At 40.3% G+C, this 60,488-nt stretch overlaps 4 protein-coding genes across 4 annotated transcripts; 1 reads left to right on the forward strand and 3 right to left on the reverse strand.

Moving 5' to 3' along the window:
- Positions 1 to 7,164: 7,164 nt before the first annotated feature.
- tmem150b (transmembrane protein 150B) lies at positions 7,165 to 19,594 on the reverse strand (the record flags this gene model as incomplete). The annotated part of the gene is made up of 7 exons (XM_079253016.1): positions 7,165 to 7,229; positions 9,984 to 10,002; positions 18,012 to 18,142; positions 18,537 to 18,714; positions 18,869 to 18,996; positions 19,106 to 19,173; positions 19,533 to 19,594. The coding sequence occupies 7 exons, from the start codon at positions 19,592 to 19,594 to the stop codon at positions 7,165 to 7,167; spliced, it is 651 nt and encodes a 216-aa protein (XP_079109142.1).
- Positions 19,595 to 21,279: 1,685 nt separating this feature from the next.
- On the reverse strand, positions 21,280 to 31,737 carry adsl (adenylosuccinate lyase). The gene is made up of 12 exons (XM_079252793.1): positions 31,457 to 31,737; positions 26,215 to 26,418; positions 25,996 to 26,040; positions 25,672 to 25,751; positions 25,362 to 25,533; positions 25,219 to 25,265; positions 24,063 to 24,153; positions 23,900 to 23,969; positions 23,659 to 23,806; positions 21,777 to 21,957; positions 21,524 to 21,700; positions 21,280 to 21,414 (listed from the first exon to the last, which is right to left on the reverse strand). Exons 1-12 carry the CDS (start codon positions 31,598 to 31,600, stop codon positions 21,328 to 21,330), a joined length of 1,446 nt encoding a protein of 481 aa, XP_079108919.1. The 5' UTR covers positions 31,601 to 31,737; the 3' UTR covers positions 21,280 to 21,327.
- A 932-nt stretch (positions 31,738 to 32,669) lies between these two features.
- Positions 32,670 to 43,226, forward strand: LOC306765362 (GTPase IMAP family member 8). The gene is made up of 6 exons (XM_079252792.1): positions 32,670 to 32,943; positions 34,007 to 34,562; positions 35,661 to 35,758; positions 37,793 to 37,924; positions 38,031 to 38,621; positions 41,332 to 43,226. The coding sequence occupies exons 1-6, from the start codon at positions 32,913 to 32,915 to the stop codon at positions 41,403 to 41,405; spliced, it is 1,482 nt and encodes a 493-aa protein (XP_079108918.1). The 5' UTR covers positions 32,670 to 32,912; the 3' UTR covers positions 41,406 to 43,226.
- A 988-nt stretch (positions 43,227 to 44,214) lies between these two features.
- Positions 44,215 to 46,875, reverse strand: atf4b (activating transcription factor 4b). The gene is made up of 3 exons (XM_079252794.1): positions 46,733 to 46,875; positions 45,641 to 46,111; positions 44,215 to 45,550 (listed from the first exon to the last, which is right to left on the reverse strand). The coding sequence occupies exons 2-3, from the start codon at positions 46,008 to 46,010 to the stop codon at positions 44,574 to 44,576; spliced, it is 1,347 nt and encodes a 448-aa protein (XP_079108920.1). The 5' UTR covers positions 46,011 to 46,111; positions 46,733 to 46,875; the 3' UTR covers positions 44,215 to 44,573.
- Positions 46,876 to 60,488: the final 13,613 nt, after the last annotated feature.

The raw sequence follows: 60,488 nt of genomic DNA on the forward strand, positions 1-60,488 counted from the left end.
ATTTTCTGCCTGCTGCGCTCATAAATTAAATAAAGCCTACTGTAGCTGTAGTGTATCGCTTACTCATTTACTCAGGGGACACTCTGACAGAGGAAGTGACCTGCGAAGCTGAATAGCAACAGCTCTGTGTAAATGGGAAGGCAATGAAGTATTGTAGCAACACCACAAACTTCCTTATACATCTGAGAATCAGAAGCTGCTAGGTTAGACTAATGTTACTGTCAGAGTCGGTGCTGCAGGCAGGTACTAACCCACCACCATTAGGAACAGAGAAAATATGGTGTTGTTGGTGATGCATATCACTGTTGCTGACATTTTGGCAAAATGATTAATATCAGTCAATCAGTTTGAGGTTTTGTGTGGTTATTTAACATACATCCTCACAAAACATGCATTTTTAAAACTAAAGCATCCAAACTTGTGAAAGTGTGCAGTTAGAAAATTTAGTTATAAAGTAATTAAATGCTACAAAAAATACAGGTGTAAGTTTAGAGAAATCTCTTTTTCCACCTTGCAATTTTGTAGAAGAGGATTTTCACTCATTTCGATTGATTCAATTAAAATTTTGTGCAAATTAACCTGCCTGAACCATATACACCAAGTGATTTAATGATGTAATACTTAAAGTACCCAGTGCTGTTTCAGCTTAGACCATTTCACTGATTTTAAGGTATTATTAACTTTTATCTGAAGAATTTGCTAAAAAAAAATAATAATAATAATAATTTAAAAAAATAAAATTTTTATTCTTTGTTTTTTTTTAAAAATCCAAACAAACAAAATGTTCTTTTTTCTTAATGTGAACTTTAAAGGATTAACCGAAGAAGTCCAAAGACCGAATAACACTATTTTGTGCATTCCCAGATGTGAAAAAAGAATATAAATAATTAAACCAGATAAGTAAATATATGCACAAAGACATGGGAATATTGTGGAGAAATCTTGATGTGTTTATCCAGTTTTTCATAATCAGATTATTGCAGTTGCATGATGAAGAAATCACATTATGCCGTCAATATGATCACTTGAATTATTTTGTATTTCAGAAATCCAATAACTTTAGGTTGTGTTTTTCAGTTCTAAATTAAGAAAGCTTATTGGTTAATATTAATATACACTTATCAAAACTGCCATTCTGTTGTTACTTACATGTTGTCCAAGCAAAGACATCATTTAAACAGAGTTCAGATAAAATGTTATAAGTATGACACCATGCAGGCTGTATGCAGCAAACTGTGTGCTTCTGGAACATCTTGAAAGGGACACTTGAATATGTAAGTGTAAGTAAGATTTAGAAATTACAGTTTGGTGAACGACACAGACAGAAAGTTCTCCATAATCAGAGGAATTATAGTGTCTGTGTCTATCCCGTTTGGATGCTTTTGCTCAGTAGGATGTGTAAAGCAGCAACAAGGTGAAAGTCTTGAGTCTGACTATGAAGGAAATTGCTGTTTACACTGAAATCTGGGCTCTATGCAAACACTGGATTAATGCCTTCCAAGCTTAGATGTCTACTAAATATTGAATCAAACATACCAGATTTAGCACAAATGTCTATGCAGGACTTTTTAAGTGTTTTGTGGAGCTTTTTAACAAAAAGATACTGAGTGAGTAATGTGCATTGGTTTTGCTGTACCAAGAGGCTGACATAATCATTCACAGATAAAACATGGTCTCCTCTGTGACTTTTATGTATTCATCACATGGTGTCATCTTGTGTGTTCTTCATTCATTCCGAACCACTTAGTCTGAGTAAGGGTTGCGAGGGATCTGGAGCCTATCCCAGCAGTCTTTGGGCTGAAGGCAGGGTACACCCTGGATAGGTCACCAGTCCATCGAAGGGGCCCACAACCACTCACACACACTCATGTGGGCAGTTTAGAGTAACCAATGAACCTAATTAACCTAACTTGCCATTTTTTGTAATGAGTCAGGCCTCATTTCAAAGGTCTGAAAGGAGTTCTGGAGTTGTGTGAACTAAATTTAAAAGGGTAACTTGATGTAGAACCTTAAACTGAACTAAGTTAAGATAACTTTTTAGGTCTACTCATATCTTGAAGTCAAGCCTGTCCCAGCAGCTACCCATTGGAGAGGCAGGGGACACCTCGGACAGGTCAGCAGTCCACAGCAAGGCCAACTCAAAGACAATACAGAGATGTTTTCAACTTAAAAATATGAATTGTTTCAGCTCAAGATGAGTAGATTTATCTGTCCTAATGTTACACTTAAGATTTCACTTTGAGTTATCCTCTTATCTAAGGTTGGCATGACATCAGAACTTAGCTGAGTTTACTTTACAATGCTTTTCAGCTGGCTGTTATACTTCATGTTTTTCAACTTAAAGTTGCCCTCCACCACCATGCTTGACAGTTAAGTAAGTTTAAGAGATGTCTCCGAAAGAATATGCTGTATATTACAACTAGCTCTACTTTAATCTGGAAAAGCTTGTTTGCTCAGATGAAACATTGCAAGCCTAAATTAACCTGAATTTACCAGATAACTAAACAACCAAATCTGTTTTTATGTAAGTGGTTGTGTTGGATGATGGTTGGTTAATCAAGTGTTTGATTTGCCGGACATGACTGCTACCTCTACTCTCAATTCTTGTTAAAGAGACAATGGCTACGGTTACATGATGTTTTCTAATTTGGAATTAATAATTTGGAATTTACGTATTCTTCTACGAGTTTACATGAAAATAATAACACCAAATGGAGGTTAACATGAAACACGTCCTCACTTAATTCCTGTGCGTATGACGTATACCAGAAAAATACAAAGTTGGCTCCCTGCTTCTTGTCTTTTCAGTCGTAACTTGTAAAAACTACATAAGTACCAGTTTCGCCACTAGTTTTATTATAAATGTGAAGTACCAGCTCAATACGGGCATACTACTTCACTTTTTGCAGCAACTGAGAAGGAGAAGAAAGATAGACCACCGAACACGGAAGGCAAAACAACGTGCGTCATCGGGACAGGACAAGGTAACGGACATGCACAGAACGAAGAGCAAAATGAAGGTTTACATGAGAGAGGAATTAAATAGTTCAGATTTAAAATACGCATAAACCAGCCACTTACATCAGAATTAAGTTTAATTCCGAACAGAAATTTGCATTAGGAGATAAGTGTTTACATGGTCATTTTCATCAGTTTAAATCCGGGATTAACTTTTTTTCGGAATTAAACAGAAATTAAAACTCCCATGTAGCAATTGTGTAACGATTCCTCCCATCTGACGCTGAAATTGTGTATTGCATTCAGATGAATAATGCATTCAAGCGACTCACTCTTTCGCACAATTATGGCAACAACAGTAGCTGCCATGTATCAGAAAAAAGCAAGAAGTCCTCTCCATGCTATGTGTTTGTTCTACTGAGCCACAGAACCACATTAATCTACTGTGCTGATTGGAATCACATGGTTTTGTGTATGACCATAACAAATTCATGGCAGGAAGATGACTTGATGACATAATTCTAACCTGTGCTATCCAATAAGTAGACATCTGAGAACATAGACATGACACACTGAATCCTCCTCTGGTGGAACTGTATGTTTATCACGTTTCAGTAGCAATAATGGCAGCTTGCAGCAGTGTTAAAAGTAACCTTGAAAGCTACTGAAACCATGTAAACATCCACTCATATAGCAACGAGGCTGGTGTGTTTTACCAGGATTTACTGTTAGGCTGCTATGGCACCAAGCACAATGTCTAACAAAACCCTATGAAAACAGTTAGCATTTGGCTAATTAAGGCCGTCCAGTTGACTTACTAGCAGAGGAGAAAGCTGCAACTTCAGCTTCACTTTCAAAATCTTTGTCCTTCTTGAGCTCCTTTCACCTTAGGAAGCCAAGGCCCAAGTTTCTCTGGTCATGCTGCCTTTTAAGTCCCTTTTTCTCTTTTGTGGTGATGGTGAAAATGGCTCCTGCGCTGCTACTGCTGCATATTCATGCTCCTGCATTTTTGTTCCAACTTGCCAGAGTAGTAGCTAGGCCTCTCTCACTGTCTACCTCTGCTGTCTCCATCGCTGTAAACTGGGAAAACACCTTCTTATTCCACATTGATGCAATGTGTCCCTTACCAGCGGCTGTAGTTTCAAGATGGCAGACTGTCATGGCACTTCCCTACTGGCTCACCCATTTAATGCAAAAACAAAAAAACAAATCTAAAGTTCTTTGCTTATGATTATGTGTCAGATAGAGTAGAGGTAATAATACACCCATGATAACACATATGTAAATGTGGACCTCAATTTTGGCCAGTAAATATAAAATATTACACAATGTTCTTTCAAAGCAGGAATGGTGACTGTTTTTACTACACTGATGCTGTATGTTGACACTGTTTAATATGCTATTTGTTATTTATATGTCATTTTAATGAGGGTTAATTTAATTTCAAAGCTAGGCAAAATCCAACTGATTGATCAGATGAAAGCTGTTGTATTGAAAGAAGACATACAACCTTTTTGACAGGAACGTGAAGGTGTGAAATCTACAAATCTACTAGGTTTGTGCTTGTATGCATCCAGTAAGTGTGAAACTGGACCCATCACTTCAAGCTTCTATGCCTTTGTAGTACATTGGCTGAGGTCACTAAAAACAGACACACATACTGTATACATATACACAGGACGGGACGTGCACACCGACAATGACTCGCACACTCGGTCTCTCACATGCACATGTGCACACACGCAGCGGGGAGAGGAAACTGCAACACAATGATAAGGTCTGGGAACACAATGGGCTCAGCAGTGCACAGACAGAAGCCAGGACCAGTTTAGCTCTGAAAGGTCAACAAGCCTCTCCAGGCTTTCATTCAGTTCCTCCAGTTATTATTGTTCAACATTATAATAATTACTCTGATGGCCTTTATTTTGCAAATGTGGGAGCCATCCGGAAATGCCAGTGAAATATGAAAATGCAACGCAGAGCAGAGAGAAGGGAAAAAGGTTACTTATTATGGTAGGTGAGCTTCTTTGACGTCAAGTTTCCCATGAAATGGACTGGTCGTGGACCGGACTGGAGGCTCTTTGGTGGTCTCTGGTGCTGTGCCAAGTTAGTAGACATGTGGTCCACATTGCAATCAAAACAACTCCTGTCATGAATAATGTGGGAACATGTGGAATATATGGACTTTACAAGGCATTTGTTATTAAATGCATTTGATTTAAAACAGTACAATGGCCTCACTACCAAAGTCTGTGATGGTTTATGTTTTCTTCCCTTTTGCAAATTCTGAGCAAGTTCTTTTTTTATTCATCTGCAACCTAAGATGGAATCAATTTTACTGATTAAAATCTATTATCAAACAGTTGCATGCAGAAGTTTGGGCTCCCATTGTTAAAATATTTACACCTGTCAAAAGCTAAATGAGTTCAAATCCAGCCTGATTTCCAAAGCATAAATGATTATACACATTTAGCAGTATCACTGTCCTGTATCCATCAGCTTTTTACATCCCATCTGTGAAGTAACAGCTTAATCACATTTGCAATACACTAAGAGCTCAACCTTTCGTGTGCCTGCCAGGTTGTAAAGCAGCACTATTAAAAACTGGTGCTTCTGTCACAACATGTTGAAATGTCCTTGGGTAAAACAGAAACTGAGCCCAAGTGGCTCCTGGTGGTTATCAACTACATTAGTTTAAAGGTCCCATTTTATACATTGTCAACCATTTCCTATGGGTTTCAGAGGCTCTACAACATTATTACACATTGTTTTCAAAGTGTATCACCCCAAATTCAGTCTTGGTCCTTAATTTCAGCCATTCCAAAAGTTGCTCTTGTGAGGTCTACTGAGCTCTACTGAGAACGGGCAGTATCACCAGGTGAGTGGTTATTTTCCCTTCATGAGGTCACAAAGGGAAAGATCTTAGATTCACCCATTTGAACACACATTTGATAAAAGGTGCAGAAAGCAAGTGAGAGAGGTGACAGAATTTTTCCATGTTGAGGCTTCATATACAGGCTATGGAGACAGGTATGACCATTAGAAAACCTTAAGAAAGTACATAATATGGGACCTTTAAAAGATACACTGTAAGTATAGACGATAGGCTTGATCCCTGATAAAATCTCTATTTATTTGACATTTGTTGTCTTACATTTGTGGGTCTTTTAAAGTACACAGATATTTGATGATTTGTAAATAGCTTGCAAAAAATAATTTCTTGCAGCTCTTGAAGTCTATTCTGGAATTTAAAAGTACAGTGTGCAAGGAAATCAAAGGCCAATGACAAAAAAAGTCAACGTCATCAAAAACTGTGTTTTTATTGGTATTCTATTCTACAGTCATTTAGCAGACGCTTTTATCCAAAGCGACTTACATATAAGTGAGAACAACACAAGCACAGAATCAAACAGTAGAGGACATCGTAGGAAGGTGCTAGTGGACTGTCCAGTTGGATGCAGGTCCTTCCATGAAGTGCTACAGACACTACCTTACCTGTTACACTCTCAAAAATAGAGGTACAATATAAGGGCATTTCTGTACCTATAGGTACATTTTAAAGAAATGTTCTCTCAAAAGTACAATACTGGTCTTTAAGAGACCAGAAGCACACCTTCAGAGTATGTAAAAAGGGTTCAAGGTGACATAAAGTACAAATTTGTACCATTTTGACCATAAGGGTGCCTGCAGCATTGAAAAATGTAATGTTAATGGCTGTAATGTTACAAACTAGAGCAGAGTTGAGTGATGACAGTAGTACTACTTAACAGTCATTTACTACACCAGACAATGAAGGTCAGATGCTGCAAACTAAGTGTATGTCTGGTCAGTATTTTGAGTTTTTGAAGATTATTTCTAGATTAAAGATAAGATAATATTGCTAAGTAGAATGGACCAGGCCTAATGCTGTGGGAAAACATAAAAAACATAACTTGATAAGGTGAGGTTGAACTTGATAAGGTACAAAAATAGACCAGAACTGAAGGGTACAGAAATGTCTCTCAAAAGAGTACACCCCCAGCGACAAGCATTTGTACCTTTTTAGGTACAAGCTGGTACCTCTATTTTTGAGTGTGTACCTTACCTTACCTGTTTACCTTTCCACCCCATAACATCAGCTATGTTATAACACAAAGAATTAATACCATAAAGTTTGTTGCAAAGAACTGGGCTAAGTTCTCCAACTTTCCAACAAATATAGCTCTGCTAAGTGTTGAAGAGCTCCTTGAAGAGCTGAGTCTTCAGCTTGCTCTTAGAAGTAGACAGGGAATCTGCAGAGCGGACAGAGTTTGGGAGATCATTTCACCATCGTGGCACAACAGAGGAAGAGAGTTTGGCTAGTGATTTAGTCCCACTTTGTGGTGGTAACACAAGGCGTCTTTCACTGGTCGAGAGGGAGTGTAGGTCTGGATTAGGGAGCGAAGGTAGACGGGAGCCGTTTGAGTTATTGTTCTGTAAGCCAGAAGTAAAACTTTAAATTTGATGCGTGCTAAGATTGGAAGCCAGTGAAGTGCAATTAGCAGTAGAGTGACATGAGCTTGTTTGGGTTGGTTGAAAACCAGACGCGCTGCAGCATTCTGGATCATCTGCAGAGGTTTAACAGAGCATGCAGGCAGACCTGCCAGTAGGGAATTGCAGTAATCGATGTGTGAGATGACCAGAGCCTGAACCAGAAGCTGAGTCATGTGTTCTGTCAGGTACGGTCTGATATATAAATCACTTTACCTAAATAACTTAGGTTTTTATTCTCTTGGAATGAGTAATTTATATCTACTTGTTGTGGATCTACATTCATAGCAGTTTTCAATTTGTGCCATCATTTTACCATGGTGTCCTGAATGGACAAACAACTCAATTCAATTGTGTAGAAGTGAGAACCCACGATACAACTCAGCTGCCATACCAGCTGGGTTGTATAGACGCTAGAGCAAAATTTGGGTAATGTCTTAAAAGGCTTATAAACAAAAATAATACTTATGTACACAAATTTGAAGTAGTTACTTGTAGAGTAGTCTTCAGTGCGCCTGAGGCAGTGGTGTAGTGTTTCGTGTTCCATCAAGAACTATAATCTCAATTTTTTGCCCTTTTATAAAAAAGAGAAAAAAGTAGCCCAAAAACACGCTGTTTCAGAAAAAGTGACATGTAAGACTACTCTATATTGTTTACCCCCAAAATGCATCAATATATTTGCTCATTGTCACATAATTTCTGCTCTTCAGTTTCAGGGAGGAAGAGTTCTGAAATGACTGAACCAATACTGGCATGCAGACTAGAGAGAGACAGGCTCATAGACATATTTGTCTATGTTCAGGCTAAAGTCAACGCAACTAATGGCCAACTGCACCAGTATAGCATAAGCAACCTTTTCTGAGATGCTGGTTGACGTAGGTACGTTTGTAATTGTAAAAGCAGCATCACAGGGGGTTTAGAAGTGGGTATATTTCATGCTGACTGAAAAAGAAGTGTCTCTGTATACCTGCGTATATCCTGTACTATATCACTGTCCTGAGGCCACTGGATCAACTCACAAATCAAAACGTTTTGATGTCTGGAAGAATTCTGGCCATTGTACGTTTACAGCTATGATCTGCATTTGAATTCATTTCTATGCCCTTCATCACCTCTAGATGTCAGTAATTCTTACAGATTGAACCTTTAAGGTTTATTAGTAACATTAATCCTGTTGTGTAAGATATTGTCATTTAATCTTATCAATGAATTTTACATAATTCATTTTCAGTTTTCATTATTTCATCCACTGAGATCTTCCCTCTGCCAGCAAAATGTTCTGCATCCCACCTGATTCAACAGCAGCATAATTAATTCACTCTTGTGCTTAGGAAGTGATCTTTTCTTAAATTAACTTTTTCTCCACAAGCACACTTTTCTTCATTGCTGCACTGTCAATGATCCACAGACCTCATTTCTAAAGTGCATCAAAGGGGGTTTTTTTTATATTTAACTGCAAATGCTAGAAGCTAAATTTAGCAATAAGCATTTTCCCCTTTGTGTGCATCTAAAAATCTACAATAAAATCTAATCTGACAGTGTTTATTAGAGTTTTTCATCCTCAGCTTTAGACAAGTGATCACGCTGGTGAAAGCATGCCCAAACTTTGAGGTACGCAAAGTAAGCAAAGTTGTAAATGAAAGAATATTTGTTATGTTTTGTTTTCTTTTTTAATTTTTTTCAAACATTTAAACATAATAAACCACTTATTTGTTCATAAGAAAATCCAGTCTCAGTAAATTATGGATTAGATCCAGTTTTGATCCAGTTAAAGAAGTTCTGCTTCTGTATATAGAATTTTACACCAAGCTGACAGTTATCAATCATACCTGGAATAACATGTACGTTGTATATTTTGTAATTACATGACTATCAATCTATTGAAATCCATATCCATTATTAAACTCCGTCTGTATCTTTTTTTCAGGTAATTAAAAGCCAACTGGTAGTTATTATGACATGTGACCTATAAATTATGACCACTTTAGTCTGACTTTTCAGAGCAACATAAAGCACATATTTTTACATGCCCTTACGCAGTTGAAAGTTGTCTTTGCTATCAATCAACAGCTTTTTAATTTATCCCTGCTTTAGCAACAGAAGTAGACCAAACAAATGGTCACTGGTCCTTCAAGTCAGTTTGGTGTGAAGAAGCTTCTAATGGATCCAAAACTAGCCATGAGATGTCAAACAGCACATGAGGAGTAACAGAACTATTTTACAGGGGGTGGGCAGTTTTGCCCATTGTGAATGAATAATAAGATCCCATTAGGTATTTATCAGCATTGATAATGACCATCATTGTGGTTTTACATTACAATATGCCCACGATGAGTCTTCAAGCTGATGCTGCATTAACACATCAGTTCAGCCCACAAGTGGCGCCAACCACAGAGGTCTGTTGGTCTGACTGATCCTCAAAGTAGGAAAAGACCAAAGCTGGTCTCAGCCCACCAAATGTCAAGGCCCTTACATAATTCCTGCAAGTATTTTCTATCATAAAACACCATCTTTACCCTCTCCCCACTCTGAGGTCTTCCAACAAGACACAAAGGTCAAGACATTAGAGAGCAGAGAATGGTGTTGGAAAGATCGTCCAGCATAATGCTAAAGGTTAGCATAGAAAGGGGGAATTTAGACAGCGTGACAATGAGCTTTCATACTTTCCTTTGCTATGGACTCTGAGTCATTGATTATGTCACATGTGACCTATGATATGTAAGACTGGCTTTGTTAAACTGCTATGTATCGGGAGTGGGGTGGTTCAGCCAACTGACATATAAAGAAACTTGCTATGATGTAATTATTCAATGTTCAATTATTCCTTTTAAGGCAATACTAAATGCATAGTTATTGTTTTAAATGCCCCTTTTAGTTACTAGTTTACTTGACATAGCATCCCACATAGCATGTAAAGAAAAAATAGTGTTTTATTTTCAACTTGTGCCCCATGCCAATAAATCTAACCTCTGGCCAATCCATGTTTTTCCTTTTGCTGAAAATGTTCAGCAAAGCTCAAAAGCCTTTCAAACCTCAAGGGAAAAACAAAGCTTGCAATATTGTTGCCAACATCTAAAAACAGCATGATTTTTCTTTTTTTAAAGGAGTGGGGAACCTTGATGATGGAAACCATTGCCAATGTTAATAGTTTCTCACCATCTCCAAACATCTAAAGCTATATATAGCTGTGCATCAGTCGCATGTCTTCTGCAACCTGGCTGAGAGGCTGTAATTGGAATGAATTGGTATTGCTATTATAATAGTGATAGTTTCTTCCAGTTTTCAACTGTTCAAAAGCAGTAATCTCACCCAAGAGACAGACAGCTGGAGCCTTGTAAGTGCTAATGACTGTTTGCTGATGTTTTCTGAAAACGATCATCTGCATTTAGATGAGACAAGCAGTTCCTTTATGTTTTTGAGCTCCTATTTTACATCAGACTATGTCTTGACTTTATAGTATGCATAGGTGTGTTTCAGATTAAATACTGTAGTATTGAATTGAATGAACTGTTTGCATATTAGCGTTGCATGCTGGGTTTCCCTTCAATGTCCAAATTAATTTTTATTTTCCAGGAAAGGCTGCCTCTAAACTCCCAAAAAAGCTATGTATATATATATATATATCTTTTTGGGAGTTTAGTTTTTCTGTAATAAATGTTTTTTTTTCATCTTTAATAATTGACTATAAATAAAAGTGAGCTAAAAAAACAGGGTTATTATCTAGTTCAACCTTTAGGTGCTCAATGCTTAAGTTGTTGCCATCAAAAAGTTTTACCACTTTTGTGAATCAGTGATATAAAAGAAAATGGTCATTAATTATGTTACAATATTATCTGCAATAAAAATTAGATTATAAAAGAATTAATATACATGATTTGTCATGGTAGATAAAGATTTTGTAACAGTTCATGTACCAGCTAACAGCTAAGGTAAAAATGGAAAGGAAAAAACAAAATAGACAAACACTAATGTTTTCGGAAACATAGACTTATCAATTAGCCAGTATCAGCTAATATTAGCTTAAATGTTCTTTTTTATGTAACTTTTTTAAATATAGGTATACCTCGTTACTTATCTGAATTAAATTTGAATTAAATGGAGGACTGACTCAAAGCTGAATGAACACTTTTATTTTTCACTTAAAAACCAGAGGTTAGCAAGTGTTGGTGGGTAATTTGCCCAGTGAATGGCTAACTAGCTCAAAGTTTGTGGTACAGATTTAAGATTGCTGTTAAACTTTCCTAGATATACAAGCTACAAAATAACAAGCATCAGTCCCAAATTTTTGTCTTACTATTAATACTGTAGACAAACTTTCCACCTTTACATGATGTTTAATGAGAACTGTGAACTTTCTATGGTATATATGCCTGGTGGCACATGTTGATCTCAAAGCACAAACTGCAGTTACCTGAAAGAGCTGATAGAAAGAGAAGTTAAAGGAGTGTGTTTGTGTGTTTTCATGGATAAATGTCCAGTATGGTGGCTTTGGATGAGCACACATGCACATGAACAGGAGGGGAGCCACGCTTCATTGTCCATGCGCCTTTTGCTCGCTCATTAGAAGCTTATTTCTCTTCCCACCATCTCCAGTCCACCACCACCTCCACCACCCACTCCTTCCCCCTGCCTCTCTGTCTTGTGCAAGCAACAATAGTCTATTCTGTGCTGTCCCGTGCGACTGGAGACACACCCAAAGCCAAGGCCATGGTTCGAGGGGAGATTGTTGGCCGGTGGCCAGCTGAGAGAGACACTAGCTCAGTTTTCGTCTGGAAGAGTGGATTCTACATTGAGAGGAGGGCAGCCATGGTCTTATCTGTTTAGCTGGAAATTGCAGTTGTCATTTTGTCCAGCGATGACACGACAGGGCAGCTCATGACCGAAAGGACCTCCTCCGCAAAGCATATCTATTGCGTTAGATGTAAAGCCTCAACACTATCCAGTAGGACTGAATCACACTAATGGCCGGTTGGCACAGCCCCTAAAAGTCCCCACCTTCACACATATATAGCACACACACATACTCACAGCAAGTCAGCCACACCACAGGCTGAATGTCATTCTGTCGACTTGTTATTCTCTATCATGACAATCTGTTCCTAAGTGCCACAGCTGGAGCACCCCCCCCCCCCCCCCCCCCCCCCCCCCACACTCCACACACATTCTCCTGCCTCCTCTGATAAGGCAAAACTATCTTTATTGTCTGATAACATAAATATGACACACCAACACACAGTCTGTGGGTCCCTGTCTGCACCGGCCAGCCTAATTATATAATTATCCCTTGTCTGATTGTGCCCGTGCAGCTGAGACGAGGGAGGGCTTTTGTGTGGCCGGTGGAATGTGGTGCACTTGGCATTTTTCAGCAAAAGGGCAGTTTTCTGGAAGCCCATGCCAAAGAGAGGAGCAGAGGGTGAGATCACGGCTGCTGGTGCCCACTCGTCTTTTCTTCCTCTTTGGGACTTTCTTGCCTGTCTGTTGGTCTCTCTATCTGTCTTTGGATCTAGTCCTTTGACATCTGGACAATCCCATCTCTCTTCTGTGTCTATCGTTCTTGCCAAGCATTCTCTCCGACACTTAACTCCCCGTCCTGTGAGCCTTCAGCTTTGACGGATCCTGCCGTCCTGCAGATAGAGCGGCCTTTCCAAGTGGAATGCACAAGATTTGGGCCTCGGATGATAAGAAGTGACAGGTCATACTGTAACAGAGGAGCCAAGAAGCGGCGAGCTGCTGCTTTAATATCTGATAGCGCACTCCCAGGCGAACGCGCCGCTGAACGATAGCAAGGCTTTGCTTTTGTTTCAAATAAAAAGCCGTTTCATGGATAATAATAATAGAAAAATACAACATGAGCAGGTGTTTGGACAGATTACAGGACGGGCCTAGAAAGTGTGTTTGCTGATACCAACTTCTTGAATCAAAGTCAAAAGCAACAAGTTGGGGGCCACATAAACCGCGTTTTGCCACACTTCAGTAAAAGATCCAGACCAGGGGTCGGCAACCCGCGGCTCTTTAGCGCCGTCCTAGTGGCTCCCTGGAGCTTTTTCAAAAATGTTATAAAAAAAAAAAAAAAAATGGAAAAAGATATATATTTTTGTTCTGATCTGGTTCTGTAGGAGGACAAACGTGACACAAACATTCTTAACGTTTTTCAATGCTGTAAAAATGTGTAGAATAAATATTAAATTTCAACATTTCTGCCAAAGGCAGATTTGCGTCATAGCCTGCGACACACATAGCCTATCAGCAGGGCGGGAGGAGGCAGGTAGCGTTGTAAACAAACCGGGGCTGTGTGATGCACCATGGATCCCAAAGGGAAAAAGAGAAAAATAACCGAGGAGAGCAGAGGATTCAACGTTTCTTGGACCGAATCATTTGCATTCATTGCCAATGCGGAAGGATTGCCTGAATGTTTGCTCTGTAACGAGAAGTTGTCAAATAACAAAAAGAGTAATGTGGAAAGACATTTCCAGGGAAAGCATGCTACAATTTGCAGCCAGTACCCAGTTGGGAGTGACACAAAAAGTGCGATTGCATTATTTCTGGAGAAATTAGAGAAGCGCAAAAATAGATTTAAGCGGATTGCATCTCCAAACTCCACTACTGCTGCAAGTTTTGTTGCAACCCGGGAGATAATAAAGCGTAGAAAACCGTTCTCAGATGGTGACTACATGAAGGACTCAGTCATCAACATATCAGAACACGTATTTCCAGACTTCAAAAACAAAACTGAGATAATACAGAAAATCAAAGACATGCCCCTCTCCGCTAAGACAGTGAAGGAAAGGACCATTAAAATGGCGGCAACATCACCGACCAGCAAATCAAGGACATTAATTCAGCACAAGTTACATCTTACATGTTTAGAAGCTGACCAGTGATGTCCGAAAACAGAAGTCACATTAAACGGGTAAGAACATTATCCTTCATAGACACATATTGAGTAACAAAGTGGATGTTTTTATAAAATGATTTTTGATTTTTGTCAGTATATATTTGGAATGACACTTGGTCATGGTGCTCAGGTCGGAGGATAGCTGCGTTGGTTGCGTGTCTAAAGAGAAGAGGATGCTGCTGCGTTTTATCCTTGCACTGACTTGCTTGGCATTTGCACAGTAATCAAACTGTGTTCATTTGATTTATTGGTTTATGTTTTATAAATGCAGGCAGCGTTTTATTGCGCTCTGTTTGTTGCTCAGATAAGGGGCGCGTTATGCACATTCAATTTTGGTTTCTTTTTTTTCGAATCCTCAAAATAAAAATGACAAAAAAATCGGATTTCTATATTGCATTTTTTTAAAATTTCATCAAAGCAACGAAACATAACTCATTAATATATTAATGAAGTTAAACATGAGACAGCATCGTACAAGTCACGTGGTGCGTCATTCTCTAGTCTACATAATGCGCAGCAGGGAAAATAAACATTTTATCATTAAGGCTCATTATGTATTTGTAGCCAACTTAGTCATTTTGATAGTAGGCTAATATAAATACATAAAGCATGTGTTGCCTTCATGATAAGGCTTACATAAGGCTTTTAATTTTTTCCGGTTCCGGACATATTTGTTTTTTGTTTTTTTTGGTCCAATATGGCTCTTTCAACATTTTGGGTTGCTGACCCCTGATCCAGACCTTTTCTTTTTTTTCCCTGACATTTACACCAAGGTCCTCCAAAGTCTTTGCACATCAATACTGGTGATTTTATGAGTTTTTGTACTTTATTAGAGGCCTTTTCTTCAAACTAATGAAAACAGCAGGAATAATGGTGTTTTGGCGCCAAAGCTCTCCTTTCTAAATTCCTCCGCATGAGCTGCTGCAACTTATTCAAGAGCATGTTGTTATTACGGCGTTGTTTCCAAAAGAACAGAATATGGGAATAATCAAACTATTTTCAGCGTCGCAGGTGAACTTATGGGTCAGATTCTTCAACAGGTGTTGTTGAAGAAGAAAGGACATAAAAAAAAGTACGCAAAAAAAGAAATCCGTGTTCCTAATCAACAAATGGGTCCAGCAGGGACATTCTGATGGCAAAGCAACAAGGGAGAATAGAAAATCCAAATGCTGACTGCAGCAGAAAAACGGAGCAGCCGAGAGCACTCGACAAATTCCCATAGAATTCCAAGCTGTTCGTCTGGTTCGTGTGCCTGTACATCAAAGCCTCCTTCTGGTTATCACACAGCGTGGAGTATGTGAAAGAATGCTGCCAAGGCATAGCAGGACTCTGGGGGCCCTGAATTCCCATCTGAAGCATGCCCCCTGGTGATTTTTAATAACATAAATAAAACATCAACAATCAAACTAAAAAGCTGATGATTATAAGATAGTACTTTTAGACTATGTGGCTTTACATTTAAATAAACAGATATCTTGGATGAGAGAAGAAGTTTGTATGCTGCAGCCAAGAGTGGGATTTCTCCCACTGTCAGCTCAACTGTGAGAGCTCCATTGCTTTGCTCATCTTAAATAGCCCTGACAAATTGCGCTGAATGTTGAACCTCTGTCTGAACTAGAGGCGTCTTCCAAAAACATGCTGGCGCTTCACCAGAGATGCATTTTCCCATCATAAGCAAGGGTTGCTCGACAGCACATCTGATGGCCTGCATAGTTACTACAAATATATCAGCCATTTTCAAAGCCCAAACTGTGTATTACAATAATAATAATAATAATAATGGTAAATAATAACAGAATACAGTGATTTGATCACCAATAGCCCAGAAAGGTAATTGGCACAAAGTAACAGAAAGAAGATATTTGTAACAAATCAGACATTAAGACAAGCAGAAGTTCACCAATCTGAGACTAACTGCATCCAAAATTTTGGAGCAATTTCAGAAAAATGTTTTTTAATGTACACTAGTAAAGACTTTGAAGAACCCACTATCTACGGTGTATAATATATGAGTCAGAGAATGAGAAGGAATCTCTGTACAGATAAGACAAAGCCAAAGGTCAAAACTGGATGCTCATGGACACAATTTAAAATTCTTTTTTGAAAACCATGAAGGCCTTGTCCTGTAGACTAATAATAATAACGGATAAGATTAATATTGTGTTTTTTTCATAGAATCTGAAGGAATCCCTGTATGCAGGGGAGGGGGAAAGGCTTAAAGTCAAAACTGGATGCTTGTGATCTTCTGCCCTTCAGGTGGCACTGCATTATAACTGTTTTTAATGTATGCTTCTCATTTGGGAATCAGTGTGGGCTCAGGAACACTTTGAAATCACAGACTCTGAACTAAGTTCGTCATGCAATCCACAATGCTGCTTAAAGGTCTATCATGCAAGAAGAAGAAGAAGCCATATCCAGAAATGCTGTTGTTCTCTTTGGCTAAAGCTCACTGAAAATGGTCAGAGTCTAATTGGAAAACTGTTCTATGTTCAGATGAATTAAATGCTGAAAAGTACATAGAGGATTAAGAGCAACATATGCTCCCTTTCAGACAACATTGCTTTCAAGAAAAGGCCTCAGCATTACAATGCTAAATCAAGTACTGCATCCACCACGACAGCAGAACGGCGTCTGATCTCCTCACTTGTAAATAGTTGTTTCAAGAATAGGGGATGCTACACAATGGTAAACCTCACCCTGTTCCAACTCTGCAGAAATTTTGTTGCAACAATCAAACTTAGCATGAGCTAATATTTTCCATGAAATGGTCAATCTAATATGTGGTTTATTTTCTATTGAAAATTAAATTTATGAGATTTGCAAACATTTGCATCCTGTTTTTATTTTAATTTCACACAGCATCCCAACTTTAATGGAACCAGGGTTGTAATAAGCAGTCAATGGTTAAAATGGAGTTGTTCTGCACTGAGACAATCATCAGTGGAAAGCTTCTGATTAGTGTTACAAAGATGTGATTACTGCAAAATAATACAAATATGACCCAAAATTTCAACTTAAGCGTTATATCACCAGGAAACTCTTTTTCTCATTCTGTTTTTCCCTCCATGTGTCTTGCTTTACTGTGTTAATCAGCTGACAGGTGGAAACTGACCTTAAGAAGCCTCTGTCTTTAGCACCACCCTGTGTTAGGATCCACTTACTGAAAATAATCCTCCCATTCATGCATTATAAATTTGAATGGGAGGATTTATATATATATATATATATATATATATATATATATATATATATATATATATATATATATATATATGTATATATATATATATATATATATACATATATATATATACACATATATATATATGTATATATATATATATATACATATATATATATACACATATATATACATATAAAACATTGAAGATGTAAGTATCAAGATGGTTTAAATATTTTTATCATACAGAATAATTACATTTTTTAGCATATTGACACTGGAACGTGCAAATTTATATGAAGATATGTCAAAAATGCATCGACATTTTACTTAAAGATATAAATCAAATAGAGCAATACAGCAAACTTAGTGAGTACTAAGAAGTACATACACATCAAGTTTTGAAGCATTCACTTGCTATTGGACTGCTATTTTGTTTTTTTTTATCTTCAACGCTTGCTGCTGTACAGTGAGGGAATAGCAGTCAATATGTCTGAACTCTGCTGCAAAAAGACCATACAGACAGAATATCATCATGGTCAAGGCCCATTCACACAGAGCAGCTTTAGTCTGACAGGGTTGCATATGCAAAATAGCAACTGGAAAAGAAAAGAGGAGTTAAGGAAGATAAGGCTGTGGTTTGTATCTTCACCAACAATTTCTCTGGTTTTCTGAAAACTGAAGCAAAAAAAAAAAAAAAAAAAAGAGTGAAAGATCTGTCTGATCCACCTGTATCAGTGATCTATTTTAAGTGATGATGTAAAGAATTTAAAGCTTGATATACAGAGATTGTGTTATGCATTATGCTGCCTCCTGGACGAAGTATAATCTGAATCATATCTTAGCTGAATTTGTGATTTCATAATAATACTGAATCATAATCAAACCTACAGCTTACACATCTACTGCACTCCACAAGTTTTAATACAACTTATTTGGCAAAGACACCATGTTGTAACTTGCGACTCAATGCATAAAGATTGAAAAGGATACAACCAATGAAGAGGAGGGTGCTGAGGGTGCAGAGGATTGCCCTCACAGGTCCCACCCAGTAACGGTCTTGAGACGGCTGCGCCCGATAGGTCAGATACAGTTGTATCCAAAAGTAGATCAGGCAGAAGATAAAAGTGGTGCATGCTGCCAGGAGGTGAATCCTCTCAAAGGGTTTTCTCTAACCAGGGAAGAAGCAGAGAGATGATTTAGAAAACATTTGCCTGCTCAGATGTAAAAAGCAGAAGCAGTAAATGGGTTGGAAGAGACAAAATAGTCCAACAATCTACAGAGGTACACAGAAATAATGCATTGAACATGATGGGAGATGTTACCTGGAAGTTGCCAGTCATGGATAATCCAAAGGCGAAGATGGCTCCACAAACAGCAGCGACAGTGTTCTCTTGTCCATGGTGACCGTAGTCTCGGACTTGCTGGAATCTGATCATCTGAATCCACAGAGCTGAAGGACAGAAAACGTAACAATTGAGTTTTTTGGGGATTTGTCCAATCAGAAGAAAAATGATCTTTTTTAATTTTTTTTTTTTGTTTGTTTTACTGTCTTTTTTTACCTAAACCGCAGCAGATGTTACAGGTCTGAGCGAAAACACTGCTCTGAGGGTTTGCATTGGAACAAATACTAAAACGAGAAAGTGGAGTAATCAGTCAGCACACATTTGTTTGTTACTGAGCAGTTTTGGCTTTTTACCCCTAATCTCGCAAAGAAAATCAACAATATCAAAGTTCCTTTGAGCAGTTTTCACTATCTGCTTCATTAATTCACCATCATCTCTGTTAACAGGAAGAACTTCGTCCCAACCTGATCAATGGGAATTCTTTTGTAAGGTCTGTCGATCCATTAGCCACAGATATTCCAAGCCTGATGGGGAGGAAGCAAAGCTTTTAATGGTGAAATCATCTTTAGAAATCCATTTGGTTTGCTGAGTTTATCTGTTGAAATTTCCCACAAAAACACAAAATTGTTAATATAGTACTCACACAGTCCAAAAGCCGGCGATTCCAAAGACAGCACTGAAGATGGGGAGCGTCCACAGCCACATACTGCTGAACAGCTGCTGCTGGGTTCACAAGGAGGTCAGCCCACGGGCAAAAAAAATAGGTCTTTCCTTGCAAAACAAAATGCAATTTTAAAAACAGGGAAGGCATTTATACTCTCTCTGTGGTGAAAAGTTGTTTTCTGTTACCAAATCCCAATCCATCTCATTCTGTCTGTCTGTACCGCCTTCCAGCATTATAACAAGTACATGATATGCTTGATAGTACAGTGCTTTGCGTTGACATTCCAGAGCCACACAGTGCCTCTGACTTGTGACACATGACAATGATCAGTGGTGACGTTAAAGTTGTGTGATTACAGGAGATAAAGTTGATTAAAGGGTTTGTTGTTATTATTATTATTACTTATGGCTGGAATTGTCACAAACTCCTCCTCCATTGGAAACAAAATCCTGAAAACTGTCCAAAAATTGCTGTTCTACCCTAACTGAAACATAACTAAAAGGTGATTTTATTTCATCATAAATGTCAAGAAATAAGCTATTTATAAATTCACCCCTCCATTCCCCAATCCTACAGCCCCTCCCAAGAAAATAAACACACTTAGGGTCCTCAGTATACATCGGGATCCTTAAAAAAAATGCTATGAAAATCCTACAAATCAACATAGTTTTACACCTTCAAGGTACAAGGCTTATAATCAGCTTCAGCCCTAATTCCAATTCCTTTTCAGATATATTTCACATTGTCCTGCCATCGCTGTGGGAATCGCTCCGACAATTTAAGCAGAAAATATAGCATTTCTGTTGCCACAAGGAGTCGACTCAGATACTCACATTACACCTTTACCAGCTGACTAATTTTTCTTGCCATGATATATTTGATTCAATGAAACAATGTATAAGAAAGGACTCCCAACAACAGCTCTGCTGCTTACTGGTGGTTAAACATGTCATGTGATGACAACCCAGAGGCTCAGATAAGAGGTTATCCAAAATCTATGGTTTGAATGGCTGTTAATGGGGATCCATTTGGGCCGAGGGTCCTATGTCGGCAGCGTGTATGCAGAGGTGTATAATCCAGGCGCCATAAAGTAAAAATCCCGCCATGATTTTTGGATCTACCTGTGCATTTAGAACAGGCGTTTCCGCTAACAGGCTCATCTGCCTTGCAGTGGAGCCAAGCTAATTACATCAGCTGATTTAGTGGTTGGAACAGCTGCCGGACAGGATTTTTACGTCATGGCACCTGGATTATACACCTCTGGGTAAATGTAACGCTTAAAAGGTGAGATGAGAAACGAGGCTGCAACGTTTAACCTCGATCCAAACCATTTGCATTTAAAAATCTATGCCGTTACCAATATCATTCATCTAACCGCTAAATCCAGTTCAGGGTCGTGGGGAAGCTGGAGCCTATCCCAGCAGTCTTTGGGCAAAAGGCAGGGTACACCCTGGACAGCTTTGCCAGTCCATTGCAGGGCCACATTACCAATAATACAGGCAAAAATAGTGACAATGAAAAAAAAAAAAAGGACGCGACTGGGTCCTGGCACCCCCAGAGGGCCAACCATGAGATGACATATTGATGTAATCATACTGTTAAATTAAAACTAAAGCTACATTTAGCTTTCAGGTTCTTAAAGACCAACATAAAGAAAATTCTAGTCAATTTGATCTCATACTGAAATGAAAACAAAGAAATTGAGTCAGTAAAGTTTTTTTTTTTTTTTTTGTCTTTTATTGAGGTATAGCCGAACGAGCCTCTGCGCTGAGGATCACAGCTCAAGTTCAATCTTGACATCCATCTTGGCCTTGTAAGGCTCCAGCAGAGGGCGCACTTCTTCAGACAGAAACCTGGCAACCTGGAGGGGGGGGGGGGGGGTGGTGAAGGGAAAAAAAAAAAAATCAAACGTTATGCAATAAAAGCAGCTTTAAATACTGAGCTAGCATAGAGGTCTGCTGGTGTTCTACCTGCTGAGGAGCACGGCCAATAAAGGTCTTGGGGTCCAGTAGGGCGTCAAGCTGCCCCAGGATGGGCGTGAAGTAAGGGTCTCGCTGGACTCTGGCCAGCAGGTCGTTGTCCCCCCCCTCCTGCTTCACCACCGCCGCCGCCTCCTGAGACAGAACGCGGATCTTCTCGTGGCAGTCCTGATGCAGAAACAGATGGTGACTGTCAGGTCAGTGCCGATGTGCTCGCAGCGGGCTCTCACCACGTCTGTCCCACCTGTCTGTTCCCTCCGGCCTTCACCATGGCCATGATGATGTTCTCTGTGGCCATGAAGGGCAGCTCGTGGCGGATGTGTCTCTCGATGACTTTCGGATAGACCACCAGCCCCTCTGTGATGTTTTGCAGAGTGCTGAGGATGATGTCTGCTGTCAGGAAAGACTCGGGCAGGGAGATCCTCCTGGATTATGGAAATGAAAGATTTGCTCTTCAGAGTTGATGAATTAAGTGCGTCCAGAAGCCCATCTGACATTTGTTTAAGCCAAGACCTTCAATCTAAAACACTACTGAGACTTGACACGAGATTAAACAAATTATGAGGGCAATCTTTTTTATTCTGGCTTCAGATAAAACCCTGGTTACCATGGTTTCAGTGAATGCAAACAGCAAGAGAGACAGTTTCCAATCTAATCAAAGTCATCCTGACCTTCGCAGTTTCAGAACATGATGTGCATTCAAATGAAAGGAATGAGTTTGTCACCAAGTGCTCATTTTACACAAAGTTCTGCATATGACCACAGGGTGAAAACACAACCAAAACTAGTGTGTGTGGAACAACAGATGACTCTGGACGGGAGAAATAAGTTACGGGGAAAACTTGGGAGAATTTGGTCAAATTTATCCACCTTTTTTTTTTTTTTTTTTCTCTTTAAAAAAAAAAAGTCTGATCCACATGAGAAGTGCAGCGAGAACACAATCTTGATCTGGCATCCACATCAGGATGGTCCACTAGACTATCCTGATGTGGAGTCTTTTGGGAAACCGCAGACGCCAGGTCATGTGGACGACACAGGCGCGGGGGCATTCGGCTCGTTGTCGGCGGGCAATCTGAAATCCTGCATCTCCGCTGCTATGAGGTGACATTAGTGCTTATGTCACCTGCAGTTTACTCATGTATAAAAGCTCCATCGATGCTGAAAAGTACATCGAAGTTTTAGAGTAAAACATGCCCCCATCCAGACAGCGTCTCCATCAGGGGAGGTCCTTCATATTTCAGCTAATATTTTCCATGAAACTGTAAAATGTCTCAGTTTTAAATTAGGTTTGACATTTTGTGTTGAGAAAAAAAAAATCTGGGTTTATGAGATTTACAAGCCGTTACATTCTGTTTGTATTTATACTTCAGTTTCCCCACTTTTCTAAAACTGGGGTTATATAGTCTCAACAATTGTGCCTGAACTGCAGGCCTTTTATTTCATTGAGAGATGAGACCCAAATGCAGATGTTTGATCACAAAGCACAACACCATGTTTGGAGAAAAGCAACCCCTTCCCTCTTACACTAAATGTTAAGCACGGCAGTGGAAGGTTGTGGGTTTGTGCTGATTTGGGGTTGGTGGGGATCTTACCAACTATCGCCATTAGATCACAATGCAGATGCAATTATAAACCATTTCTACTCTTCCCCGTGTGACTGCTTGACCAACTTACTTTCCAAATAAAAATGTGCAACATGGATTTAAACCTGTTCATCTATTGGTTTATGCAGGACAGCTTCTGTTTCTGCCACATCACAGCAAAACATGGAGCAGCAGAAAGGTTTATTTACTTCACCTTAAGACTGACTGGGGATCAAAGTCATTTCCTGATGAGTTGAAACACAAAATATCACAAGTTTTATGTGATTTTAGGCAATGACGTCCACATGATGCCATCGCTCATGTTTGTTTTCATATACTTCACCTCTGTAATTCCAAACTATTGCAAAACCACTGGTACCCCCCCCAGCCCCCTCCATCCTCAATGGAATAAGTTGGAAAATGATCACAAGTCCACACTACTAGACATTATTAGGTCTATCTGAACTGAATGCAAGAATCACTTTGCAAGTTCCAAAGAAACACGTGTGTTAAGACAAGCTCAATGCATCTGAGTTAGCTGACCTGTTGGCGCTGTCGTCCAGCGTCCTCTCCAGCCACTGGACTGAAGCAGTCTGCAGTGGGTCAGCCATCAGTGCCACCAGATGTCGGGCCAGGCTGCAGCAACGCTCTGCACGCATAGGGTTCCTCTTGTAGGGCATTGCACTGGATCCTGTAGGGAGTGCACAGCTTTAGCACACCATCTGAACTCTCACATCATGCTTATGGTCCCCGTCACACCAGCTGGACGAGACGGCAAACACACCGATCTGCTCTTTCTCAAAAGGCTCCTCGATCTCCTTCAGGTTGGCCAGCAGGCGAATGTCTGTGCAGATCTGCAGCAGACGGTAAAAAGAATGATGGAAAATGGAGATGAATTCAACCACTAGATGGAGGCATTACTGCAATGATCTGTTTCTATGGCTTACTTTGTGGACAGTAGCTCCCAAACTGGCCAAGGTGGACAGACAATCAATGTCCACTTTACGGCTGTACGTCTGTCCAGTCACCAAGTAGGCTCTGGATGGGAATGGGGACAAAATGAGAAGGCGAATATAACTGGACTTTTCTCTGAAATGTATTAAAGGCTTCCACTCTATAGTGATGTTTGTCATCAGTTTTTACACCGCTCGGCGCTTCTCCATTCATGAAAGAAATTTATGGGATGGCGTCATGGTGTAGACCGGGGGTGTCAAACTCCAGTCCTGGAGGGCCGCTATCCGGCAGGTTTTTGTTGTTTCCCTCTACCAACACAGCTGATTCATATCAAATAGATCCAGCAGCTTCTTGTCAACCAATTTTTGAGTTCCAGTCAGGCGGGTCGGAGCATGGAGACAACAAAAACCTGCAGGATACTGGTCCTCCAGGACTGGAGTTAGGCACCTGTGGTGTAGACCATGCCTTCGAGTGAGTAGGTGAACCAGAATGGTGAGTGTCCAAATACCTTTATAGAGCAGGTGAAATGGCGTGTACCATGTGTAGAGACCTTGAAGGGGTGTTTCCTGTTCATGTTAATGTGACTGATCATTTCTGGATAATCTATTTTTATGTGTATATATTAAGCCATGTTGAATGTTTATAGCCTTGGCTAAATTTTACTGGCAGGTTGACGTATGTAGTAAAATTTGTATCTGGGCATTGTATTAATTGTAAAGTCAATTAATGTTGGTTTGTCTTGTAGGAAGGGCCTCCAGCATAAAGCTGGAGGAGAAGCTTCAGGCGAGAGAGAGCATTTTTGTTGTGATTGAGCAGCCATTGAATATTGCTTGTCCAACTGCTAGCTGGTGCATGGCTGACTCATGGGTTTTTATTTTGTGACTAAAAGACAAAGTTGAAGAACTGAGCTTCTGCAATTTTCTCCGACCACCACAGCCAGCCCCACAGATGGATTTGAGCGAGATTCTACTGGGATGATGATGTTGGTCCAATGGAGAACTAACCTGTCAATCAAAGCAGCTAATTTCTAATAACGCCAAACATCTAAACGACTGCATCAGATAAAATTCTACCTCATCCTTCACTTTTTTCATTACGCAAAGAGATACAACATCTCTTTCTTGGAGGCTGAACTCAGGCAGATCTTACTTTTTGAAGCCAGCCATCTCTGTCACCATCCTATCAAGCTCCTCCACCTGGTAGCAGAAAAACAATGATAAACCCGTTAATCCATCACATTATGACTTACTCAATAACTTCAAGCTAGTTTTTTAATCATCCATCTCTAAGACCTTGTCATGGTCCCCCTGAAAGAGCTGCAAGAAGCTGGCCTGGGTGCCAGTGGTCCCCTTGACCCCCCTGAAACGAAGGTCATCGCGGGCTCGCTCCAGGTTGCGCATGTCCATCGCCAAGTCCTGCAACCACAGACACGCTCGTTTCCCCACAGTGGTCAGCTGGGCGGGCCTGAGCAGCGGGCATGAAGACAAAGCATTGGATGGTTGTCAGAAAGAGGGAATAAAGAGGTAGCAGGGGCGCCTCGGGAAGACGGATAAAGACATAATAACCCTGCATGAAGACAAGTGGAGCAGTGTTCAGACTCACTGGTAGTGTGTGAAGCCAAGCGTGGGAAGGTCAGCGTTTTTCTCTGCAAAGTTCGCCAACCTGTCAATGACTCTCGCCAGCTGTTGAAAGGAGGATTTTCATCACTGACTTATTGGATGACGCATTGTTTTGACAAACACGACACCGATACGAGATGCGTCCATGTGCAAGGCAATCAATCCTACATTGTTGACTTGCTACCAAACAGCTGAGGTTTGTGAGAGAAAAAGAGACGATAGGGACAAGATTTCACGGTTTTAACTGATATTACAGATGTGCAACTGGATGGGTGTGTGTGGGTGTGTGTGTGTTTCTGAGCCTCACTTTAGGCAAGAGGATGTCAAATCCATCGCGAAGCATAATGAGATCCTGAGAGGGAAAGAAGAAAGATATAAATGTTTAAAGAGAAGCACATCATTTTTTAAAATGCTTCTGAATGTAAAATGATCTCCTCCATCAGACATGTCTGTGCTTCGAAAGGTCCGCAGTTACAGCAGCTAGTAAAAAAAAGGGGAATAGGAAAAATAAATCAATCATATTCACGGTGTTATCTCCAACGTAGCATGAGGTGGCTCCGAGATGAATGATGGGTGCAGCAACGGGGCAGCAATGTGCGAAGGTGTGGACGTGGGCCATGACATCGTGTCTGAGTTTACGTTCTTCTTCAGCTGCCATGGCAAAGTCAATATCCTCTGCGTGGGTCTCCATTTCCTGGATCTGGGCGTCCGTGATGGGCAGACCCAAAGCCTGAGCAGGTAGACAACCATCACCATGACGGGACAACAGAGGAGAACTGATACATGATTTCTTGTTTGATTAGTTGGTTTAAAAGAAATAACCCTTCCTGCTCTATTTTTCTAAGTATTCTTTTCCATTGCCTCATTGGAAAGCCTCAAAGTTGGAAGGACCACACTCACACTAAGCTGCAGCCCTGAATCTACAAACTTTCAATATTTTACAAAAAGTGCTCCAGATGCTTTTACTAATGCAACCTTATTACACGCTTCCATAGACACTGCTTCATATATGATGTATTAGTATTAAAAGTATATAAATAATTCATTTCTCATGGTTCATATGGCGAAAAAAGGTTCAAATGTGAAACATATCGTTACAGGCTGAGACTCTCCCTCTTCTGTCCTCATATTTATCAACACAAATGTATGAAATGTATGTATTTGTATGACTGGATAAATTATAATCACGTGTGTTTTCAAATGTAACAACAAAAGATTAAGGGATGGAAGTATCTCCTTCCTGTCATAAGGGAAGTGCAAGTGTTTTCTAAGCTGCTCAGATACTTCTGGGCTTTTTCATTCAGTTCAGAACCGTTTTATGCAAATAAAAGAGGGTTTCCATAAGGCCCACGGTGTTGCACTTGCAATAGCGTCTTCAGGAACTCTCAGAAAGAAGGGATGAGGTGGGGAGCTTCAGTCTTTTGCAGTTTGTAACTTCACCACTAGATGTCACCATGTCCTTCATACTACACCTTTAATTCGTTTGAAACTGCAGACTTTTCACATTTGATTTGCCTAAACTTTTCTACTTTCTTAGAAAAAAATAGAATCTTAATTACTTGTTAAAAAAGAATAGTGACAAAATAATCAACTACTGGGCTGAGCCTATGCATGGAAGAATGTTCTAGATATGCACAAACTGGATAAGAACAAACAGCCTGCTGGTGGTGATACCATCTCTCACTTGCACAGTCTTAACAGGCATGTGCTGTACTTGTGAGAAGCCACTCTGTATCTTGATTTGATTTGATGCATGTCATGTGGTTACAAGATAACTGAACTAATGAGCCCAACCATGTGACATTCTCTCCTTTTGTGCTGCAATATATCTCATGAGTTAATGTAGTCAAATGGAGCTTTTTCCAAAAGGACAGGCTGAAGGTCAGGCCAGTTCCAAGTACATTTGGTGGCTATAAAAAGAGTACCTGTCCCTGTTTAAATACCAGGTTTTAGTGGAGCTAAAATAAATCATTTTTAAAATGCTTACTAACTTTAAGCTGTACTAGAAACTAAAAACAAAAACTTATTTGTTGGAGAGTAATAGAAAAACAAAACAATTACAATCAGCTTGTTGCATAAATGTGCTCATCCTTGATTAACACTAAATAGAGTCAGTTGTCCCAGCAGGATTTTATTGACATTTAGGCCACATTCACATCAGCCTTTTTGATTCAAATCAGTCGGTTAACTCAGAAAGTCTGCTTCGTTTGGGGAGCTGTGAATGCACCAAACGAATTCTGATTCGGACCAAAGAAGCTTGCCCACAAATGCGGACCAAATACAGGAAGCAGACTACAAAAAAGTCACTTGAAAATACATCGTCGCAGTCTGACAGATTTGGAGTGTGTTTGCAAGAAACAGTGAGCAAATATTATCAAGTCAAGATGTGCCATTCTGATAAGAGTCCTACCCAATAAGACTGAATGTTGGCATTAAATTTAAACATGCTTCAACAAAGATTAGTTTAAAAGGAAAATTATAGTATTTCTGAAGGGAAAACACTACAACGACATATGAACTTATGCTAAGCCGGTGGTTGCCAAAGTGGGGGGCCCAGAGTTATCTCGGGGGGGGGGGGGCAAAATAAAATATGGAGTTTTGGCACTGACAAATTGGTGACAACACCAATGGGAAACAATAGATTAAACAGAGAGACTTCAAGTGTTTAAAAAAAAAAAAAAAAAAAAAAAAAGAGAAGAAAGTATGATGGAGCATAACTGTCCCTGGGCTTGACCAGCTATTGGTATTCAATGGTAGGTAATGAAAAGGGACGTCAAAATATTATCAGAGGTTATGAAGTCAAACGAGTTACAACACTTGGGGGATTTTCATCCTAACAACATAAAAAGCTTGTAGGTTACTTAAGAAATAAACCAGCACCGTCGAAAACTCGATACCTGAAGTAGTTTGCAGAGATTCCTGGTTTAAAACGTTTCACACTGGACCACAACAAAGGATAATAATACTGACACTGACACAACTATAGTGAACTACACTGCCACCAATAAACTAATGACACATTTCTTTGTATGTTTCTTTAGCTCATGTGACATGGGGATGGAGGATGGAGATTTTATTCTTCAATAAAAATGGGGCCCTGGAGAAAAGGTTTGGGAACCACTGTGCTAAGCTACAAGATAACAGTAAAATATACACTCCCCAGAGGGCTTTCTCCTGTTACTGAGACATTCTCTGCTATTTTCAATCACTGTAAGGCACTGGCCAAATATGCTCTGCACAGAGACTGCAATACTGCGGTAACCCCAAAGTAAGCATGTGCGCATGTGTCACGTGGGAGGACACATGTGAGAGAGGATCTGTGACCAGTTAACCTCCCCTTTGGCCTCTTTACCAAGATACCTGATTACATTATCAAAACAGAAGATTTACTATTGCAGCACTTGTGATACAAATTTGATCATGTCAACAGATGTTTATTTGATGACATCATCAATAACTACAAAGCTTATGATAACTTAATCAAACATGTCTTTTTGGCTTTAATCTGGCCTTGCTGCTTAAGGCTTGGTCTCAGGGGACCGTAAAGAGATTGTGTTAGGGACAGACAGTTAATGTCAGGCATGCTGTGATGTTACAGAAGATTCATTCCAGCGTCACAGTGTGAAGAAAAGCAGCGAGTAAAGCAGAAAAATTTTAATTCTAGTAAACATGAAAGCAAAAAACAAAGAAGCCAAAAGCAAATCATTGAGGTATTTATACAGTCAAACAAACTGAATAAGTCAGTTTGTTTGGACAACAGTGTTACTGCCCTACATTCAATATGCTGTTGTCTGATTACCATAATTCACACAACATCCATCATTTAGTGTGAAATAGGGGAGAAATGGGAAATGGAAATGAAGTTGGCAACAATACTGCTAGTTATGTTGATGAACCATAACAGACTTTTTTTTTTTTAACTTGTTATTATTATTGACATGTTATATCATTTTAATGTTAACATTTTATTATGAATTATTTATATGCACAAGAATGCATACATTTCTAATTAATTTGACATTAAAGTTGTATAATTTTTTTTTTCCAAAGTAACACATATTTTGGTTTTTCAGGTTTTTTGTTTTTTGTTTTTATTTCTAATTTTGAATTGGAAAAAAAAAAACATTTAGTGGACTGTGACAGTCTGGCGACCTGTCCAGGGTCTGTCCTGCCTCTTGTCTGTAAATGTGGGGTTGGGCTCGAACAAGCCGAAGTGGTATAGAAACAAAAACAAAAAAAGAAAACCTATTTAAAAAGGCCAATAAAAATGTACAATTTAATGAATATTCGGAATATCTGTAACATTGATAAGATAATATTAGTTAGGGCTGTGACGATGTGCATTTGTCTCGATTCAATTCCAATTTTTTGGGTGCTGATTCAATTTAAATTGCGATTCTCACAATTCTTCAATATTGCTGATTTTTGTAGATTAAAAACAAATACAAATGTACAAATTTTTTTTTTGCTCTTCATTTTTTGTGATTTCAAATAGGAAAAAACAACACAGCAAGATCATCATTCTGCTTAAAATTGTGAAGCAAAAAATCCCAATATTCGATTTTTTTATTAGATTTTTCCACTCCTAGTATTAGTGTGCGGCTCAGAGTCATTGCTTCATTTCATGCTAAATCTATGGGCAAAAGTTACAACTACATTGGTGTAGCACTCAGGAAAGTTCTTAAATTCAATAATCATGTTTGGAAGCAAGTAATATATCCTTTCCTGCTTGTCATTAGGCAAAGCAGGCAAATGCTTGGGTCACCAGACAAGGAGAAGGTGCCTTAACAAACTGAGTCTCTACAGACCAGTGACCATGTCAAGAGTTTGGAAGGACAGTGATGGTGAGCGCAAAACTCCCAAAAGGAATCCAACCTATGCTCTTGTGTCTTACATAAACAAAAGAAAAGTAAGTGCAGGTATATCATTATGAATAAAGCTTTTCTGTCTGGCGGTGACTAAACACAGAAAAAGCTAAAGGTGCAAAAAAATAAACAACAACAAAAATAGTTAAAAGACTATATTAAATTGTGCAGATGATATAAACGCTAATTTAGGTCAAAGCAACGGAGTCTGATGAGTACCTGGGTGTCACGCAGCTGCAAATTAAAAGCTGTGTTCAGCCAAACTTATCTGACAAGAGGAAAATGCCAAGTTATAATATTAATAGGCATTTAGATAATATGGATGGAAGTCGTTGTGTGTTGAATGCAAGTGATCTTCACATGTTATTCTAATATGTGCCAAGCAGGCTTCATGGTGTATTGTAAATGTTTTCCTAAAGTGCCGTATAGCAGCTTTTAACAAATAGCTTAATCTTTATAAATCAAGTTAGATCATACTGTGCCTTTGATGAAAGGAAAATAGCTAAATACAAAGCTATGCCAAAGAACAAATCATATTTGTATTTAAGGATTTTATTGTTATGACTAAGTATGTTTTTTAAGATTATAAAATTGACATATTACTATAAGAGTACAATGCAATAATGTAAGGGTGCCGATTGAAAGGAGACCCCTGTGATTTTTTGCCAAGGGCCCCAAGAGATCCTACGACCGCCTCTGCATATCTATTCTGTGAACCTTCTCTGCATGGTCTGCTCTGGTCCTCCTTAACACTATATTTAGAGCAGGAAACTTGATAAGCCCTTCTGAAGGTCGCAAACTAAAGTTCACAAGACCTTTCACGCTTCACATAAACTCACATTAACAATATCATCACTAACATAAAAACGGTTGTTGCAGCTCTTGTGCTACAATGTGCCAAACCTTTTCGGCTTTTGCAAGGCAGATCCACAGCTTCCTCCAGGTAGTAAACTTCTTCCTGTCACTGAAATTATAGGCCATCTCCTTACTGGCATATCTGGACACCAGTGGTGAACGGTATTTCATAAACTCGTCGGTTCCCTCCATGCTTGCAGGACGAGGCTACCAGAAGATATGCTGGACACCTTTTCTGACACAGACACACTCAAGCCCCCCCTCGCGAAGGCTACTTCTTCTTGTAGCGTCACATGGAAGAGGAGAGGGGATTTTCACGACCGTCGAAGTCGGCGTACGGCAAATACTCTGATTGTGACACTTGTTACGATGTACGGCATAATGGCTAAAAAATCCCCCCTCCCTCCTTAAACAAATAAATAAATAAATAGATACAACTCACGTATTATCACGGCAACAGTAAATATGGGTACGTCAATCAAATTGGTAGAAAATTTATTATAAATAGCATTAGTGACGTTTATTAACTGAATTATTATTTTTAGTAAATATTTATCGATTGATTTCCGAGAATGTATGACGGAGCAGCTGACGCATATTAGACAAGCACCAAGTTTGTTTTTAATCCACAACATGAGGACGGTGCTTTTAATTTAAGCAAATCTCCCTTCGCAGTTACCTGCTATTTATAGGGGACTTTGGTGTATTATGTAAGCTGTGTCATGATGCCTTAGTATCAATATTTAAAATTTGTGAATGTTTTATTACTCCCACCCTCCCTCACCTCATAATACTGTTATGTCTGCAGAGATTACGTAAGTAAGTGTGTTTGTGTGTAATGCAGCACCTGGGGAATTCATCCAGCTGTAAACCAAAGAGAGAACAGTGCTCTCTCTCTCTCTCTCTCTCTCTCTTTTCCTATCCCTCTCTAGCCCCCCCTCTGTCTGTCTATCCATCTTTCTCTCTGTCCTCCTGACTGCAGTCTACATGCATTGCCACACTGGTGGCTGATGGGAGCGAGTGGGAGGAACTTTTGCTTCTTTTTTGCCTCAAAAAAATGACAGCACATCCTTTTGGACAGGATATCCTGCTGCAGGGGTGGATTTGGCTTTCAGTCTCCTGCATTGCACAATCTTTCTCCTCTGCTCGGACTGATAGAGGCGAAAGAGGGAGCAAAGCAAGACCAGGCAGAAAGGGAGGGAGGGGAGCAGCTGTAGAGGGGTGAGGAGAGTGTGGAGGGGGAGTAATAGATGACAGAAAACAGGGAGAGGTTGGATGGCAGTCGTATGAGGAAGTAAGAGGAGGCAGAGTGGGAAACACTGCAGTAGAATGAGGGTTAAAGTGAAAGGAAGAGCTGAGGAGCATTTGAGCTGGCATCCTTTTCGCACGCCACTCAGGATCTGACGCTTTCTGAAGAGGCAAGAAAAAGGAGTCCACAGTGGAGCCCAGAAGGAGAAGGAGGAGGGGGGCTGAGGAGGAGGAAGCCAGAGGTTCTACACACAAGATGGCTGCTGTGTCCTCTGCCTCTGACACCGGTAAGTGAGCTTTTATCCTTGGCTACACATTCACCTCCAGGTCCACATAATCACTACTCATCTGCTAAGAGCATCTGGGGTTGGCCTCGCGGCGCCATTTGGTGTTTGGACACTGCTCAAGTGGGGAAACTGTTGCGCAACTCAACTTTGCCGTGATTAGCAACATGTATGGAAAACCTCAGCAGCAGTGATGAATTCATGAGCCTCTTCCTCGGCTCCTCATCTTGCATCATCACCAGGCACCCCGCTTCACGGAGCATCACTTCTCCTGCTGGGTATTGATATTCTGTCCAGATGCCATTTGAGCAAAACGTCTCCTCCCCTTGTTACTTTGATATTCAGCCCACATGCTATTGTGTCTGAAAGAAGTCCTCCTCCCTGACCTTAGTTTCCAAAAGGATATAAATAACAAAAAGATGCATGATGTGCAGGGAGATCTCTGCAAATTAGGAGAGCTGAAGCACAAACGCAGTTATCTTTGTGATTTTGTTTCTGTCAGCAAGCAGTTTGCAGGAGGGAAAAACAAAAAGGTGCTTCTTCAAAACTGTAACACACCTGGTGGAGACAGATGGCGGGGAACAGAGAAAGATGGGGCCAGTCTGACCTAACTTAGAGGGGGAAAAAAAACAGCTCAGCCAAGGACAAAACATTATAGATGCTCCTACGACAAGAAAAGCGTACATTTTTATCTCAGCTTGGAGCAGGGTCGGAGAAAAAAAAAGGAGACAAATGAGAGAGAGAGTGCAGCAAAGGAGAAGACACAAGGTTACTCAGCTTCTTAACTGTGATAGTCATATCAGAGCAGACCAAGAAGATCATGCACAATGTGGAGCGTTTCCTCAGTAGTGATATAGAATATCTGGAATTCATGTTTACTGTCTTCATGAGAAGGATTCGCATGAGTCATGCTTGTCTTTTCTTCATGAGTCATTTACAGGAACTTCTCACATCTGACATAATAACCATGACAACAAGCATAAGCTCGCTTGTTCCACTCAAACATCAAACCAGAAATGTCTTCCATCAAGAGAACTAATTGTCTTCCTTTTCTGTGTTGCATAAGGGGACCCCAGGGGCCGTCATCCCCCTGAACGCCGCCTGCTAATCCTGGGGGGTCCACAGTCAGGCAAGACATCCTCTGCCAACACCATCCTCGGGGACGAGTTCTTCGACGCTGGGACCGAGACCACGCACAGCAACGTGGGCCAGACGGAGATCTACGGCCGACGCGTCACCGTGGTCGACACTCCATCCTGGGTCATCCCGGCTGACCCCGAGGATGAAGAGGAAAGCGACACCAACGACAACGCCGGCGCAGAGTCTGAGAGCCCGGCACGCCCTCCGCCGAGTCTGGACAGCGAGGGGCCGTGCATGGGGGCCATTCTCTGCCCTCCTGGTCCTCACGCCATCCTGCTGGTGGTGTCGGTCACCCAGCCGTTCACTGACGTGGAAAGGAGGGCTGCGGAGGAGCAGCTGGGGGCGTTGGGAGGAGGGACGTGGAGGTACTCCATGGTCCTCTTCACGTGCGTGGACAAGCTCCCTAAAGGTGTATTTATAGAGGAGCACATCGCCAACACGGGAGAGTCGCTGCAGTGGCTGGTGGAACGATGCGGAAGCAGGTACGTTTGTTGAGTCTTTTCCCAGCTTCTCTCGTGTCTCTTCTCCTTTCAGAAGCCGCACCAACCCGCACGGCGGCCTCTTTTAAGTCTTCCATTTGCTCGGAAAGAGCAGAACGAGCTCAGACTTGAGGGGGAATCTCTTGTTTTAGAACGAGATGCAGCAGAAGATTAAAAGACAAGTTAAAGGAAAAGAAAAAGTAGCTTGAATTCATCAAAGTTTGTTTTTTTGAGTTTTGAGGAACAAAAAAAGAAAGTCTGGAAAAAATGCATTTCAACCAGTTGATGGGATTTCTTTCAGCATCATTGAGTCTGAGAACAATGAGCTCAAAGACAGAAATGAGTGGAATATTGAGAATCTGGATAAGCTGATGTACACCCCCCCTCCATTACATTAGGCTCGCAGCTCCATGTTGCAACATCCTCTGTTAACTGGAATCTTCAAAGTGTTAAAGATCAGGTTGAAATTGTGGTCATGGAGGCGCCAGACTGACAGCAGCGAATAAATACGTCAGAAAGACGATGCACCAACAAGGACAAGAAGTAACCAGATTACAATGAAGAAAATCTCTTTTCACAGCATGATTTCTAGATCTGAACACAATTTACCTTTTAAACCATGAACTTCCTTACAGATCATTTTAGTTGTTGATGTGGTTAAAGCCCAAAAAACACGTTTTAACCTTGTGCATATTTTTCTGCCCCTGCTTAAAAAAATTGCAAATGATTTTACTGCAAGCACACACCGTTGGAGTCATAGGAAAGGGAAGAGCTGGGAGATTAGAGGCGTGTACATGAAGATAGCAGAAATGAGCAAAAGAAATCAGGATTGCCTGAAAAACCACTTTCAAGTTAAATATGAATACCCCTTCAGAATGAAGCAGATGTGGCTTTAAAGCTGGAAAAACTTAGCATGGAAAGGCTATTTTGGCACAGTTTGGCCCCATCAGCCCAGCGATCGTGGGGCTTCAGGTTAGAAGCTTGCAGCTGACAAGTTATTCTCCTTTTGTTCTGAATTATAGCCGTAATTTTCAAAGTTGGTGTACAAATTATTTAAATTGTCCTCTGATTTTTATGTTTTTCCTCTTCTTCCTCCTGCAGGTATCACGCCTTCAATAACACTCGGAAAGAGACTGAGGAAAACACTCAAGTACCTGAGCTCATGGAAAAGGTTGAGGAAATGGTCACCGACAACCAAGGTTTAACTGGGTTTCTTCTGTTTGTGCATCTCATCGTGTGTTCCTTATTCACAACGATATTTAATGTTTCCCACATTAACTAGTGCTTCACCTTAATGTACAGGAAACGAGTTGCATTTATTTAAAAACACACAACACCTTTAAATTCTTAGTTTTCATTTATCACGGCAAACTGCTCATTAAATACGACGTCCTCTCCAGGTTTTAACGTGCGATAAATGCTGCGTGAGATAAAACCATTCACATTACACTAATTATTTATTTACCAAAAACCAAGCTGAGGAAGAAGATCTCACAATGATTAAATGATCATCAGAAAATGAGAAACTCTAGAAAACAACAGTTTAGCAACGGTCTGTAGCATTCAGCTTTGTTAACACGAGGAGGAGAGACATCAGCCGGGATCTGGAAGAGGCGATTGTTGCAATCTGGGGAGGGAAGGGTTATACGGAAATTTCCAAACAAGTTGGAGCCCATCATTCTACAAAGGGAAAGATTATTCACATGAGGACAGTCATTCAAGACAGGAGCATGATTAGCATGATTAGCACAATTAGCATGATTAGCACGATTAGCACAAATAGCATGATTAGCACAATTAGCCAATTAGCACGATTAGCACGATTAGCACAATTAGCATGATTAGCACGATTGAACTGCAGGAAACCCTAGAGCTAGCTATGGGTCTCTGTGAGCCTCAGTCAGCATGTTAATAGTTCAAATTCATGACAGAACAATTAGAAAAAGGTGGAGTAATCATGGCTCGATTGGAACGGTTGCTGGAAAAAGCCACTTCGCTTGTAAAGTTGAGTGACAACAAACCTCCAGGCTTCCTCAATCAGTGTTCTTCGTACAGACGAGGCTAAAGTAGAGCTGTTTGGTCAAAACACAGCAGTGTGTTTGGACAGAACCAAAGAGCACATCAACACAAAAGCCTCCGGTCCTTGAGGGCCACAGTGTTCAGAGTTTCCCTGCTCCAACACACTTGACACACTTTAAACTTAATCAGCAGACTGGTGCAGACGTTAAACTTTGCGCTAGCCTGCTAATTAGCCTTTGAAATGAGTCTGGTGTGTTGCAGCAGGGAAACTCTGAACACTTGCAGTCCTGGAGGGTCACAGATCCCAAACACTGAATGACTGAAAAGGAAAAACACTCAGAGGTGTTGCAGTGAAGCAAAATGCAGGCGTCAACCTGATGGAACGACTGTTGAGACAAACAAACACCTGAACGCATCAAACAGAGCAAAATTCCTCCACAGCTGTCCGACTGAAACATCCCAACCAGAAACGATGACTTCATGAAAATGCTGCTCGAAGCACGGGGTTAGCTTCGCCCTTTCACACACTGCTTCTTCATTACGGATACGTCTGTGTCGAATAAATAATTACATTTTATTCATCTTATTGACTTTATTTTCAGACCTGGCTCAAAACAGATGGAATGTAATCATGTCCTGATGTGATGATGAAGACGTTGTTCATCTTTATGGCTGTTTATTAGGGGCTGTGACGATGTGCTTTTGTCCCGATTCGATTCAGATTTTTTTGGTTGCCGATTTGATTTAACTTGCGATTCTCAAATTTCTTCAATATTGCTGATTTCTCTAGATTACAAACCTAAAAAAATTCATTCAAATTACGAGCAAAAACTTGTTTTTGCTCGTAATTTTTCTTGATTTCAGTTAGGAAAAAAACAACCCAGTAGCCAGACCATCATTCTGCTGCTATAAAGCCCAAGAAGACAAGTAAAAGAAATCAATAAAGCCAATAAAAATGACAAAAAAATTTTTTTAGTGGATTAATTTTATTTAATTGAAAAAAAAGATTATTTAACAAAAAATTTGATTTTAAAATTGTGAAACAAAAAAATCCAGATCTTCGATTTTTCGATTCGATTTTCCCACCCCTACTGTTTATAGTAACAGTGCATTTATTTATGCAGCTTCTATTGCATTCGTAACCAACATGCCGTTTGTGTAACCGAGCCAGCTTAAAATGGTTGGGTGAATAATTTATGGCTTCCTTCGTTCAGGCTGGTACTTTGAGGTGAACGAGCTGATTTTACTGGAGGAGGAGCAGGCGAGGAGAGCTCTGGAGGAGGAGAGGATGAGGATGGAGGAGCATGCCAGGCAGCGGGAGCAGATGATCGGAGGACCTCCTAGAGGTTAAAAGGAATTGTGCATTTATTGTAATTCTGTCAGACTTGGGTGTTTAGTAAAATCTCTTGTGCTTTCATGTTTCCCTTTTCTTCTTGCTTTCCGGCTGCACAGAACTGCGGTTACTGTTGTTAGGCTGGAAGGGCGTTGGGAAGAGCTCTGTGGGGAACACGATCCTCGGCCGTCGGTACTTCGAATCCGGCCAGGAGACGGAGCTGTGCCTCAGAAGGCAAGCGCTGGTGTGCGGCCGCCGCATCACCATAGTCGACACCCCGGGCTGGGACTGGTTCTCGGTGAGGCGAACCCCAAAGCGGATCCGGCAGGAGTCCCAGCGTGGCGCTGCCCTCCTGCGGCCTGGACCCCACACCCTGCTGCTGGTCCTGCCCGTCGTCTCCTCCCTCACTGCCAGGAAGAGGAGAACGCTCTTGGCGCACATAGAGACTCTGTTTGGTGACAGCGCATGCCTCCACACCATGGTGCTGTTCAGCTGCGGGGACTGGCTGGGACACACACCCATCGAGGAGCACATCCTCAGAGGTGGGAGGGAGCTGCAGAGACTGCTCGAGTTCTGCGGGAACTATTACCACGTCCTGGACAGTAAGACGCCCGGCAAGGACAGGAGTGTGTCTGTCCTGCTGGATAAGATAGAAGAGATGATCAGGGAGAACGGCGACAAAGCCTTCCTGCCCATCCAAACAGAGTGGTGTAAGTCACTTTTCATTTTCCTCTACATTTTCATGAGTTACATTTTCATGAGTCAGCGTTTACTGTTGTGGTTCTGTCACGATACCGTAGCTCATTAGAAGTCAGTCCAACCAAATGTTTAATCCCAAATATGGAGGATTTTAGGATGTGTTTCCTTTCAAACCTTACATATTCTTATTAAGAAAAAAGCATAAGACAAATGTTTTTTTGCATTTCTTCCCCCGTGTACCATAACAACAAGCATCGATGTTTTAATGTTGGAGCAACAGAGTGAACTAACAGTTAAAATATAGTTCCAGTAGTTAAAAAAAAAATTAAATGAAAATGAAAAATACGTTATTAATCCCCAAAGGGAAATTCAATATTGTAGTAGATAATAATAATTAACTTGAAGAGGTCTTGTTCCAGAGGCTGATGGCTGCTGGCAGGAATCATCTTCTGTATCTTTCAGTCTTGCATCAGACCTGAAGAAGCCTCTCACTGAACACACTTAATTAGTCTGATGTCATTTTACTGCCTTAGTTTGAGCATTACATACCCCAACCAAGTAACAGAGATGAGCCAGGCAGGTTTACACAATTAATATGCTCACATGTATAGTCAGTCATTCACTTATCCACTTAGTCCGATTAAGGGTGGTTGGGAAGCTGGAGCCTATCCCAGTAATCACTGGGTGAGAGGCAGGGTACGCCCTGAACAGGTCGCCAGTCCATCACTGAAATATACAAGACTTACGGTACTTTCATGCTGCACACTTTGGCCATGCACACTTTTTGTGCTTTTTTCATGCAGGTTTTATAGAATGGGTGTTCAGGGTCCTGGGGCCTCATTTACGAAGCTGTCGCACGCACAAAACCTGGCATACGCCAATTATAGTCAGTTTTTGGGATTTATCAAAACACGACTTGGCGGTAAAATGTCCCTACCTCCACGCCAACTCTGACCCTGGCGTACGCACAAAATCTGGAGAAACAGGAAACGGCGACACCAAAGGCAGAAAATAAAGCCTAAGAAATTGTGTAAAATTTGATACATTTGTTCAAAATCAAATATAAACCTTTATGCAGAATGCCGTACATTAACAGCACTTGCAAAAAAACAAAACAAAAAAAACGCACTTTTGATATTGTTCCTCCACCACGTAAAACATCAACCACTAAAATCTGTTCTGAAACGAAGCAGTTCAACGTGTTATAAAAACCATTTTACACAGTTAAGTCATACAGAAGCAGCCATAATAACAAAAGTCTAAATGAATAATTGCATTAAAATGACGCGGTTGCCCATCATTAGGCTGATCAGGGTGTTTCCCCGACCTGCAGATACAAAACTTGAAGTGATGGTTGGATATAAAATGCATCCAAATGCATAAAGGCGCACAGTGGCTTATCTGTCCCTGCGGATGAACATGGCGCATGGAGACTCTGGAGTCGAGCCGGCGTCCTTCCAAAGGAAAGTGACTGACAAGTCGCGGCTGATCACTCCTTTGTCCAACCCAGAGCGCAGAACAGAACTATGTTCTTCACAACCAGACACGCCGTGGTGTAGCGGCCATCGAGCAGATGGAGGCAGGTGGAGGTGCCTCCATGCCCAGGAGGAAACCTGTTGTACTGCTGCAGATGTGTGCAGATAGCGGAGACGCTACATAACATGGTACTAAATGGCGTCAGCGCTTCACCTGCGTTCACCTGAACAATCATCCAATCTGAATGATTGTGTTGTCAATCATCCTCTCACGTTGGAACCAAACGCTGCTGCTTTACATCTAGAAGCGATGCAACACATCAGAGGTGGAGAATTCTGATTTATTCACAAGTTTATCTTTAGTCTCGTTTCTGTCAGGGTGGTTTTTATTTCTCTCCATCTTCTGCACCTCCTCCTTGATGGCAGTTATTGGTTCCTCTGCGAGGACACCGCAGCTAAGGTACAAGGTGGCCCACCCTCCCACCACACCTGCAGCGCTGCAACCCAGCAGGGACACACAGGAACACCAGTATGTTCCCAGTAAATAAACTGCAGTCAGAGGCGTCTCATTCATGTACGTTCATTTTATAATATGAAACAAAAGAATGAACCACTTTCAGCATCATCTGGATCATTTTGTTCCAGCGTATCTCTGGACTTGTTCATTTTCCCCGCCAGCTTCTAATCTGTGGAAGTGTGCATCGAAAAAAATAATTCACAAAGAATCTCAAGTTTGTGTTTTTGTGATAAAGCATCAGATGCAGTTGCTCTAATTAAAATAAAAGGAAGGCCGACCGTTGCTGCTTTCAGCGCGCTCCTCTCTGAAGGCCTCTAAATCACACTTATGGATTCTTTTATTGGGTCATAATGAGTTAAAATGATAAAATCCATATTTTTCTTGTTTAAACAAAAAGATTATTCATGAACTGTTGAACTGCACAGTCTCACACGGTGAAGTAAATCCTGCCAGTCACTCCAGAAAACAAAAGAAGTTCAACCACATGGATTATATTTAACATTACTTTAGTTTTTCTGATTAGTTTCTTGTCTCTTTTCTGACTGTTTTAAACTGTGTTACTGGTATCAAATGAGCTTTTAAAGCAGAAAAGCTCAGTTTCAATAATCTGCAAATGATTACATCCATTATATCGATTGAGCGTCCCAAACTGAAGTACATCAGACCAGAAAGGTTTGCTTTCCAGGTCAGGAGTTGTGGACGGTAATATAACCCTGTTTTATTTGGCAGTGAGCGAGGAGAGCTCCTACTCGTCTGACAACACCGAACCAGAAGACGACTGTCGAGGTTGCCAGCTACAGTGAGCGCGTCAACGGGGACAGACGCCTGGCTGCCTCTCCAGCAGGCCCAACCATCACCTCATGTAACGATAACCTCATCTTGATGTCGCTCTCCTTCTCTGAAGAGTTTCAGGAAAGAACAAAGGGTTAAGAACAGGAGTGCGGTTCTGTGTAACTCTGTTAGGAAAAAAAAAAAAGACCAAATTCACTGTTTACCAAGCAAAGCTCAGGTTGGTTCTACAGTCAGTGAATCACCGTGTCGGAGTGACGTTCAGAACAGACGCTTCAAACTCACGAGGAGTAGAAATGATACGCCGCGAGTGACCAGAGCTCAGGCGGTGCTGCTGCCATAGAAACCAGGATCCAACATCCCGTTCGGTCTGAACTGATAAGCTCTGCGTCAGAAAGGATAAAAACACGTCTGCAGCAAGTCTGTCACTCCTGATTATTGGAAGAGGACGAGTCATCCTTGGACGGTCATCCCTCTCTGCACCAGGTGCCATTACTGCTCATTTCTCAGTGTGAATCACTAAAGGCTCGATCTGATCGCCTCTAGTGAAAGCAGATACCAAAACATGGACAGTGAGACACTATCACTGTGTTGGAACGTGTGCTCCACAGTGCAGAAACATGCTCACAGCTTTCAGTTTACACAGTCCACGATGAGACCCCGCCCCAGACCGTGAGGTATTCCCTGATCGCTTAGACGCAGGTTATTAAAAAAATCTCTTCATTAAAGTTTGATTAGAGTCTGCTCAGGGAGTCAGGGCTGGAACTGATGACTTAAGAGCTTAAGCTGGCACATTTACAGAAAAGCTGAATAATGCCTATCGCAAAACTGCAGACGCAAGTCCCACAGCAAATCATACTGGAGTCTTTCTGGGAGCAATTGCTTCAGATTAGTGGGGAGTTTTGCAGTTTGGTTGCGTTGGGTAGATCGGGCTCGTTGAATCTGTATAAAGTAGCAAATGACTTTTTTTTTTTTTTTTTTTGCTTCGAATTCATGCTCAAAAGGAGCTCTAAAAGAAACAAAGTTAGGGAGGGCTGCATTGAAACTTTGCAGCCTCAGATCCCTGTGGAGCAGCTTGGGCTGCCTCTGCTACGGTCATGCATCCTGCGCAAATATCGACAAGGTAGGTTCAGCTACGTGCCTCAGCATCAAAGCGTGAGAGTGGGAGTACAGCCCTGCAGCAGCAGCAGAGCTGTATCCTAAAGGCTACATCGAGCTTTTGCATGCTACAGAAACAAATAACCTCATGAACCACTCAAGCTCACACACACACACACACAGGGCCTTTCCTATCTGCTAATCTTTTCTACTTCAACAAGACATCAGTGGTGAGATTTGCACAAAAACCAAACAAAAAAAAAAAAAAAAAAAAGAATATGTAAATCCATACTCAGCTGTCAGAGGCATGTTAAAGACATCGCATGCAAACAAAGGAGTGCCTGTAAAGTTCGAGGCAACCTCACATCTCATTCCTCTGACTTCTGCTTGCAGAGCAAATCTGTGCTTTTCCAGATACGGCATCACATCCCTCCACCTTAACTTAATAACTGCAAAAAAGACAAAAAGTGGAAAAGCGGAGGAAATCTTACTGAAAGGTACAACTAGAAGCGTGTATATAATTTGTGATGGGACACCACTGCCATGCTGTAAACGTACATTTTCTACCCAAGACGATGTAGCCGACAACATCCCGCCCAGTCGCTGCTCCCTCTCTGTGTTTTACTCTTTGCTTCTCCTTGTAGCGTAGGCTACCGCTGCACTTAGTGCAACAAGCATGACTTTTGAATTTTCTCCTGAAGATGTTTCAAACACACATGCTGAGCCCTCGGGGGTCCCTCGCTTCACCTGTTAATGTGTAAGCAGTGTGTGTTTGCAGTGTAAAAATATGATGAATTATAAGCTTTTAGCGAAGCCTTTTGCACTGTTTAAGTTCCACCTCCTTACTGTAGCCAAAGTGACTGTGCAGTCTTTCCTGTATGGTAATCGTATCATCGGTATTTTCATCATCCTTTGACAACAATAAAAGACAAACACACTGGGTTTTTGTTTTTTTTGCTCATATTTTATTTAGAAGCACTTCCCAGAAGACAAAATGGTCCTGGATTATAGAGGAAGTGGTTATGTGGTGTTGTCCCTATGTGGCAGTGTAGCAAACAGATGATAGAATAATGTGATTTGGAAACTAAAACTGAACTGTTATTTTATGTCTTTATTAAGCTTCTAAACAATGCAGCCTCTTCAGTCTGTTTTTTTCATGGTGAAGATAATTTGCATATTAGCGCTGCACCAGTTTGAAGTTTGGCGTACCTCCACAGCAGTATAGATCACACACCCCCTCCACCCCCTAAACTGTCTGGACAAATGCCCAGGCCAATTACAGGATGTCCACCCAGGACCTGTGGTAAGATGAATGGCTGTGGGCGATGTTAGTGAAGCTGCACCTGGGTCAGCATCTCTTTTCACCCTCGCTCCCACCTGCATTTTCTGCAGATAAGCATGCACTTTTATTAAGACACCCGCATGAACGATAAGTCATCAAAACTCAGTATAACAAGACTTCCTGTAGAACATCAACTTCACATGACAGTCAGTTGATTGTACGTCATGTCTGCAGTGTCTTTAGTCAGGCAGGCTTCATTATCCCTCTAGATTATTCATTGACTTTAACATTCATCACTTCCTGGTTGGACAAGGGGCCAGTATTTTAGGTTTTGCACTTTTGAATATTTTTTTTTTTCTGCATTTGGTGCTCATATTCCTTTGTGACTCTTCATTTACCAGCTTATTTAGTCCATATAGAAGTTTCACAAACAATCAAACTCCTTCAGTTGGAAGTTTGGTCTTTATTAAGAGTTATTGTTTGTAATGTGTTACATCACACGTGTGAAAAACATTAAAAATACATCCTAATGGTATCTAATGCTCGGATGCAGGAAAAAAATACGACTTTAAAAGTTTATATATACTGGATGGAAAATACTCATTTCTAGGTAACTATTAATACATAATCCCAAGTTTTCTACACTTAATACCGGTGGATATAAATACATTGTGTATCCAGGACATGCTGCATTAACACACTATACCAATACACAAGATAAAATAGATTCTCCCGGTCTCACATCCTATTTCTCACTTCTCAATGCATACCGTTAGCTACTGCTAGGTCCAACGATTAGGGGTCAGCACAGACCTTTCTTCATCCGAGTCTGGCGAACTTCCTCCATCAGCTCTTTTAGATACTGGATCTCTCTGGCCATCGACTCGGCCTTCTCAGTCAGTTCCATGTTCTTCCTCTCCAGCTGGGCATGTTCATCCACAAGCGCTTCCTGCTCAGCTCTCCTCTTCTGTCTGTAACGGGTGGCTGCAGTTTTATTCTGCTCCATCTTCTTCTGTTTCTTGTCCTTCGGCGCCTTCAGCGGTCGTTCAACTCCACCTGCCGCCTGGACGGCCTTTACATTGTGAATGACACCGTGGGATGGGGGTGGGCTGGCTGTGCGTTTCGGCTCAGGGTACGGCCTGCTTCTGGGGGACTTTTGAGGAGGAGAGGCTGGTGGGGAGTGGTTAATTGCCTCCCTTGGGGCAGTGATCCCAACTTGGTTTTTGGGAGCCAGCACAAGGACAATGCGAGTTGGGGAAAGGGAGAGCACGATCCTTGGGACTTGAGGGACTGCAGTGGCTACCACGGGCTTCACCTCGCTCTCAGAGACATCCACCTCGCTGCCCAGGTCCAGAGTGAAGTCTGGGGAGCAAGGGGAATCAACCACAGGGGGAGAGGGGTCTGGAGAAGCTGGTTCAGATTTGATTTCGAGCTCCTCTTGTGGATCTGGGACACAGAACGGTGAAGATGGAACTTCTTGCCCGTCGACGTGAGATTTAGACTCACTTACTGTAATAACAGACTCATCTGAACAAACACTGGGAAGGACAACAGACGGTTCACTGGGAGCAGAAGTGGGGGACGGACCTGAGAGTACAGGAGTTGGGAGACTTGGCAGCTGGAAGGAGTCGAGCTCCATGGGACAATCCAGGGAAGCAAGGAATTCTGGAGAGCTGGGGGGCTCTTCAGTAGGACTGCAGGAGCCAATCAGAGAATCCAGGTCAAACTCACTGAGATCCACCCTCTCAGCCATCCAATCCAGGTCACTAAGCGCATCCTCTGTGCAGACAAAGTAAAAGATAAACAATTCTTCAGTACTTAATCACACAATTATAATAAAAATCATTTTAAAAAGTGTTACACCACTACCTTTGCTGTCATCCGAGGACATCTGGCTACATCTCAGCTGACCTGGGTCACCCAGCCAAGGGAGGGGAAGCAGATCAGACTCAGTCCCAGCCTTGTTCCCATGGAGGAGAACAGCAGGTGGCGAGGGAGGAGGAGAGTAGAAGGGGGGAGGAGAAGAGGAAAAAGACAACGATGAGGAGGCGATGGGTGACACAGGTGATGCGTCTCCCTCCAGTGAGGCTCCTCCTCCTCCTCCTCCCTCCTGTTGTCCGTCTTTGTCAGGGTTAATGAGCAGGGAGTCCATGACGTCAGCCATGGGAGAGGAAGGCCCCCATAGAAGGGCCTCCATATCTTCCAGGCCAAACTGTGAGCTTGTCATCATCATGGTCATAGTGGCTGTTGTTGGTCACAAATGGAGTGCGAGATGTTAAGGTAGCAACGAACTCTTTTATGCTGTCAGATGCAGCAATGCTGATGGTTCCCACAAAGGACCTGAAAAAACAGTTTAAAAAAAAATAAAAATAAGTCAAAATGCAAAAACACAAAAAAGGGATCATTTTATGTATACAAATAAAAAAATGTTAGCAACACTGCCCCCATGGCTGCAATACACCTGGCCCACACCACGTGCTCCCTTCCCGTGACTCTGACGTCATCCCGCCTCGAGACAAGGTTACAGCCTCCGTCATCGCACTTTGTTCCCAATCCACCCCCAGGAAAAACCCGCCATGTTGGGGTAAAAGAAGCCAACCATTTCTGCCACGTTGGCACCGAGAAGGCCCAGCAGACGCCATAAAAACTACTCATTTCGGCTGACATGACGCCGTACCTTACGCTACAAGAGACGCCAGAGAGAAACCATTTTAAACCAGAGATAAAATAACAATGTCACATTTCATGTCAATGTCACGTGTTGCGTAGTTCGACTAACCAGTCCTGCTGTAACATACAGCTTATAAACGTCACCTTTTTAAAAGTGTTTAAACAATTTAGGGTCAAATTAACCAAAAACTGTTTAATAAATTCTTACTCTGATAAAAGTTAGGCCAGACTAGTCCAGACCGGTTTAGGCCTGACAGCTGTAACCGAGTTAAGTTATAAAACAATACTTACGACATTTTGGCTGAATTAGTAGTAACTCAGTGCCCTGATCGGATGCACTGTTTTGTTGGTTGCTGCTGGGTCGCTGCACACTTTTACACTGCCATTTCGGCAAAAATCGACCGGTGTCCAACAATGTTGTCTTTGTTTGTTGATTCTCAGAGAGGAAAATGGAGAGTGAGGCGGAGCGGTGCTTATATACCCATAGAGGAGTGGCCGTATCCTTCCGCATTCCTCCACCATATCCCTCCGCCTTAACGCGTACTCAAGGAAGTGGTACTAGATTTTTTTTTTCCTGTTAAATTCTTTTTATTTATACTACATAAGTTAACATCAAACCAGTGCCGGATTAAAAGTGCACAGGTTCCTGGGCCCAGAGTGTTCCAAGGGCCCCATTCCACACCATAACATTGTGGAAATTGTGAATCGTGAAATGACATTTCTAACATCTCTCAGCCAGTGGTACCACTAGCAATACACAAGACACTGTGGTGGTGTAACTATCTGGCTTTTATGTACATTTTGTTTCATGTCCAAACTGCTGGTGTATGCCCTACGTGATCCCCACATGGGCCCCAAGAGGGCGCGGGCCCCTGAACCCGTGCCCATAATGCCCATTGGACAATCCGGCCTTGCATCAAACATACATATTTTTTACAAAGTCTTATAGTTACACATCATTTACATAATTGTTAATCTTTGATTCATCTAAAATGAAATCATTGAATCATTTCAATGTAAACATCTCACACTCATGTATGTAAACATATACAGCCACACAAACACACACTAACATAATTCTTCTTTAATTCAGCACATCATTTCCCACATTTTAATCAGATAGTCAAGCTCCTCCTGCAGGCCTTTGGTCAACCTGGAAACTCTGGCCGCAAACTTGCCCTTGTTGGACTTTTTTAGTTTCTGTTTGTTTTTTTCTGTGAAAAACTCATCCATTTCAGCAGCGAAAGCTTTAAGCAGGCTTCCTGATGTCCCTCCACCTTGGTGGATGGGAGACACTCCGCTACTGTAGTTCATGTTGCTGAACACAGCATGCGACAGCTCCGTCATCCTCAGTGCATCTGGGTGAGCTCCTGCAGTTTGTAACCTGGCAGTGTTGTACCTCCGCAGCTCATTCATCGCAGAGAGGATAAACTGCAGACAGACTTCAATGTCAGCAACATCTGACTTGTAGCCATTTACCATTGTCTCTACTGTTGTCCTGTTCACAGATTTCTTGTTGACTTTAACAGCATGGGCGCCAAAACCTCCGGCAGAAGCTATCATACCAGCCCCGACAGCTGTAGCAATCAGTGAGGCTCCCATAGTCATTGGGGCCAAGGCGATGCCCACCACTGCAGTCACTCCTCCCACAGCACCTGTGGTGCCTCCAGCAATCCCCATGTTTTTATTGGTCTTCTTCACTTTCTCTAGTTTTTCACAGATGGATTGGAACTCTTTGATGGTGTTCTGCAGGTCGTCTCTGCGTTTCATCATGAGAAGGTTGTAGAGACGCCGGGCTATTCTCACATTCATGGCTCTCTTATGAAAGGAGCTACATAAAAAAAAAACAGGGACACAAAGATAAATGAATGTCGCATTCACGACTACCATCACAATTAGGAAATTATGCGCATGCTCATTTAAGTGTTGATGACACTTACCTGATTTCTTCCTCTATTTCAAGCCCATGCATTGATGGAGCCATGGCATCAGGCTCTCCTGGAAAAATCACATAGAGAAACATCATGCTACAATTCTATAGCATGTGTATTTTTGTATATTTTCTAGGATTAAACCATTTGAAACAATTAATTCACAAAAATAGATAAATAGTATGAAATGATCTTCTATATAACAAATTTTGCACTTACGGCACACTCTTTTCAACCATGTCAGCAGCTGAGGGATGTCCTGGTGAAAGAACAGATTATTTTCTTGTCAAACACACCAAAGACAGACTGCTCAGGTTTTAAATGTGGCCTGTGCGTCTTGGGCCTCTAGTTAGATGTAGTTGCCATTAGCTGTTGTGCATGTGAAAAATAACTAAACAAGCAAGTCTTGAACAAACCTATAAAACCTCAAATGAATTGTGCTTTGTTACATTTCAGATGCACATAAAAGATGAGAGCAAGAAAATTCTTACGTCTGCAGAGAGCTGATATATGGAGTTATATTCAGGATCAGCCTGATATGGTGATATCATCTGTGTATGGAAATGTTTCACAAAAACAGATGAACACGTTGGATATTGATCAAGGATTATTAACCATTTACAAAAAAAATAAATAAATGAAATGTGTACAGTAATGCTCACCGTCACATCGGGTTCATCTGCGATAAGGTCGAGGTAGGACGGAAACTGTCTGATACTGTAGCTGTTGGCCTCTGAAGGTGGGCCTGATGGACTCAATGCAATAGATGATGTTCTTCTCTGTAATATACAAAAGAAAAACTTTAATAATCTGCACCAAACTACATCTAAACGCCATGGAATAATGGAAGAAAACTGTATCTCAATCGCAACTTTGAAAATCTTATCTGGTGCATAATATCATCATAAGATTAAAGCAGTGAGAAGGAATGTCTGTGTGTTGAGGGCCAAGCCAAAAGTAAGAAGTTGATGCTTATTATCGTTGGGTCCTCAAGTGGCTCCACATTAAAAACAGGTGTAATGCGGTACTGGAAATAATTACAGGAAATTACAGGCTCAGGAAAACTTCCAGAAATCCCAGTCTCTAGAGAGAGTTCACCATGAAATCTACAAATGCAGGTTAAAGCTCTATCTTGGAAAGAAGAAGTCATTTGTGAATATGATCCAGGAATACTGATCTCCTCTCTGGACCAAAGCTCATTTAATATGGTCTGAAGAACACTGAAACACTGCTGTGTGTGATACGGTTGCCACATGTTTATTGTTCTTATCTGGGAGATTTAGAGGAAACGTGGGAAAGATGTGGGAAAGACGGTTAAAAAAGCCAAAACGGGATACACGGCAGATATGCCCTGGTGATATTGTGTTGCATTAGTGCCTACAGGGTGGGCAGTTTCCACATCTACGACTCCATTAATGCAGAAAAGTACATCAATGTTTTGGAGCAACATTCTGCTTCCATCCAGACAACGTGACTTTCAGAGAAAGTCTTGCATATTTTCAGCAACACGACGCTAAGCCACATACTGCATCCATCAAATTAGCATGGCTTCCCAGGAGAAGCGTCCAGGTGCTGGACTGGCCTGCAAACAGTCTAGACTAAAATACTGAAAACACCTAGCATGTGATAAAAAATTGAAAAATAAAAAATCAGGCCCAGGACTGTTGAGCAGCTAGATTGTGCTGTTGGTCTATGTCGGCCTTTTGGTATGGATGTCATATTTGTACCCGCTGATATCATGAGTTTGTGTTTGTCTGCCTTATTTGCTATTTTACTGTGTTTCTAAGTCAAGACCAATGAGGCATGGTAGTGGAGGTGTTATGGTCTGGGGTTGTGTCCCTGCCACAGCCAGTTGGTACCACCGGACTGAAGTTCTGTGGAAAGTATTTCTAGGATTTTTTTCTTCCAGAAGTTATTGATGGGCCTCATTTTAATTCTGGTGGAGAAAATTCAACCAATTGTGCCGCCTATAAAATGCTAAATGTAGCAAAAACATGTTCAAGGTTCATAAGCTCTGCATGGATCGTCCTACCTGTGAAGACAACTGGCTCACAGAAGTACTGCGGGAGAGGGAGGGAGGTTGGTTTTGAGACGGTACAACTCCACCTCTGCTTGATCTGTCTGTAGGCGGAAAGTCAAACACAGGCCGCCGACCCGCAGAGCTGACGGAGGAATGTCTGGACTGCCCCATTATGATGTAAATATGTATGTTTTTTTGTTTCTTCTGTACAGCACTTTGGTCAACTTTGTTGTTTTTAACGGTGCTTTATAAATAAACTGGATTGGATTGGATTGGACTGTCGCGCTATCCCAGTCTGTCCCAAAAGCATATTACAAAAATATTACTCAAAAAGATTGAAATAAAAATGCAGCACTTTGATGTTTCAGTTCTCTGTAATTAGTTCAACCTAAATCATTTTATTATAAGAGTTACAGGGAAAAGTTTTATCTTCCTCAAGAGGAGCAAAATGCTTTACTTTTACCTCTGATGTTTGGCTCATTGCAGAAGGGGCTCGATCGGCATAATACAGAGGAGAAGTAGAAGAAGGATCTGGTCGACGAGGGACAGGAGGAGGTTTTTTCTCACGACTGGGATCCCGAGGCTATAGCAGAAGAAAAAAGCAGACAAATACTAAGTTTTGAAAAACTCAAACATATAATATCCAGATATATTTAGTATTTAATTAAAAGTTATGGCTAAACAGAGTTGTTTGGAGATATGCTATTTTTGTATTGCTGTAACTGGCAACTTGCTAGCTTAACATAAAAATGAAATCAGGAGACCAGCTAGCTTGGCTCTGTCCAAAAGGAGAAAAAACTACTAATCAAACATGATGTCTTTCAAAGTCAATGTGATTTTATACCAAAAGTGTTTTTAAAGCATTTTTAAATAGCTTTTACAAAGAAGCGAATGAAACCCCAATAAAACTATTATGTGACTGCTGTGGAGGTCAGGTTACTACCATCAAGAGGGGAACTGCCACAACATGAAGGGATGGATGGGCAACGATGCGCAATGAGCATTGCTTCCTCAAATAATCAGACTATTTTACTATTTGCTGTAATCAGACTGTTTAGTGTTGTGTGTTGGCCTTCTTACAGAGTGACTGATGGTTTTGCAGACAGGAAATATCAATCATTTCCATGTCCATTTGTCCTCAAATTTATATGTTTTATTCTTCCAAAAAAATTTCTGCATAGAAGAGTCCAGAAATAATGTTCACATTCATATGTCACTACACCAAATAACTGTCCAGAGTATTTAGGATAACAGCAAATGCAGCACAGAAACTGAACAAACTGGTAAAGACGAATGGTCTCTTCTCGGGAAAACCAGAACTAACAGAGATAAGAAAATTGTTGTTGCATATACCTTACACAACATAATTATTCACCATAAGAATGACTTCAGTCAGAGGCTTCTTCATGGCCTGGTATATGTAATTCCTTGCACAATCACGCCAACGATTGCTGGGATAGGCACTAGCTTCCCAAAAGCCTGGATTGGACTAATCGGTTAAGAAAATGGATTGTTGGATGAATAATCAACCTCTAAAATCCTTAAGTTTTAACCTATAATGGGTTTTCATGGACAAAAGACTTGTGGACCAACTTTTTTATTTTGTTTTTGTTGCAGCATCATCTGCTACTGAAGTACAGTATGGGTTCAGAAACAAATAACATTTGTGACTTGTCTAAAATAAGTGTTTACTGAATCTGCAGTTTTGATTGAAGCCTGTAATAGTAAATATACATCTTTGAAATCTCAAGAATATTAGCTTTTCTGTTTGTATAACATGTGTATTGTCAGAATCTCACAAAAAATAAGTGCTTCTTGGTGGATTTGGTTTCCATGGTAGCACCGACATGCCAAATATCAGCTTCTCTCGCAGAGATAATGCCATATTCAAAATTTTCACATGGCTCGTGTACCAACTTTGTCAATGAGGTTATGTTTTTACCCGCGTTTATGTTGGTTTGTTTGTCTGTTCGTTTGTGTTCAAGATAACTCAAAAAGTTATGGACGGAATTTGATTAAATTTTCAGGACTTGTTGGAAATGTGAAAAGGAAGAACTGGTTTAATTTTGGTAGTGACTCAGATCACCGTTTGGGCAATATGGGGAGAACCTTGATGGAGGTTTGCGCTCTCCGAGTGCTTTTCTTGTTGTTTATGTGTAAATGTTTGTTGTTGTTTTTTTTTTTTTTTTAAAAGACTAAGGTGCTAATTTCACAGATTTATCTCTGCATAAATAGTTTAATTTTTACACTCCTGGAAGAAATCCCATTTTTTTTGTTTTCTAAAAATATAGGCAACACATTTTTTTTACAATGATCTGGCAATCTGACGTTATCTCATGACTCCTGGATCCAGACCCCCAGCTTGAGAACCACTGCTTTAAAAGTCCAATAATATGTACAATTCACTTTCTAATTCACTTTTTTTCTTCAGAAATGAAGGACCAAGGCTGAATTTGGTACACTTCGAAAATTTGGTACACTTTGAAAATGATATAGTTGGACCTCTGACACCCACATGAAATTTCTTGAAAAAAAAAGTATAATATGGAATCATTAAGGAACAAATTAAACTAGTTAAGTTCAAAAGATTGTTTACCTTCGCATTTATCTCAGGAATGGATTTCGAGTAATAATTTCTCGCCCTGGTTGCTACTGCTGAGTTAACATACTGTGTTTTCATTGGCATTTTAGAAGGAGGACAAACAGGAGGAGGAATGGAAGGAGGACAAACAGGAGGAGGAAGGGGAGGAGGATGAACAGGGCGAGGCGTCTTGTTGTCTTCAGATTTCTTCCTACTCTGGGAGCCCTGATCAACAAAGAAACAAAGAAATGTTTTAGCATCCTAAATAAAGTGGAAGTTAACAGGTTAATAAGACATCATATCCAAATGAGTATCAACTCCAAGTCCACTTACTGCTGCTTTGATGCTGTGTGCTTTATCTAAATCACTAGCAGCGTTGTTGTTGGTGGTGTTAACCTGATGCATCATTCGGGATTTAATCCTGGGGAGAGGCACAGGCTTCCCTTTAACCTCACTCTGGTCTTGTGTTTGGCCTCCATCTGCAGCAGCACCCTGATAAAAAAAAAGTATAATACCACTGAAATTTTTACAGCACTCACAGTTCTGCTTTATAAGTGACAATTTAATTCCTTCCAATACCAGAAACAGTAAATAAAAAGTCTGTTTTACCATGACTGCATCTGGGTCTTCATAAATAGACTCCTGGATTTCTCCTGAGCCGGTGCAATCCGACTTCTTCGTGTAGTTTGTCCTGGGGGGTTTGGATGGCTTTGGGTTTAAAATATGAGAGAAAATACTTTCATTATCACAGCTTCTGAGAAATGAGCAAAGTCTAAGGTAGTAATCAGTTTCATTCCATCATTTTCCCGTCTTCTGTCTTCCCACATTACGTCATGAGAGCTTTCACAATAAATGTTTATCTGTCTTGCAGGGAATTTTTAGCATTCTGCGCTCCACAGTATCAAATCTGGTCTCATCTAGACATGACCCGAAACTGGTTTTTAGCTTGTAATAAAATCAACCGTACATGGTTACTGATTTTTATCATGTCCCACATGTCATGTCATGTCCCACAGTTCCTAAAACACAAGCAAAGGGGGTTGAAGATTAGGGATTAGGCTTGATGCAGCCGCTAGTTACTCAGTAATAAAAATAACAAAACGATGAACATCCTGAAACTTAACTTTTGCTTTTTTTTTTTTTTTCCCCAGGCATCACAGTAGATAAAAAAATAAGTACAAATTCTGACAAACATGGACTAATGTCTTCTGGCAACATAAGTTTCAGGCTACATGTGCTGTGCAGAAATATTAATTTGCAGCACAAGTCAACACTAAAAAATAAAAAAATAAAATAAATAAATAAAAAAAAGTTCAGGGGACCAGATCTTCCTTTAAAACAATTGAAAGTAAATTAGTGCAGAAATTGCTCGTGAAGAAATTGCATTTGTGTTTATTTGTGTATACAAGTACAACTTCATATGAAGCCAGACGCAGGCAAAAATAAGAGCAATGACTTGCTGTTTTTTATGCTTCCTGACAAACAAAGTTCCAGCTTTTTTAATCTAAAAAGATCTGGTGTTCTTTATCTTATCTGATGTTGGTTTACTGGGGCTGGGAAGTTATATGAGAAGCAACGTTCTGCATGTTAGATAACTGAACTACTTGCACTTTTTGAGAAACGCTGCAGATGCAGACGCTGACGTTTTATTTACCATGATTGATTACTCAAAGTGCTGTTTGGCAGATCTTGTAAGTTAAAACTGAATCTATTGTGATAAAAATAAATAATTTTCTGAGTGTATAAAATACATATTTCTTTGCTATTTATATTTTCAGATTAATTGTTTTATTACAATATAATACTAATGAGTGTTCTTGGATGTATCCATGCTGTTAAAATGTTTCATCTATGGATGGGATTTTGTTTTTTTTTTTCTTTTAAAGAGATCGACTTTTGTCATCCTTTGTAATAAATCAGCGTAAAGGTGAAATCTGTAAACTGGTTTTTATTTCAACTAATGTGTGATGGAAATCACATGGTCTAGGAATATAGTTATATTTTTATTATATCTGTATCAGGGCTGCACAGTGACGTAGTGGTTGGCACTGCTGCCTGACATTAAGAAGGTCGTTGGTTCGAGCCTCAGCTGGGAGGAGGTTTGGCCTTTCTGTGCAGAGTTTGCATGTTCTCCCCATGTATGCGTGGGTTCTCTCTGGTTATGTGTGAATGGTTGCTGGTGTCTGTGTTGTGAGTTGTCCATGGTGTGCTGGGATCCGATCCGGTCCCCTGAACGACCAAAATGAATGAATGAAAGCAATGTAAACATAAGAAACCAATCAGCTCATTACTGATATTCCATTACTTTGAGCAGGTGTACATGTCTCGCATATAAAGTGCATTTTTTTATTGATAGAAGATATGTAGAATGATTTAAACTTGTATATTTGTTTATGTAATTTAATTTTTTCTTTTTTTTTTATTTATCTCAAACACATACAATACAAAACAAGGATGCACATTTGTGTAACATTATACATTGTTTGAGAAGGATCAGAAGGAAGCCCAGGGCTTATTGAATTACTACTCCGTATTTACAGTCTTATATGGCTATATACACAGTTTACAGACTGAAAGTATTCAGCCAGATGGAAAAATATAAAGAAGCAAAATAAATCATGATTGTTTATATTTATCCAAAAAAAATTCTTGTACATTTTTTCAAACTGAATAATGTTATTACATCATTTTATCATCTTAGTCCATTCAATAAAGTTATTCCATAAATAAAAACACATCTGCAACAAAGTAACCCAAGAGTAAGCCAAGAAAATTTCTGGCAACTTAATTTTTTTGATCATTTGAATGAAAATCGTGCAGGAAACACGCTCACAGCATGAATATTGGCTCTTTGCTTTTTCTACACACTGTGGCCAGAAGTACTAGGGGTTTATTCCACCATGCATAAAATTTTGCTGGCACAAAAAGTGAAATGCCAGACGAACAACGAGGAAGCAAGCAACCAATGGGGGTTTGCGAGAAGTATTTGACTCTTGCTGACAGGAAAACTTTAAAGAAATGCATTATGTAATCAGTAAATAGGTGTTGCTTCATTCTGATCAGCATGCTTCTATACAACATAATTCTTGGCTGATTTATTGTAGATTTTCGTTATGAATATTGTTTTTTTTAATATTATTATGGATTAAGTATAAGACAAGCTTCCCCTCATCTCAACAAGAGCAGGACAACCGTTTAGACAATGAAACTGGACAAGAAAATATATAAGCAAACCAAGTCTTACTGCACAAGTGCTTTTAAATAATTATTTTCTTTTTTTTAACACTTGTTCATCTCAGCATCGTTCTCAAATGTTTTACCGCCTTAAAATCCTGTTAAATAATTTCATGGATAACCTGGAAAGTTTCAGGAAATATTCCCCATCCCCTCCATTGTACATTCACCTACACTCTAAAAAGTAATTCAAGAGACTATTTACCACCACTCAATTAAATCTATGGTTACAAAATAAAAAATGTAATTTATTGATGTAGATAAACTTTTTAAGTTGCAAACATTATTTTTACGAATTATGCTGACATAATAATGCTTGTAATCATACAAACATAATATTGTATGTATTTTAGACTCAAATTTTTGCTTCGACCAAAGAATGAACAAAATTCAAGTCGTAGTGACCTAATGAAATTGGCTCGATAACTTTTTTTTTCATCTTGAGTTAAGGATTTCAAGTTCACTCCAAACATGCCTTGACAAGTTCAGACAGTTAAGACATTGTTAGAGGACAACACTCTGAACAAATTCTATACAAAGGATAATTTCAAGGTGAGTGTCATTTACATTACAAATAAAACTACTAAAGCAATAAATCTGGGTTTTCAATTATGATATGACCAATAGTGGACTCATGGACAAAAGGCTAGGCTACACCTGCTAATACAGTTCATGTATTAGCATATGTTAGCTTGTACTTCTGCAAGGGCACTTAAGTGATATTCCGCATTTCATAAGTGGATAAATTTCATTTAATGAATCTGCTCAGAGAGAGCTTTCCATTTCTACAATGGGGAAACAAAGAGTGGTTCAGTTTTGCTTATTTGTCAGCTTCTTTATGTAATCTAAATTCAAGATATTTATAGACCTTTTTATATATATTTTTAATATATTCCGATGTCAGTGACATAGATAGCCTTGAAGTTCCACAACAGACTAATAGTTATTTGACCAAAATTAGCAGAATTTTGTTTGTAGTATTAAAAACAATAGCATTAGTGTTACTTTTTCTTTCTTGGCCATTTTATGCAGTGTTGATTTTATACTTACAACACCTGCAGAAAAAAGATAGGAACGAGTTAGGGATGGTATTTGTCTTGTAAATTATTTTGATTACTACTGTGATCCAACTTTAAGTTTTCATTTTTCTAGGTCATAAGGAATACAGTATCAATGTGTCCGTGTCCCCCCAATCTAAGTGAGACTTTGGTGATACAAAGATACTGTGTAATTCAAGGCCAGTGAGTGATTTTATGAGTTTACAGATTGAGTTATGTCACAACCAGCCCATCTCCGAGTGATCATTTCAGATCACAATGTCCAGAAACTGACATTACCATTTGGAATCCCTGGAACAGTTGAAGAACTTTGTTCAGTTGTTCAAGATGCATTTGGGATTCATGGGAATTTCTGTTTGCATTACAAGGATGCTGATTTTGGTAATGATTTTTTCTCATTGAGTTCGACAACTGACATCACAGATAAGGATACTATCAAGGTTGTGTATATCCAAGAACCAGCTACAGTAACTTTGACCTTAACAGACGTCGATGGGTCTTTCTCGAGTGTTATTGATGGTTCTGTTCAGTCTTCTGACGAAGCCTGCTCATCTGTGTCCTCCCATGACACATTGCCGGTATCTCCAGACCTCATGACAGGAAGTTTAACCCAGCGGTCAAAGGGTTGGCCCTCAGAATTTCCAATCCCTCGTTTCTCTTCGAGTACAGAGATTTTGCTTCAGTCAGGCAATGAAAACTTTACTTGCTCTGGGACTTTTTTTGGCACCAAAAATCTCATCTCCCTACTTCCAGACATTCTTGGAAGATTAGCTGAAGTCATTTATGAGTACACTGCTTATCCATCAAGTGCACAACTAAGTCAAGTAGCAGAGGCCTTGATCAAAAAACATCCCTGCCTTAAAGAACCAGGATCGTTCAATGGATGCTATGGATGGATCCAGCGACTCAAATATAAGATGAACAACTTCAGATCCAAACTTCGAGGTCTTGGCTGTCCAGAAGTTGAAGTGAACTCACTCAAGAGGAAACCAGCACATGAGCAGGCCCCTGCAAAAAATGTTAAAAAGCCTAAAAAAGCTGAAGTAAATTACCTACCTCCTCATCCTCAAGGTGAAAGCACTGAAAGTTTGGAGAAAGAAAGAGTTGACCTCTTACACGAAGTGACAAAAAGAGATAATTGCCAGGTAGTTGCTGAGAAAATGGCCAAAATATTCTCTCTTCGTAGACAAGAGATCATTTATGGATCCCCTGCAATAAGGGACTTCATGAAGCGCTGGCCTGCATTATGTGAGCCTACTCAGGTAAGTTTTTTCCCCTTATATTGTATATTTAAAGCCATTATTGCTTGGTAGCCAATTTTTATTGGTTGATTTTCCCCACCCTTAAGCAAGCAATGACATTCTTAATTTTGAATGGTTTACAGATAAAAGAAGAATTCAAGAGAATAACAACCGTCAACCTTGAATCTACCTTTATGGCTAAACTTGACCATTGCACTCCGAAACTGATGGACTTAGTCTCATCAAGGGGAGGAGCAACAGGAGTGAGAATCAGGCAGATCAAGGACATGCTTCTTGAGGTGGGATGATTATTTTGACTTGTCTTTGAAATGAAAGTTGTTGACAGTCATCCATTCAGATTATATTAAACTACTTCTCTTGATTCTTTTCCCCCTTTCTCTCAAATAGCACAATACAATTGAAATGCGCAGAGAAGTAGCCATCCGCTGCCTTGTTGTTTACCTCGGAGAGAAGGAAGAGGACCTTTTCAAGGATTTTGGTGTAAGTCATCCAACATCATGAAAGAAAATTAAAGCCCACACTGTATAGAAACCTGCTCCTGCACTAATTATTTACTTAAATGCAAATTACATTGCATTTTACACAGTAAACTGGCATGATGAATGAGTTGCAGGCATCGACCCGTAAGACTGAACTGTATGGCATATATGGCAAAGCAAAATGCCTTTTGCTTTGCCATATTTGGTTTTTATTCTCCCCTGCATGATAATTTCATGGATTAATATCATGTTGAGAAATTGAAAACATATTTTAGTTAAGCACACCAGTTTGATCATAGAAAAAGCTGTTTTGAGTAAAGAAAAACAGCCATGCATTATCACTATCATGTGTGTATGATTGTAAGGGTAAAAATTTAAATATGTAATGGCTCCACTGATTAATTGAATTCACTAAAATGAATAAAAAGTCAGCAGTAATAATTTATTTCATTATCTCTGACATGCTAACCTATTTTTAAAATTTCTTTACAAGGATACAGAAAAGTTTGAGACGGGCCTTGATGGGCAAGTGATGAAAATTACCATTATCGGTGACCGGTCTGCCCAAGGATCTGACCACAAGACAGCAACCATTGTGGTTGAGGGAACCAAAATCGTGGAGGGAAAGGATATCCCAAGATGCTGTGCTCTACTGATGGGCATAATATATGCTCTGAATCTGAGCTATCGCAAGGAACTTAAATACACTTTTGAAGTGTTTCAGAGGCTGTTTCTTGAACTTGATGGACTAAAAGCCAGCGCAAAAGTAACAAGTCTCAAGAACTGTATTTTCTGAAGATTTTACTTGTTTTAACACACTGTCAGATTTTAACCAGATTTTGTTGTTATGTAAAACAACTTTGGAAATTGATGGTGTGATCGAAAATGGAAATATGACACAAAATGTGTGATAGTGTCTCTGTCAAGTTGATTTTGAAATACTGTTTGCCCATATGTATATCTTGTATTGCCAGTTGACAAAACAAAGATATTATTAAAAGAAATACTTATTTTGGATTTAAAGAGGGATTGCTACAGTGTAAAATACAAAGAATTCTGTTATTGTGTTTTCGAAATCAATGTTAAGGGCTTACTAATGTAACTGGATATGCGACTTATGTATAACAACTTTGGAAAGTTCCATCATTCATTACCTGGATTTGGCTGTGATCTCAATGGAAACCTAAGTTCTGAGGGGGTCACAAATGTTTAAAATGTATCTAGATGTGTTGCTAAATCTTGTCTTAGCTACTTTCCTTAGAAACAGTTCAGTCTTTAATAAGAATTGTCTTAAAAATTTTAATATCGTTTCAAATAATGTCTGCTGCAAAACCCTGTTCTTTACAGTTTTTGTAAAAAAAAAAAAAAAAAAAAAGACGGGGACTTTAGGAGATTAGAGGTAATTGAAAGTTGATGTTAAATGAGCCACTTGCTTAGAATTTTACTGTTTGAAATATGTAAAGGACTATATATAATTTGGCA

This window comes from Telmatherina bonti (assembly GCF_933228915.1).
Source record: "Telmatherina bonti genome assembly, chromosome: 14".
NCBI lineage: Eukaryota > Metazoa > Chordata > Actinopteri > Atheriniformes > Telmatherinidae > Telmatherina > Telmatherina bonti.

Coding starts and splice junctions, on each gene's coding strand:
- adsl (XM_079252793.1), bottom strand. CDS start 31,600: ATGGAGGGAACCGACGAGTTTATGAAATACCGTTCACCACTGGTGTCC. Junction 26,419..31,456: donor GCCTTGCAAAAGCCGAAAAG/GTTTGGCACATT, acceptor CTACCTGCTCAG/GCTTTGGGTCTGCCCATCAC. Junction 25,752..25,995: donor TTGACATCCTCTTGCCTAAA/GTGAGGCTCAGA, acceptor TCCTTTCAACAG/CTGGCGAGAGTCATTGACAG.
- LOC306765362 (XM_079252792.1), top strand. CDS start 32,913: ATGGCTGCTGTGTCCTCTGCCTCTGACACCG. Junction 35,759..37,792: donor AATGGTCACCGACAACCAAG/GTTTAACTGGGT, acceptor TCCTTCGTTCAG/GCTGGTACTTTGAGGTGAAC. Junction 38,622..41,331: donor GCCCATCCAAACAGAGTGGT/GTAAGTCACTTT, acceptor TTTATTTGGCAG/TGAGCGAGGAGAGCTCCTAC.
- atf4b (XM_079252794.1), bottom strand. CDS start 46,010: ATGACCATGATGATGACAAGCTCACAGTTTGGCCTGGAAGATATGGAG. Junction 45,551..45,640: donor GTCCTCGGATGACAGCAAAG/GTAGTGGTGTAA, acceptor TTGTCTGCACAG/AGGATGCGCTTAGTGACCTG.